Source organism: Gossypium arboreum, chromosome 12, assembly GCF_025698485.1.
Source record: "Gossypium arboreum isolate Shixiya-1 chromosome 12, ASM2569848v2, whole genome shotgun sequence".
NCBI lineage: Eukaryota > Viridiplantae > Streptophyta > Magnoliopsida > Malvales > Malvaceae > Gossypium > Gossypium arboreum.
Window position 1 is genome coordinate 96,468,325 of NC_069081.1, and position 72,089 is coordinate 96,540,413.

Sequence of the window (72,089 nt, forward strand, 5' to 3'; positions counted from 1 at the left end):
GATAAACGAAATAAGTATAAGTACATGAAATATAATTTATGTTAAGTTTGATATAAGCTATTACCTAATAAATATACATAAAATATATGGAAATGATGGAGCATGAAATATTGATATAATGAAATGAATGATATATGCTTATGAAGAAACGGTAAGAGCATGATATGTTTCATGACATGTACATATATGATTATCTTTGATATGTTGATACAAGGAAATTATGTAATTGAGACTATTATTAAACTCAAGTGCGATATGTCGAGAAAATAGATATATCGGTGTTGAATTTATATGAGATATGTGCAAGTATACTAACAATGTTGCTGTTTGATGCTTATACAACTGTCAAACTGTTGATTGAATGGTAATATATTTATTTATATGATGCATTGAATCGGTAAGTATTTAAATTTTTTTTTAGTGATCTGTAAATGGTAGTAATGCTTCGAAACCCTGTTCTGGCAGCGGATACGGGTTAGGGGTGTTACAAGTTTGTAGGAAGTGCCACAAAGGACTTTGCAGATATTGTGATATCCTGGGAACTTATTGAAAATGCCATAAAGAGTGGAAGGATGGAAGGTTCTGACAGTTCAAGAAGGGTAGCACCCGTAAAGAAAAGAGAGCCAGAAACACATATGGTGGGAGCTGGAAGCCATTACACTCTAAACCCATATCCAAATCAACCCCCACTTCGAAATTATCCACCTCCGAATTTCTATTATCCTCCCCAAACCCCTTACTACCAAGCACCACCTCCTTACCCTTCTTACCCCGTTTACGCCACAAGTAACCCAAGGCCGACCGCCACATTTCCACAAAATACTATACTCTCCCAGGGCCAGCCTAAAAATGAACAAAGGCCAGCAAGACCCAATCCTGAGAAACCGCAATTTACTCCTATTCCTGTGTCGTATGGAGAATTATACCCAAAACTTTTGGAGAAGCAATTGATATCTCCCCATTACATGGCCCCCTTTAAACCTCCATACCCGAAGTGGTATGATCCAAATGTTAGTTGTGCATACCATGCTGGGAACCGGGGGCATTCCACAGAGAATTGCCTAGCCTTTAAGAGGAGAGTTCAAGGACTCATTGATGCGGGCATCCTACGATTCGATAGTGCCAGTAATGCAACTGAGAACCCGTTCCCTAACCATACCGAAGGGAATGTGAGCGCAATGGGGAAAGAGGACGAATGGCAAGTCAGAAGATATGTTTCGGAAATAAGGACGCCTCTGTAGAAAATCTAGGAGGTTTTGATTAAGAAAGGATTGCTCTGTCACCCCGATAGAATTTTCAGAGAAAAAGGTCAAAATTTTTACGATTTCCATGGAATTGTAGGACACGACATTCAATCGTGTAAGGAATTTAAAAGGTTGCTTCAAGACCAGATAGATAATAAGGAGATTAAGGTCTTTAACAAAAGGGAAGAGGCCAACGAAAGAGAAGTATGCGCCTCTGACAGCCAATCATCAGGTCTCCCTTATAGTGCTGATCGGCCGTTAGTAATTTATTACGACGCGAAAAAAGGAGCCGGTGAAACCAAAAGTGATAATTGAAGTACCATCTCTTTTCCCTTACAAGGACGACAAGGCAGTACCGTGGAAATATAACGTCAACATCGTCACACCTGAAATTGAAAAGTCCATAACCACAACTAGAGAGGTTGGGGAGGTAAGCCATTTTACCCTCAGTAGGCGGTGCTATTCTAAAGAAGTCGAGCTGGCAAAGAAGAATAGTGACTTGAAACAGAAAGGAAAAGCACCAATGCATGTGACCGAAGATGAGCATGAAACCGTGCCTGAACAAGAAGCTAAAAAGCCTGTGGACGAGGAGGAAGCACAGGAATTCTTAAAATTTATCAACCATAGTGAGTATAATGTGGTGGAACAATTGAAAAAGCAACCAGCACGAATCTCGGTTTTATCTCTACTGTTAAACTCAGAGCCACACCGGAATGCTTTGCTGAAGGTGTTAAATCAAGCTTACATAGCGAACAACATATCTGTTGAAAAGCTTGATAGGTGGGTGAATAATCTAAACGTTGACAATTTCATCTCTTTTAGTGATGATGAGATACCGCCAAATGGTAGAGGCTCCGTGAAAGTATTGTATATCACAATTCGCTGCAAGGGTTATATAATACCGAACATGCTCATCAACAATAGATCGGCACTCAACGTCATGCCTTTGGCCACACTTTCTAGGATGCCGATGGATTTGTCCAATCTAAGGCCTTGTCATTCCACAGTAAGGGCTTTCGATGGAATAAGACAAGAAGTCATGGGAAAAATCGAGATCCCTCTAGAAGTGAGTCCCTACATATATGATGTCGAGTTTCAAGTCATGGACATTACACCCTCATATAACTGCCTTTTGGGAAGACCCTGGATCTATTCCGCCGGAGCGGTCCCATCATCCCTCCATCAAAAGGTGAAATTTATCATGGATGGCTGTTTGGTCACCGTCGAGGGAGAAGAAGACATTGTCGTATCTATCTCTGCTGATGTGCCATACCTTGAAGTAAGCAAAGACGCAGTGGAATGTTTCTTCCGATCCCTTGAATTTGTCAATGCCACATTCATCGCTGAGGGGAATAGAATTCTCGTGCCAAAACTGTCGAGAAATACCAGGATGGGTATCAAGCTGACTGTAGGGAGAGGAGCCCGAGCGAGGAAAGGTTTGGAAAAATTTCAGCAAGGAATAGTCAAGACTCTAAAGCCAGTGCACTACAAGGCCCGATACGGCTTAGGGCTCCAACCAAATGTGCGTCAAAGAAGAAAACACTGGAAGAAGGATCAGGGGAGAAGGATTACGAGAACTTTGGGCCGAGAATTAGAATGGGAGCCCATAACGTACCCTCCTTTGTCAAAAACATTTACATCTGCAGGAATGATATACCCCGGACAAGATAATCCACGAAGCATGATGATATTAATTGAAAGGGGTCTTCAGAATGTCAGTATAAATGTCATTGACAAAGGAAGCGATAGAATTAAAGATGTTTCGGCGATACGCCCTTGTCCTCCTAAATTTGTTTTGAACAATTGGACTGTTGTGGAGCTCCTTGTAGTTTCTAAATCTTTTCCAGAGTAATGCTCAATATTAACACTATTCTTTTTGTGTGTCCCTAAGTAAATAGAGAGGTTCTTTTGTAAGAGCTTATGAATCGCTCTTTATCATTAAAATGAACATTAATAAAGATGCATTTTGTCATAGTCTTTACATTCTCATTAACTTCATAATTTTTCCCTCTTTTCACAGCCTGTCATTGTATATATCCCACATCATGCCATTATGCTTGTTGGTCCTAATACTTTGATACTCCTCTTTAGTTTTCTTTTCCATTCAACTTTCAGGTGCTCAGATGTCAATGATATGAACAAACCCGTTATAAATCTTAAAATTGATTTTGAGAAGGCTGTTTGTTTAGGAGAATTAGAAGCCGAAGAAAATGCTGAAGACTATGCCTCGTCTCCTGACTTGCTAAGAATGGTGGAACAAGAGGATAAACAGATTTTGCCTCATCAAGAATCTGTTGAAACAATAAATTTAGGAACTGAAGAAAAGAAGCAAAAAGTGAAGATTGGGACCTCTATTTCAGAGAACACCAGGCATAATTTGATTGCTTTGCTCCACGAGTACAAAGATGTATTTGCATGGTCATATCAAGACATGCCAGGATTGGATGAAGATGTAGTAGTCCATAAACTCCCATTAAAGCCAGAATGCAAACCTATTCAACAAACGCTAAAACGGATGAGACTTGAGATGTTGCTGAAAATAAAAGAGGAAGTCAAGAAGCAATTTGATGCTGGCTTCCTACAAGCCTCCAAATATACAGAATGGGTGGCTAACATAGTCCCGGTGCCAAAGAAAGACGGCAAAGTACGAATGTGCGTGGATTATCATGACCTGAATCGAGCGAGTCCCAAAGATAATTTTCCCTTACCACACATTGACACGTTGGTGGATAACACAGCAAAGCATTCATTATTTTCATTCATGGATGGATTCTCGGGTTATAATCAGATCAAGATGGCCCCTGAGGATATGGAGAAAACTACTTTCATAACAATGTGAGGAACATTCTGCTACAAGGTAATGCCATTCGGATTAAAAAATGCTGGGGCAACATATCAGAGGGCTATGGTGACATTATTCCATGACATGATGCATAAAGAAATAGAGGTCTACGTCGACGATATGATTGCTAAATCCCGAGGGGAAGAAGAGCATGTAGTAAACCTGAAGAAGTTGTTCGACAGACTGAGAAAATTCCAGCTGAAATTCAATCCGGCCAAATGCACGTTTGGAGTTACCTCAGGAAAATTGTTAGGCTTCATCGTCAGTGAGAGAGGCATTGAAGTTGATCCAAATAAAATAAAAGCCATTCAAGAGTTACCACCTCCTCGCATGCAAAAGGAAGTCAGAGGATTTTTAGGGCGGTTAAACTACATCGCCCGATTCATCGCTCAACTTAACAACCAGTGTGACCCAATTTTTCGACTCCTTGGAAAACATAATCCCGAAAAATGGAATGAGGAATGCTAGATGACCTTTGATAAGATAAAACAATATTTGTCTAGTCCTACAATGCTAGATCGCCAATCCCGGGAAGACCATTGATATTGTATTTGACTGTGTTCGAAAATTCAATGGGTTGCATACTGGGGCAACATGATGAGTCAGGGAAAAAGGAAAAGGCGATTTACTATCTCAACAAAGAGTTTACAGAGTATGAGGTAAAGTATTCGTCAATTGAGAAATTCTATTGTGCATTGGTTTGGGTAGCTCGGAGACTCAGGCAATATATGTTGTATCATATGACATGGTTAATTTCAAAGCTGGATCCAATAAAGTACATGATAGAATCACCTGCACTCTCAGGAAGAATGGCACGATGGCAGATCTTACTATCAGAATACGACATTGTCTATATGAGCCAAAAGTCGATAAAAGGAAGTGCAATAGCTGATTTCTTAGCAACTCGAACAACGGAGGAATACGAGCCATTGAGATTTGATTTTCCAGATGAAGACTTGATGTGCATTACAGAAAAAGAGTGCGAGTCATCAAAAGAAAAGTCATGGAAAATGAGCTTTGATGGCGCATTGAATGCCTTGGGGCATGGGATTGGAGCAGTCTTGGTATCACCAGAAGGGAACCATTATCCGTTCACTGCCAGGCTGAATTTCTTCTATACTAACAACATAGCGGAATATGAGGCCTGTATCACGGGACTTCGTGCAGCTATTGAACGAAACATCAAAATCTTAGAGGTGTACGGGGACTCAGCATTGGTGATATACCAAATCCGTGGAGATTGGGAAGTGAGGGATTCAAAATTAGTCAAATACAGTGATCTCGTGGCAGGGTTGATTAAAGAATTCAAAGAAATAACTTTTAATTACTTCCCACGAAAAGAAAACCAACTGCCTGATGCCCTGGCCACTTTGGCTTCAATGTTCAAGGCAAACAGAGAAACAGAAATAATGCCTCTCCAAATGAGCATATATGAAGTCCCTACACATTGTTTTAGCATTGAGAAAGAGCCAGATAGGCAGCCATGGTTCCATGATATCTTAGAATACATCAAGAATCAAAGGTATCCCGAGCAAGCAAATGAGAACGACAAAAGAACAATCAGAAGAATGGCAACGGGATTTGTTCTTGATGGGGACATCCTGTATAAAAGAGGAAAAGATCGAGTGCTCTTGAGATGTGTGGATGCTGTTGAAGCTAGGAAAATACTTGAAGATGTCCATGAAGGAATTTGTAGGACACATGCCAATGGTTTCACTATGTCCAAGAAGATTATGAGACTCGGTTATTACAGGCTGACAATGGAAAGTGATTGCATTAGTTTTGCACGAAAGTTCCACAAATGTCAGATTTACGGTGATAAAATTCACGTAGCCCCTTCGCCCCTTCATGTCATGACTTATCCGTGGCCTTTTTCTATGTGGGGCATGAATGTTATAGGGAAAATCTCCACAAAAGCTTCTAATGGACACCGGTTCATTTTTGTGGTTATTGATTATTTCACAAAATGGATAGAAGCTGCTTCGTTTGCCAATGTGACAAAAACTGCAGTTTGCAGGTTTTTGAAAAAGGAAATCATTTGTCGATATAGTTTGCCTGAAAGGATCATTTCAGATAACGCCTTGAATTTGAACAACAAGATGATGAAAGAAGTGTGTGAGCAATTCCAAATAAAGCATCATAACTCCTCACCCTATCGCCCAAAGATGAACGGAGCTGTTGAAGCAGCGAACAAGAATATTAAGAAGATTATTGGGAAAATGACCGAGACCTATAAAGACTGGCACGAGAAGCTACCATTTGTTTTGTATGCATATCGCATATATGTACGGACATCTACGAGAGCAACTCCTTTCTCTTTGGTTTATGGAATAGAAGCTGTGCTACCTATCGAAGTTGAGATCCCTTCTCTACGAGTCTTAATAGAGTCGAAATTAGAAGAATTAGAATGGGTTCGAGCTCGATATGACTAGCTAAATCTTATCAAAGAAAAACGCTTAAAGGCAATCTGTCATGGGCAGATGTACCAAAAGAGAATGATTGCGGCTCATGATAAGAAAGTACGGCCAAGAGAATTCCATGAAGGTGAACTTGTGCTGAGAAAGATCCTCCCAATACAAAAAGACCTGCCAGGAAAATGGGCACCAAATTGGGAAGGACCATACGTCATAAAGAAGGCTTTCTCAGGCAGAGCTTTGATTCTCACCGAGATGGATGGGAAGGAGTTACCGAATCCAGTAAATTCAGATGCTGTGAAGAAATATTATGCTTGAAAAAAATCAAGATAAAAACCCGAAAAAGGGCATCATAAAATAAAAAAAAAGATCAAGGTGAAAACCCGAAAAGGGCATCTTGATTAACAAAAAAAGATCAAGGTGAAAACTGTAACACCCCACCCGCATCCGACGCCTGGACGGGGTTCGAGGTGCTACCTGACTTTTACTAACACTTCCATACTAAACAGGGCCATGAAATCTCAAATAATTAAAAACTTTTCTTTTCACATGCAATCTGTCCTTTATGCGAGCTTACGAGGCCCAATACATGCATTCGGGGTGGTTCGGGACCCAACCGAGAACTCATGAAAAACTTAGGAAATCTCTTGTATCAAGGCTCCACATGCCCGTGTAGGTATAGAACACACGCCCGGGTGCTAAGTACACGCCCATGTCCCGAACCCATGTCCAAAACCTGGACAAATACAAGGCTATTTTCCAAGCCATTTTGTCACACTCACAACACATGCACGCATACTTATACAATAGCATACAACATGGCAAAATTAGGCACTTAAACCTTCCTAACATGACATGACCATGGTAATTTCACATGCAACCATTACAATAAGTTTTTCTTTCATCTTTACCATATTAATGCCATAGCTATCAACATGTCATCAAACCTCATGTCCATCACAAAGCATGCATAATCATATCCACAAACCATTCATGAAGCATTATTAACTATTTACCAATCACTTAATCTTGCATTAGTTATTAGCTCATCAATGAATCTCAATTCAATCTCTAGGCATACATGTTGTAAGCCACATCACAAGAGATAATAACATACATGCATAAGAATAATCATATGGGCCCATAACGATATTAGCCGACATAGGCCAATTTACATGACTAATACTACCTTAATAACAAGCCAATGTCTTTGGCTAAATCATAATATTACATACTCACATTAAAACCCTATACATGCCATAGACTAGAATCACTTGAGTTTACTTACGCCGATAGCGTTAACTTGACAGTGTGATAATATCTCTGACGGCCTCCAACCCGAGCTAACCTGGAAACTCTAGAAAACATGGGAAAGAAGGGGGGTAAGCTTTCACTTAGTAAGTTCATATGAAAACAATAAGCAACTCATTAACTTGTTTTATAAATGTTTACAACATATTCTCAAGTTCACTGCAAGCTGTCTTCCTGAGCAATAGTCACTAAATTATTTATATCTAGAGCTACAAAACTCCAAATTAAGTTCCGTTAATTTTCCCTGAAACTATACTCATTTATCTTTCTTTCATAAAATTTCCAGAATTTTTTACTTAGCCAATTAGTACAGTTTATTCCTAAAGTTTGCTTCTGATTCACTGTCTAACAGTTTCAACCCTTCTGCACTAAAGTTCAATTATCTCATAGTACAGGATTCGAATAATGTTCTCGTCTATCTCTTTTGAAACTAGACTCATATGTATACTTACTAATTTTTTTCTAGAATTTTTGGTCAAGCCATTTGGTACAGTTTATTAGTTAAAATTTCCCCTATTTCAGGGTATGACTACTCTGAACCTTGTGCACTACAAACCGAATTTCTCCCTGTACAAATTTCCAATGACCATGAAATTTGTTTTCCTTAAAAATAGACTCAATAAGGAATCCATGCATGTAAGTTATGACTCATAATAATTTTTGTACAATTTATGGTGAATTTCTAAAGTCATAATAGGGGATCTCGAATTCATTCAGACCCTATTTTACAGGAATTCAAATATCACACAATATAGATTTCTTTTTCTTCTCCTGTTTCTTTCATGTGAAAATAGACTCATTAATATTTAATCCCATATTTTATTCTTCCTCTAACTCATTTTCTACTATTTGTAGTGTATTTTCAAAATTACACCATTGCAGTAACTCAAATCTGTCAAGGCTAAGTTACTCATTCATGATCATTGTTCACAAAATTAATACAACATCATTTCATCCATCATGGTAAGAACACATATTATGCATCATAGATCATCACATATCAAGGCATTCTCATAGGCTTAGTATACATACTTGAACAACTCGTAACATAACTCAAGTGCATACTCACCAATGACTTACCTCATTGGGACCATCATCAACTCTTTCCTCGGATTGCCCGTTGAACACTTGGAATTCTAATTGGATACTCGGAAAAGCCTTTGCACATAAGTCCCTCAATTGTAGCTAAAGCTACCTCATATCTCATGACATTTCAATGCTCACTCTCGAGCTAGTCATCTAGACTCATAATTCCTAGTGACATGTCACTCGTATCCTATTCTATTCCTAAGGTTCAAACGAGATTTTTCCTCGTCTATTAAGGCTTTGTCTTATCATATTTCTATTAATCACATACACTTAATATCTGTACAATTCATGTAATGATAACATTTAAATACATGTATAGCATGGTATTGTTTACATACTGAACTTACCTCGATACCACAAAGGTGAAAAGGACATAATCATCCCTTAATCAATTTACATCTGTTCTAGGTCCAAATCTCGATTTCCTTGATCTATAATATCACATTTAGCCTACCAATCAGTCACAATATTCATATGGGTCTAAAAATCATATTTTTACAAATTTTCATTTTGACCCCTAAACTTTTGTATATTTGCATTTTTGCCCCAATGCTCGTAACATAATTTTTATCACATTTCTTTAATCCTTGAGTCTAGATGAACCATTTTCATAACTATAGCAACTCATAATTTAAACTATTTTACACATTACAACTCATTTTACAACTTAGCAATCTAGCCCTTTTTTAAGGTGTTTTCATGCAATTTCTTTCACAAAAGTTGTTTATTAGACAACTAGGACTCATAATCTTCCATAAAAACACAGCAAACAACACATTTACTCTCATGGAAAAACCCTAGACTCTTCATCATTTTGCAAAATAGTCCCCTTTTATGAAAGCTCATGCTTTAGGGGTTCCAAAAATGTAAAAATCATCAAGCAAAGACATTAAAATCACTTACAAGCAAGGGAAATATGTTGCTGAAATTTTCCAGCTTCAAAGCCCTTTCTTTGCTGCATATTTCGGTGAAAGAGAAGAGAAAAATGATAGCTTTTTCTTTTTGATTTGTTAATAATAAAACTAGTCAAAATTGCTGACCAAATTTCACCTAATTTTGACTTTTTAACAATTTTGTCTCCCATGGCCGTCCATCACACTTTCAATGGCCTAATTTCACTTTAAATACCCCCAATTTAAGATACAAGGCAATTTAACACCTTTAGGTATTAAAACACAACTTTTACCTTTTACGCGATTTAGTCCTTTTTCGAAATTAGACTAGAAATTGCTAAAATTAACTTACCAAAATTTACATGCACTTATAAAATTATATTATAACACATAAAATAATACTAAAATAATTTTCTCTAGCCTCAAAATAGTAGTCCCGAAACCATTGTTTCGACTAGGCCCAAAATCGGGCTGTTATAAAAACCCAAAAAAGATGTCTTGATTAACACAAAAGATTAGGATAAAAACCTGAAAGGGCATTCTAATGAAGCAAACCCGGGTTTAAAGAACAAGACGTTTCGAACGGTGAGTTAAACAGCAAGACTACAGTATTTGAAGCATTTATGAAAGCTCGAAATCTTCTATGCAAGAAGCCATGCTCGAAAAGATTCTTGATGAAGGAACATGGAAGAGTTCATGCGTTGAATATCTGGAGCATTTGTATTTGTTGAAGGCGATAGCTTTTCTCTTTATGACACTTTTTTTTACTATCATTGATTAACCTTCTTTGTTTGCTACATTTGAAATAAATAAATATGAGGTATCCTTTTGGCCCTACTTGACCATTTTCATGCATCTCATTATATAGTTTATTTACATGATAAGTAGTGAAATGACATGCTCTAAACAAAAGAAATGTTAAGCATTACCCAGATAAGAATTTGATAAGTACAAGAGCTTCAACGCAAGGACAAAGTTCAACAGGGGCAAAAGAGCGATATCTGAGAAACACAGATTATTCGTGAAGCTTGAGGACAGGTACAGGGCCTGAAGAGAGAGTCAAGAGTCAAAGCAATGAACGCAGATCATCAAAAATCATGACGGAAAGGGACATATGACAAACAAAACCAAGGCGCATAGCATAATCATCTAGGCATAAAGGCATTTAAGACAAACATGTGCATATCATGATAACATCATGCATGACATATCTGTACTCCAAAGAGAGCAAGAAGATATGATGATAGCTGTACTGAATCAAAGAGACACCTGAGCTCCACCAGATGACAGGTTTTGGTATTTTGATGTTTTTATTTTTTAAAAATCAATTCATATTGCGAGAGGTGAGTTGAGCCTCGGGGCACGCTGAGGTATTTTCAAAATCTGTTTTTCAAATTCCTGTTTGTCAAAAATCAACTCATATTGCGAGAGGTGAGTTGAGCCTCAGGGCACGTTGAGGAATTTTCATTTTTGCTTTTCAATCTCTGTTTTGCAAAAAAATCAACTCATATTGCGAGAGGTGGGTTGTGCCTTGGCTCACATGCTGAGGTATTTTCAGTTTTTATACTTTTCAAAAAATCAACTCATATGGCGAGAGGTGAGTTGAGCCCCGGGTCACATGCCGAGATATTTTCAAATTCTGTTGTTCAAATTCTGTTTTTAATTTCTACTTTTCCAAAATCAACTCATATTGCGAGAGGTGAGTTGAGCCTTGGCTCACACGCTGAGGTATTTTCAATTTTTGTTTTTCAATTTCTGCTTTTCAAAAAAAGTCAACTCATATTGCGAGAGGTGAGTTGAGCCTCAGGGCACGCTGAGGTATTTTCAGTTCCTATTTTTCAATTTATATTTTTCAAAAAATAAAAAAATCAACTCATATTGCGAGAGGTGAGTTGAGCCTCGAGTCACATGTCGAGGTATTTTCAAAATCTGCTTTTAAATTTCAAAAAGACCAACTCATATGGCGAGAGGTGAGTTGAGCCTTGGCTCATGTACTGAGCTATTTTCAATTTATGTTTCAATGTCTATTTTTTTAAATCAACTCATATTGCGAGAGGTGAGTTTAGCCTCAGGACACGCTGAGGTATTTTAAATTTCTGTTTGTCAAAAATTAACTCATATTGCGAGGAGTGAGTTGAGCCTTGGCTCACTTGTTGAGCTATTTTCAATTTCTGTTTTTAATGTCTGTTTTAAAGAGTCAATTCATATTGCGAGAAATGAGTTGAGCTCAAGATCACATGCTGAATAAAGAATAAAGATTGGAGCTGATGAAAGACACTAGATTTGGCCTACCTGAAGTAACAGTGAAGCAGGTCAAAGTTGCAAGTCTTGTCTCTCTGGAGTTGCAGTAGAGCTGATCGAGGATGTCAGATCTTGCCTTTTTAGAGTTACAGAAGAGAAGATCACAAACCTCATGTCACTGAAGCGATAGAGAAGTAGATCGAAGTTGTAGACCTGATCTTTATTAAGCTGCATAGAAGCAGATCAAAGCCACAAATCTTATATCCTTGAAGTTACATCGGAGTAGATTGAAGCTACAAGGCATATGTCAGTAGATTGAACCAAAGCTACAAGATGCGGTGGACTAGAATGAGGTTACCTGAAGAAAAGAAGGGCACCAAAGAAGTCAAGACCCGGTAAAACCAGGCAAAATTGGCTTTTCTTTATGTCTTTGTTCTATTCCCGTTACACGACAATGAGCAAAGAGGGGCAGCTGTTACAAGTCAATTTTGACCCACTAAACCCATTACAATTAAACCTAACTACCCATTCAACCCAATATTTAAACCCATTCCCATACCCCAAAATTTAAAACCCATCAGACCCACAGCAACCCAATTACTAAACCCCAAATACCCATATAAACCGAGAGGCCCAATCATAAACCCAAATACATTACAACTAAACCCAACACCCATTAAAACCCAATTTCAAAACCCAAGCCCAAATAAGCCATTGGCCTAACTAGGGTTTCAGAAAAGCTGAAACCCTAGCCACTTGCTGAGCACCCCAGCGCCGCAATGTCCCATCGCCCATGCCTCTGCCATCACCTATTCCACCGTCGCCAGCAACCGCCTGCACATCAAGCACGCAACAGCAGCAAAAATAGGAAATACAGTGTAACAAAATCGGCTTTAAAAAGCCGAATGAAAACCAATGTAAGGGGGGATTTTTTTTTCGAATGAAAAGAGAGGAAAATATTCTTGAAAATACAAAAAATCAAAAAAGAAAAACAGGCCATTCTACATCTATACGAATAACAGATTGTAAAACAAAAGAAATCAGTCCAAATCGAAAGAAGAAAAGCAATAAGCAATAAGCAGTCTAAGGTAGCCGACACTTTCTTTTTCACACGCGCATCCGTACATTCATATACACAAAGATTTCATTTTTATACACATATATATATTAGATAAATACAAAAAAAAAGAAAAAAATAGAAATTTTTTACCTTTCCGGCCACCATGTACGGTGGCCGATGCCGGCACCGGCGAAGGACCAGTGACCCCTCCTTGGCCGGATTTCCTCTTCTCTCCCCCCTCTCTTTTTTTTTTCTTTCCCAACTCAAAATGATTTTTTTTCTGTTTTTTAGGCTATTTATAGCCTTTCAAAATGGTGTCGTTTTTGGCATTAAAACTCAGGGCTGAAACGGCGTCGTTTCGCCGTGGATTGGGTCGACCCGACCTTACCCACTAGGATCCACGTGTTTTTTCGTTGGAGGGGCAAATTGTGCTTTCAGCCCCTCCGCTTTCTTATGGTTTTACAATCAAATTTATTGTGTTTTTTAATTTAGCCCTTTTATTTGTTACGCTTTCTAATTTGGTCCCGTTCAATGCTGTGCGTTTTAGAATTCGGGGAAAATTGCCCATTTGACCCCCCATAGTTTCATGCGTGTTCTAATAAGTCCTCTCCTCCTTATTTTCTTTTAAATTAGCCCCAAAATTTAGTTTCCCAATTCAATTTAGTCCTTTTTTTACCTTTTGTTCGTTATTCTACTTTAATTTTATTATTATTACTATTATTATTATTATTATTATTATTATTATTATTATTATTATTATTATGTGTTTTCATATATATACCTTAAATACCTATATGAATATATTTAAGTAATATTATTAATAGTTATTATTATTTCAAATGTGTCTATATTATGTATTATTTTATGTATACATATTTTTATACGTTATATATACTTTTAATACTATATTTTATATATCATTATGTATATTTTTAGTATATATATATTTGTGAAGCATTATCAATAGTTTTATATATATATATATATATTTATTATTATATTAGATATGTATATATTGTATATATATTATATATTTTTATATACATTGTATGTATAGATGTTTAATGTTATTAGTTATATATTTCTTTACTATTCCATGTATATATTATGTTTATATCTTAATACTACGTTCTATATATTTTTATATTATGTATATATTTTAAATTATTATATATTAAGTATTTCTAATCTCCTTATTATTTATACCCATGTACATACATATCTATGTAGTGTATTAGCAAGTTCATTTTATATTGTTGTCATTTCTAGTATATGTATATATTATATGTATTTTATATATTATGTATATTATTATTTTATCATACATATTATGTATATATTTTTAAAATCATGTTATTTATATATTTTATTACACAAGTATGTATCTTTAATATATATATATATAGGTATATCTTTATGTAAAATTGGTATTTTTATGTTTTTTACGTTATTAGTACATTTATTTTATTCCTATTATATTTGTTATTAATTTTAGTACCTATATTTTATTAATACGTGCATATGTATTTTTATATAGTGTTATTTTCATATATTATTGTACTCATTAAAATACTTGTATCTCCCTTATTATCACTTATCATTTTATTTTAGTATTGTTTTGCGTTATTTGGTGTACATATATCTTTTCCTTCTTCTTATTATTATTATTACTATTATCATTAGTATATGTCATTATATATGTATATTGCATATGTCCATACGTAAATACATATATTATGTACCTATATTTAGTATTGTTATACAAACATCTTTCATTCCTATATTACGTACATACTCTTAATATCGTTATTACATATGTATATTCATTGTCTTTTTTTTTTCGGGTTTGATACTATTGTTACATTTAATATTACGTGCATTGTCATCGTCTTTAATATTATTGCCGTATGTATTATGTGCCTTGATGTATTTCCAACTATTATCTTTCGTTTCCCGCCCATTTTTATATATTACCTCGTTGTTCATTATTTTAAAATGTTTATTCGCGTTTTTATTTATTTCAATAATCGAGGCAACGTACCGATTTAATATTAAGTCATCGATTTCATCGCTATGTTGGGTGAACATCAATCGACTCGTGTTAAAACGGTAAGTCCTCCTTAAAAATCAAAAAAATTGAAAATTCTTGTGTTTCAATCGGATCACGATTAAATCTTACATTGAACTCGTATTTTTCAAAATCAAGACGACGCGTCTTTTACAAGATACCAATTTTGGGCGTTGCGAGGGTGCTAATACCTTCCTCGCGGGTAACCGACTCCCGAGCCCTATTTTTCTCTGGATTTTCGTGTAGACCCGAATTTGGCCTTCATTTTTGTTCAAGAATAAGTTTTCTTTTCTAAAAAGACGATTTATTAGGTATCCGATCACGCCTAGAAGAAAGATTGGTGACGACTCCCTCTTTATTTTAAAATCAAATTTCAGTGTGTCAAGTTTTCACTCAATCGCCACAATTACCGACCAAGCTAAAGTTTTCACGTCGCTACAGAATTGAAGAGAAATGAAGAGAAATCTAGATATTTCCTATTTAGTCCTAGTTTTATTTAGTTAATTTTGCAATATTCCAATTTTGCCCTTAATTTATCAATTGTCCTGCTGATTTCATGCCCTTGCCGTCCAGCCCAATTAAATTTTGGGTCTAATTGCCTTTTAAATCCTTTCTCATTAGACTCTTAAGCTATTTAATCATTCTAGCAACTTTTACACCTATTACAATTTAGTCCTTTTCATTTAATTGACTACCCAAACATTAAAATTTCTTAACGAAATTTTAATACCACATTACTAACATTTTATAAATATTTATAAAATTATTTTCGACTCGGTTTTATGAGATAGAGGTCCCGATACCTTGTTTTTACCTAATTTCTTCAATAATTTCTTTTTCTAACTAACCACTAAATCGGTAAAAAAAATTTCTATCAATATTTTTATACGATTTTCCTATCATATCAATTTTCATGCAAAACTATTGAAATAAATTTCTCTTTAAATTGGATTTGTGGTTACGAAACCATTATTCCGATAACCTTGAATTTAGGCCATTACAAGAACGCCCGTGAATTGATTAAAAATCCCCAAAATTGACCCTAAAACCCTAATTCTCAATTGCACACAGTCGTGTGAACCACCCATATGGGGCACGCGTCCGTGTTGCCACCCGTCTAGTCACGAAACCACACCAAAATATGGCTGAAACGTGAATTGTCTTGAACACTAACCCCAAACCTTTTAATGGTTCAGAAAACACACCATAATATACTGATTTTCATGCAATTTGTCAACCGAACAACACTTCAATTAACTAATTTCAGAAGCACAAATAAATCGACGAATTTCACAATAACAATCCAACAATTCGTTATTAAAATTACAAGATTCCCGAACATATACCTAATACGCGATTTAAGAGTGCCCAAAATGATCGACTCCTCAAATCCCAATTTTGAAAACTCAAAGACCGACACACTAAATTATAAGCAACATTAAAATTGACTAAAACCAAACCTAAAACTTAGAAGGAAGCAATTCCTCCATCAAAGTAAGAGACACTTTTTACCCAATTTCGAAACCCAATTGAATGGAACACAAGTTCTGTCGTTCCAGAAATCACCAAAACAAAAATGAGAAGAGGAAAGAATCAAAAGAAAAAGGGAAAACGTGGAGGGAGAGGAGCAAAAAGAATGTGCAGGGGAGATGGGGAAAGATCGTGAAACTGTTGAGTTTTCATTTGAGATAAAAGATAAAAAAAGATAAAAAGATATTTAAAAATAATCATTTTTAAAACTTAAAACATATTAAGACTAAAAAATAACTCCTTAAAACACACACATAAGGATTCAAACACACAACCCAAAGATAAACTAACATACAACCAACCACCAAGCCAACAAGCCCATTCTAACATTAAAACGCGAAAACAAATACAATTGCTCAACCTCCGCACTGACCCTAAACACATACCCCATAACTTTTAACCCTGAATTTTGGGGTGTTACATTAATGTTATACTTAGATTTGTTCACTCGACCACGGTTCGATTGCAAAAAGAAAATCAACGGCTCATTTTACAATTCACAAATTAATAAAAAAATCATATATTTTATATTAATATATATTTATAATTAAATATGAATATAAAATATTTTTATTATTTAAATTCAATCCATCCAAATCGACCTAATCTAAAAAACTCATGTCCAAACCCGAGCTGAGCTAGACTAATCACTTAGCCCATTAACAAGTTTTTTTTCCTTTTTTTTTTATTAGCACAATATTAAGGGTAAGAAATGGAGGATTACAAAATTGAACCTTAGCTGGTAGCCATGAAAAGCTTCAACCACTTACTCCAAAAAGTACTAGTGAGTGTAATTATATTTAAGGAGAATATTTAATGTACAATTAGTACATAAGTCTTATATATCATCGATGAATTATAACGTGACACCGCATTATTAAATAAAACAAAAAAAAGTGGAGGGTTTATAAAAAATACTAATAATAATCAGTTATAAATAAAATTAAAACCTTAAAACCTAAATATGAGACCCTAAACACTTAAATCCAAGATCATAAATCCAATAGTTATTAATATTTATTTATAATAGTTATGATTAATGTTTAAATAAAATCATTAGTATTTATTTACAAGTCCTCTATTTTAGTTTAATTTAATTCGATGATGTATCAAATTTTATTCTTTATATTTATAGTATTTCATTATATTACATTACTATAATGTTTAAATTAAAATTACTCTTATATTTTCTAAATTATTTCCTCATAATAATCGTATTCCGTCCAAAATTAACAAGATATCACGTATTTCATCACCTTCTCCCTTAAAAGGAAGCATCCATCGACGATGTGTGGGGGCTGGGCAACAGCTAGAATCCTTGTAATGAATAAATAAATAAAGCAAAATTTTGAAAACCAAAGCTTCTATTTTTCAGAGCAGTTCGTTTATCCATGTATTCCAAGCAGTGTCGAGTTGAGTTCTTGGGGATTCGGTCTACCTGCGCCTCCAAAGAAAAAAAATTCTATATAATATGATATTCTCCTTGTTCGTTTCACATGGAAGCCAGGAACCGTTTTCTCTAAGTCAGAATTCTGACTTTTCTGTGTCGGCCATTGATGAGAATTAGAATAAAAATTCAGTAACCAAGGAACCGGGGGGGGGGGTGTTGGAAGCTTATCTTTACATTATTTTTATTGTTCATGACAAGTTCTTATATGTCTGAGTCAAATGATCATGTGGGCAGCTCAGGCAATCATCAATTATTAGTTGCTGGTAGAATATCTTTTAATCCCGACAATAATCCACGCATAATCCGTAACAAAAATGGTTAAAGTTGTAAGAATGGACGAAAAATATTATTAATTTATTAACAAATGAAAGTTTTTTGGTATCCTGGAAAAATACAAGCTGGCATTTGCCAGTCGTCCTGTTAATTAAACCAACTCCAACAAGGAAATAATAATAAACAAAAGGCATCTTCCTTCTGAGAAAATGCATTTCGCGGTCTTCATTTTGCTGTATATAAACAATTGATCTTTCTTCCAACCCCACATATTGGATCTCAGTTTCATACTTTTTTACTCCAATCATAACCTTTCATAGCCAGGAAAATGGCAGTGCTCCGAACATTAGTTTGTTTGACAGCCATAGGCATGTTCATGGAACTCGCCATGGCAGCAAATCACACAGTTGGAGGTGCGAGTGGTGGCTGGGATACAAGCACTGACCTACAATCTTGGGTTGCATCTCAAACATTTGCAGTAGGCGATAATCTGAGTAAGTTATATATCATTACGTCAATACATACATACAATAATGTACTAGCTGCATGCATAATTGTGTAGAAACATATGGTGCATTCTTAATGAGTTTTACCGATTATCTGCAGTTTTTCAGTACACTCCGAACCATGATGTGCTTGAAGTTACGAAGGCAGACCATGACTCCTGCCAGACGAGTAGCCCTCTTCAGACATATACCGATGGCAACACAGTCATACCCCTTACTTCTCCAGGAAAGCGATACTTCATCTGTGGAACACTTGGACACTGTAGCCAAGGAATGCAGATTGAAATCGATACATTAGCCACGTCTACGCCACCATCGGCATCTCCTTCTCCTTCCTCTCCGCCATCGGCATCTCCTTCTCCTTCCTCTCCGCCATCTGCATCTCCGGCTCCGGAAACTTCTCCCTCACCTGCAAATACCCCAGAATCAGCTCCTGGCAGTCCCTTATCCCCTGATGCGCCTTCAGCTGAATCACCCACTCTTGCTTCTCCACCTGCATCATCAGCTAACAAGAGCAGTTTCCGAACATGTCTTACATTGGGGTTTGGCCTTGTGTTGATGGTGCTTTTGGCTCTCTAAGCCGATTCCTTTCTTTTCAAGGTTCTTCAAATAATTTTATTGTTGTGGAATGCTTTCGGTTATCTACTCAGTTGCCTTGCTTATTTGTGTAATGGATTCTTAACAATTTACTACATAATTTTGCAAAATAACGTTGTTAATGGGCAGGGTCAGTAGCAGTTAAACCCATTTTATGCTCCATATATGACGAGGAATAATGACAACATGCCATTTCTATATTCTTCTTCCTCCAAACTGCGATATCTGTGGGAACCATTCCCAAAACACACCAAACTCTTAACTCATGCGAAAATAATGAAGAAAATCAGGGGCGAAGTTAGGAAAAATTTTAAGGGGCAGATAAAATTTTAATTTTTTATAGTTTATATCTTTATAATTTATAAAAGATTAAATTAAATTTTTATAATTTTAAGGGGACTAAAATATAATTTTACTTTTATTAATTTAAAAATTTTTAAAATTTAAGAACCTAAAATAATATTTTACATTTTAAGAGGGACCAGGCCCAGCCAGCCCCTGACTTCCCCCTTGAATAAAATGTCACACCCTCCTTTACATGATAAATGTTGTATTTTGCCCTTTTTTTCTCTTTACAAGTTACTTAAATTTCATTATCTAAAAAAAGTAATAGTTGCTACAAAAGAATATATTTTATGTGCATACATAATATATATAATCCTATATATAAAGAAAATAAAATTATATATTACATAATTAAAAAACAAGTTAGAGTCGAGCTTAGTAATTGAATATTCAAGTTTAATATTTATTTTTCAAACTCTTTCAAGTTTAGTTATGTACTCAAACTCTAAACATATTCAATCAATCAAACAAAAAAATATTATATAATTTAACCAAATAAACTAAATTGAGTAATATAATATACAAAATAATCTTCCATTTCAATAAATCTATTATCTACATTAATCTTACAATATTCTATAAAATAAACATCCTCTTATAGTAATATAAAACTATGAAAATTGCTAATAAATTATCCGAGCTTCACATGCATTAACATTGTAAAAATAGAGCAAAGACCACAAGAATATTAAGCAAACAAGCAACCGTACGGAGATTAGAGTAGTTTGCATGTTGGTAATCAAGGAATATAAATGTAAGTTGAGAATTAAGCAAAGTGACAAGTCAATTGAAAAGTTGAGAAATTTATTATTATAATAATTATATCTTTTTAGTTTATATTTTAAAATAATTATAACAATGATTTTTGTTCAAGAGTTGAATAGTTTGCGTTGGAAGACAACAATTCATTGATTCTACACCTAACATTTTTTATATATTATACAAAATGGAAAAGCAGAGATGATTACCATAAAAGATTTATTGCTTATATCATTTGTTATAACCAAAAAACAAGCAAGGTCGAAAAAGAATGAGAAAAAATTCCACAAGGTTGGCTTGTATGTTGATTACACTGCCACTTGCAACAACGGAAGGAATAGGCAGTGGTGTTATTGAAGAAGCAACATTGCTCAATGCCCATAAGGACTTACTGTTAGAGGTGAGCGTTCGATCGAATCAAATCAAATTGTTTTAGAAAAAATTTCGAGTTAATCAAGTTGACGAATCATATTTTATCATCCTAACTCGATTTGAAATTTTCTCGAATCGAGTCGAATGAGATGGAATTCGAATTGAATATATTTGTTCAAGTTAAAAATTTAAAAATAATTTTGAGTCCTTGTAACCACTGTCACCCACCGTAATAAGATTTGTCCACCGTAATTAAATTTGTTATTAACTTTCATCACATCATAATTTATTTATTAATATTTTATATATGGGTTAGCTTCTTTGCTTGCTTAGTTGCTTCAATTATCTTGAGATCCTTATCACTATGTATTTTGAAATTAAAAATATATTAAATGTAAAAATGTGACTTTTTAATAAAAGTTATTTTAAAGATAAAATATGAAATTGATACCAACATAAAATTTTAACACAAATATTTTATGGCATCATTAATAATTCAATTTTAATATAAATATTCAATATGATTAAACAGTTCAATAATATAAATAATACAAAATGTGAAATTTAATTTAATAATATAAATAGTAGATATAAATAAAATTATTACTATTTAAGTTTAGAGATTTTTTGGATGATTTTGATTTTTATTTGGGAGTAAAGGGTGAGAAGTAAAAGTTTAGGGGGGGGAATAAAAAGTTTTGGGGAAGTAAAATTTTGAGGGAAAGTAAATAGGGGGAACAAAAATTTGGAGAGAAAATATTAAAAAAAAATGAGGTGAGGGGTGGGTTTAGGGTAGATTGGAGGTGGGATGGGATGGGAGTAAAAACTTTAGAGGGGAAGTGGATAGGAGTAATAATTTTAGGGGAAAATAAAAAGTGTGGAGGGTTTTGGGGAGTAAAATTTTGAGGGAAAGTAAATGGAAAAGTAAAATTTTGGAGGGAAAATATTAAAAAAAATGGTGAGAAATGGATTTTAGGTAGATAAGGAGGTTGAGATAGGAGGAGAGTAAAAGTTTGGGGGGAGAAGTGAAAATAAGTAAAAATTGAGGAAAAAGTAAAAAGGTTTGGGGGGTTCATGTTCCTCCTCGGGGATTAGCAGGTGGTCTTTGTTTGCTATGGAAGAAGAGCGTTGATTTTCGAGTTCGGACTGTTTACAGTTTCATTATGGAAGTTGAGGTCAAGGATGATGATAAAAACAAGCGTTGGATGCTTGACTGTATCCATGCAGATTTTGATGACCAATGACGTCGTGAGCGGTGGAGTCTCTCGCAATGAGTGGCGGTCGTCGGCGAGATGGGTGGGTAGTTCTTGGGGACTGAAGGATCTTCTTTTACCGATGATAAGGAGGGGGATGTCGTAAAAATGTAAAATATTATAGTTTGATATTCAGTTTATTCGAATTATTTGAGTTATTCGAATTCGAAAACTCAACTTGATTCAAACTCGAAATTTGAAAAAAAAACTTTGAGTTGACTTGAATAACTCAATTTGTTTAACTCAAAATTCGAATTTTTTTCAATTTTTTTTAGTCGGATCGAGTTTTGCTCATCACTACTTATAGTTACGTCTTTTAAATTTTGATAGAGATAAAGGATGTCAAATCATTGATGTCTTTTTAGAATCTTGAGTTGATAGGCTCAGGCCATGGAACAAACTCCGATCCACACATTAGTCATGTTTACTTCAAAGATAAGTACACATGCAAACCTTTGAGTCTTCACTATTGCTCTTCGTTGCTAGCTTTCTTTCCCCGGATCGAGACTTTTCCCTTCCTCTTTTAAAGCCCTTGACTCTCATTTCAGATTCTCTAATTTGTTTGTGTTTTTATATTTCCAAATACCATAATTTTCACCTCTCTTCTTTTGAGTTTTTTCCTTTGATCTAGATTTTTTACTATTGGATCGTGGCTTCATAGCCTCTTCTCACTATGTTCTCCATCCCATCGTTGGGATCTCAAAAACGTCCTCTCCAACCTCTCCAACTAGCCATTGTCGATCCTTTTAGCTAAGAGCCATTAGGTTTGAAAAGCTTACATGGCGGCTGATTCTTTGGCTATTAAGCAGTCAATCGTCACTTCTACTTGACAACTCTGTTGTCCTGTCCGTCAGTTATCGGCCATTTTTTTTATGTGGTGGGGGTTAAATTTGAAAAAAAAAATATTTGACCTTGGGTTAGGTCTTTGCCTTCCTCCTTAGAAGCTTTACTCAAGTGGTGTCGGCTAGCTTGCATGGCGACTTTTATGTTTTTTTTTTTTGGTGAAGATTGTGAAAAATCTATTATATTTAAAAAATTATGCAAATCAAATTCTTAAGATTGCATAAATAATTATTTTAGTATTTTTAAAATAATATGATTTTCATAAATTTAAGAAATATCTAAGATAGAAATTGAGTTGACTCTTAAGCTTGATGAAAAAGAACACTCAATAAATTGATTTCTCTATTTTTCCTTTTCCCTTAATCACACAAATCCTAAGTGATGGAGGCTGTAATTTTTAATGTGTAATTTTGTATGTGTAACCTTAATAAGTAGAGGAAGGATCAATTTATAATGATCAGCTTTTAATTCGGTACGACAACCAAATAACTGAATTAATGGATAGAATTTAATTTCTATTAAAAGTAAAAATCTTAATCCCTTTAAATTGGGCCACATGATTTTAAACTTACTTGGTCCATAAATTGAGTTAAAAAATCTTACAATCTCCTACTTGGCTTAATATGATAAACATAAACTTTAACAAAATAAATATTGAGCACACATAAAAAAAAAGCTCATCATCATTGTCATATTATAGTGAATCAAAAATATGAGTTATTAAGATTGTATATAGCTTAAGTTATATACTTCCTTCCATATACTACAACATTACAACTCAACATAATAGGTCCTTAAGTAACTATATGTTATATCTAATGCCCCAAGTGTAGTGTTTTTGTCTATATACACTTGTATTTTTTCAAACAACTTAGTTTAATAAAAATATTCATAAATACCCTTGTATACTGTCCTCAATGATTTTTACGTGCAAAGCAAAATGGAAGAAAATATTGGCTCACTGATTATCTAATGTTTAACTAATACTAAGCAGGATTACGTAGTTGGATCATAATACGGAAAGACAACTTATATTAGTAGATGAACCTAAAAAATGTCCTTAGTTTAATCGAAAATAAGCAAACCGATGACTAATATGATGTCTATCAAGTCCAGTTTGGGAGATGATTCGTCATGAGTATCGGAGTAGATGACTCCTAGAAAATAGAGACATAGATGTCGCTAACTAGACTGATAGTACATCGAACATGACCCAAGTAGAATAGATATTAAATCTGATTATGGATTTATTCACTTGTGGCATTCATTGTAACGCCCCCTTACCCGAGACCGTCGCCGGAGTCGAGCACGAGGCATTACTAAACTTATTTAAGCACTTAAACAAATTCGGACAAGCTGTCCAAGCTGCGTCACTGATTGCTTAAAATTCATATCTCGAGTTCAAACTCAAATCCAATTCGTAAATTTTTCCTTAAACTAGACTCATATATCTATTTACTAATTTTTTCTAGAATTTTTTCGGCCAATTAGTACAGTTTATTAGTTAAAGTATCCCTGTTTCAGGGTTTGACCGCTCGACCTCATGTATTATGAATCGATATCTCCTGCATGAGTTTCAATGACTATGCCGTTTGTTTCTAATAAAACTAGACTCAAATATAAAGCATGACTTCTAATTATCTTTGTACAATTTATGGTGAATTTCCAAAGTCGAACAGGGATCTAGAAATCGCTCTGGCCCTGTTTCACAAAAATTTAAACATCTCATAAAATATAATCATATACTGTTTTGTTCCATTCATATGAAAATAGACTCATAATTCTTTAATTCCATATTTTATTCATCATCTAATTATATCTCTACTATTTTTAATGATTTTTCAAACTCATGTCACTGCTGCTTTCTTAATCTATTTTATGGTAAATTTTACCTATTTCATGATTTCCATGGAATAACTAGCATTTAGGCATACATAACACCAAATATGTCTTTGATTAGCCATTCCAACAGCTAATCATTATCAAGCATTTCCATACCACTCAATAACCATATCATAAGACTATATACACAAAATGATTATAATGCTATACATGCCATGCTCAAAATATACAAACCGTTATACCAAGATGATACACGGATAGTGTGAGCGAGCCTCTGACCGTTCCTGATTTCCGAGCTGGCTTGTCAAAACTACAAGGAATGAAAAGGAGGGAGTAAGCATAAATGCTTAGTAAGTTCACATGCAAATAGCAAGTAACACAACTATATAAGCAAACATAAAACATCATTCTCATAATCATCACCGAGACATTCATATAACATTTTCATTTACAATCTTACCATATTGTTGTTATGTCGAGTTTTCAACCCGAGGGTTAAGTACAAACTTGTTCAAAGTATTCATTTCACGACACTTACCAATACGTCCCTTTCATCTCTAGTATTCCTCCATTTGAGTAGAATTTTACCCGTTGAACACATCGGAATATAATTCGGATACATGGAAAGTTTGCACATAAGTGCCACATATGTAGCCAAGCTACCATGTAACCCGCCCATAAGCGAACTCGGACTCAACTCAACGAGCTCGGGCGTTCGCATCTATAAGTGAACTCGGACTCAACTCAACGAGCTCGGATGCCTAGTTACATCTCTCGAACTCCGACTCAACTCAACGAGTTCCGACATTCGCATCCATAAGTGAACTCGGACTCAACTCAACAAGTTCGGATGCCCAAATATCCTAGTGACATGTCACTTGTATCCTAATCCATTCCTAAGGTTCAACGGGACCTTTTTCCCAATCATGTGTCTCAACCATCTCCTACGGAATGCTGATACCGATACTCGGTAGTATTTCACATTTTCCAAGTATATCACATAATTTGACATATTATCAAATAATTATCACGAGTATAATATTTCATAATAATTATCATATCATTTAAATAACATAAAAATATTTAAAATAATAACTATGTTACCAACATTTACATATGAACTTACCTGGCTGATTTGTAGAAGATATTGAAATTTAGGGACTATTCCGCAACTTTTTCTTTTTCTCGTTCTTCTTTGGATTCTTGATCTATAATATAAAGTATTTCTACTCATTAGCATTTATTTGACTTCTATTTCACTTCACAATTTATGCTGTTCAAATTTCAAAATTGCACTTTTACCCCAAAATTTATAGTTTTTACAATTTAGTCCCTGCTCATTTCACCCATCAATTGAACTAATTTTTTTCTCAATTAACATTTTATTTTATCATTATAAATTATTTCACAACCTTTGATATTCTGAATTTCAACACTAAGATTTAATTCACAACTTTTTCACAATTAGGTCCTAAATCAAAATGACTTAATAAAACAACCTTAATATGAAATTAGAACTTCAATTTCATAATAATTCATCATATACTGCCCTTACTCAGCCAGGGTAACTTCCAATTTCACCCACCAAATCAAAAACTAATGAATTAGATGATTGGACCTAATTGCAAAAGTCTTAAAAATACAAAAAATATAAGAAAAGGACAAGAAATAAACTCACATGCAGTGAAATTGTGCAAAACCAGCTTAAAAGCTCTCTCCCATGGTTGTCTGGCCGAAATTATGAGAAGAATGGCCTAGAAATCTCTTTCAATTTCAATTTATTTATTTAATTTTATGAAATTTACCATTTTACCCTTAGTTCACCTGATTCCAGATTTTTTTCTTGCTTATGCCGCCTCATCCATTCCCTTTAGGCTAATTTGCCTTTTAAGTCCTCCCTCATTTAACATTTGATCCATTTAATCATTTTATCAAGTTTTGTACCTTTTTCAATTTAGTCATTTTTAATTAATTGACTATCCAAACTTTAAAATTTTCTAACGAAAACTTAATGCTAACTTATTTACACTCCATAAATATTTTTAAAAATATTTATGGCTCGATTTATGAATTCGAGGTCTCGATACCTCGTTTTTATTCTGTTTTATCTACAACTTCCTATACTACATAATTTCATTTAATTCAAAATTATTTCTAAAACCACACTTAACATTTACTTACTAATATCTAAACTCACATGTCAGATTTAGTGATTTCAAATCACTATTCCGATATCACTGAAATTTGGGTCGTTACATTCATAGTATGCGTGACTCGTATTCTTTGATGTAAGTAAAAACCTGAGTTCAAATAGATAAGAAACTGAAAGTTGGTGCGTTGGGTATATTACTTTTGCAGTATGTAGCATCATTCACAATTGTAGAATTCATAGACCAAGAAATGGATAAATGATATCCTCTCATTAGCATTACATAATAGATGAAAAGTAAACGTGGCGACTGGTAGTTTGTCTTTGTGATAAATGACTTAGTTACTATTTGATAGTAATTGACTTTTCATGAAGGAATATATAATGATTACCATGAGATAAAATGGGATCATATTGGGAGAATAAATTTATCCTAAAACAATTAAGGATATCTTATGAGAGTAATACACTTATGACAAAGTCATAAGACGAACACTGGTTAGTAGCTTCCGTAATGATATGTAATCAGGGAGAGTTCAGTTATGATACTATAGTGGAATGACTTCATGACTAAATGAGTTTATAATTAATAGGAGAAATTTTGAAACTTAATTATAAATCGCTTAAGCCCTAATTATATATGTTTAATTGGTCCTTCTGCTAGCTCGTTGAAACTAGAAATGAATTGCATAAAAAATAAAATGAATATAAATAGATAGAAATAATAAAGTTAAAGAAATATGTTACATTCAGAAACGAATATGTTTTCATCATTCAAAGTAGCAATAATCGCATTGTGTTTTCGTTTACTTGACCATTTTTTCTTCCATTGGGGACGATCAAATTTGATATTTCTCGGCTTTTTGCACTCATAGCAAATTATGGGATCTTTATCTTTGGTGGATTCAAGTTTTAATCCTTCCTTTCTTTGAAACCTTCTTCCCTTATTTGATTTCATGAATCTTTTGAATCTTTTAGCAAACATGGCCATTTCTTTATCCTCATCCACTTCATTGTTCGATTCGCTTTCTTCGTTTGTAGTGGATTTGAGGACAATATTGATCTTTTTCCTTTCAACCTTCTCCTCTTCTCCCCTTTCTTTGAGTTTCATCTCATGAGTAAGCAAAGAACTAATAAGCTCATCTAGCGAAAGTGTTTCCAAATTCTTTGCTTCTTCTATGGCGATCACCTTAACTTCCCAATACTTTGGTAAGTTTCTTAGCATTTTTCTCACAAATTTTTCATTATTGTGAGCCCATTTATGATTATTGTAAAGCTATCAAACATTATTAATATTCTCATCGGGCTTCATTTTGAAGGTTTCATAATTGAGAGTGAGAATTCCAACTTTAGACTTCTTACTTGGCTTGTACTCTCATAAGTGACTCTAGCTTGTCCCATATCTCCTTGTTATTGGAACAATATGACTCCCTATTGTATTCATCGAGACCAAGTGTACAAAATAATGTATGCATGGCCTTGACATTTAGTTGAGTACTCCTATCTTTCTCATTCCACTCTTTCTTGCTTTTTGGCACCAAAAATTCTCATTGTTGTTTTTGAGGGATAGAAAGACCATCCATAATGATATTCCAAGCCGCAAGATCATTGGCTTGAATGAAGAACCTTATAAACACCTTCTAATAAGAGTAGTTGGCTCAATTGAAGTATGGATGCTTTGACATAGATTGAGATTTTTCAATCAAAAATTGACTTGGAAGTGACGTAATTCTTTATAGAGTGTGTTGATGATTGTTTAATCTTCTTCAAGGATCTTCTCTTGATTGTTAAACCTTTTTTAAAAATTAGCTCTGATACTAATTGTTGCTCGATCAATCAATGTAAATAGCTAAGAGAGGGCGAGTCCTTTTAAAAAATTATGGAAGCAAGACAAGAAAATCTGAAACAATGAATACAAGAATTTAAAGTGGCTCAGCCTCAATTACCTATTCCATTACCTTAGCTTTCCATCACAAAGGATTTTCTCAAATTCACTAATTTGATTCAACCTTTGAAGACAAGGTTTAACGTTACAACTCCCTTAAAATTTCTACCTAAATCTTAATACTTAAACCCTTTCGAAAGAGTAAACAAATGAGCAAACAAAGAAACAATCATTCAAAATTAAGATGTTTGCCAATTAAACACTCATACAATAAAAACGCTTGAGCTGGTAAAACACAAAGAATTGCTTACAAGTGCTTGTAGGAAAAAAATGAAGAAAAGCACAAAAGGTTGATATTGAATTTTTTATGTATCTTGAAGCTATTGATCTTTTTTAATCTTTGTTATTGTTGTAGAGGCTTTGGAAGTTGGTATTTATACCTCCTAATTGATTTTCAACCGTTAGGGTAAGTGGGAAATTGAATAGAGCGATTGGATATGTAAGAACTAGTGCATTAATGTCTCTTGCAGCAACATGTATCGTTACCTTTGAAGGGGTATCGATACTTTGGGCACTTAATGCCTAAATTTAATGACTGTTAAAGCCTATAGTATTGTACAATAGACGAAATATTGATACTTGCAATGAGGTATCGATACCTTGGTGAGAGTATCGATACTCGGGCAATTTCTTGTTTAATTTTCAAAATATCGAACCTTAAAATGGTATTGATACCAGGGGAGGGTATCAATAAATTTTGCAAGGTATTGATACTTTTATGAAGGTATCGATACTTTGTATTTGTGCTCAATCTTTTTTGTAAAACAAAAGCTCAAATTGGCATCAATATCATACGTGGGTATCGATAACTTTTGCAAGGTATCGATACTTGGTTAGAGGTATCGACACTTTGGATTTTTGCTCAGTTTCTCTAAACTTCGAAGCTCAAATCGTTATCGATACCTTATAGAGGGCATCAATACTTTGACCCCTGAGAGCATTTTAACTTGTTCAAAAATGTTTGCAAATTGTTTATTGTTTTGAAGAACTTCCAAAATATTTTCTAAGTGTCTCGAAAGATTATATTTAAAATTTTATCTCTTAGAAATATTTTGAAACAAATTTTACTTTGAAATCAAGTTTAATTTCAAAAACAAGTTTTATTCAAAAATGTTATATTTGTTATATCAAAACATTTACCATTTAAAGTTTAGTTTAACAATAAATATTGTCTTTATCTTTTATTTTTAAACTTTTAGCATTTAAAATTATTTTTGAAAACCTCTAAAGTTGAACCACATGTTAGAAGTCTTTTAAGGAGCTGTATAAATTGTAGCAATCCTTATACGATCCGATAACAGATCCAAATAAAAAATGACACATTAAAAATTTCAAAACTTTTCATAACATTCAGACACTTAATTTACTACTTATTGGACTCAATTTTAACTTTTGAAACTCAATTTTGTATTTTGTATTAAAATTTATACATATATCCATCATCCAAACTTTTAATAGTCTTAAGATTTAATTTTAATTATTCTCACTAATTCATCTTAAATTTGTATACACAACTTAAACAAATATTTCAAATTATAACCAATCTAACTTACTAATTTCAAATTTCTATTATTTAATTTTATACATAACTATTTATCAAATATTTCATGGAATCAAGTATATAATTATTATGCCCAAATTTAAAACTAAATGTTTTCAGGATTGATAAGGCAAGTCCTATTCCTCAAAATTTATAGTTTTTACAAAATTATCCCTAAAATTCGAGTTTTATAGTTTTTTTATTTAGTCCTTGAAATCCAAATTTTCATTGTTCTACAATTTAATCCTTAAAAGCATATTTTCTTATTTTGTACAGTTTTGCAAAACAATCCATTTTCTAAAATTTCCAAATTTTATAATTTAGTTCGTACAACTAAAATTGTCAAATTTTCCACAAATTAGTCCCTGATTTTCGAACCATTAAACTTTCATATTCTATTTGCAGAATTGTAAATTCTCAAATCATATAAATTAGTCTTAACACTCATGTTTTGAAATCTTTACAATTTAGCCTCTATAGTTTCAACTTTACTATTTTATGCTCAACTTTCTAAATTTTCATATATTATAATCATATAATTTAGTTACTACATAAACTTTCCAAATTTTATAATTTGGTCCTTTAATTTTATCAAATTAATCACTTAATAAATTATTTTTAACTTACTCATCCAAATAATATTCAAAATAAATATTTACCACTTTCAACATAATAAACGCACAATTCCATCATTCATAATAATTAATTCTAATTTAAAATATTCTTAGCAAAAACACCCACACTTTCTTACTTCCAATTATCCATTTAAATTCATTCACCATTCACTTGATAGACATAATATTTCCATCACTTTAAAGATAAAAAATAGTTATGCACACTTAATTCTTGCAATTTCACAATAAATTATACAATTAAATAAATATATCATAATAATTTAAATAATTTACCCATGTTTTCTCTCACTTCCATCTTCCTTTTCAAGCCTCTATAGTTGGTTTGATATGAAAAAACACTCTTGAATTAGACTTTGGTGTGAAATCTCACTTTAATTTTATGAAAATTTCAAAAATTTTATATTAAAAATGAGAAAATTACCAAATTGAATCAAATGAATTTTTTATTTTCTAAAGATGATTTTGAAAAAAAAAACATGACAAAACCTCTCCCAAAATTCTACCGGTGGACCTATTTATAATGATGGAGAATTGTATTCTTTTTTCTAGACTTTTTCTTATTTTTCTTTCCTTCTTTTATTGTTATTTTTTTATTTTTTTTTGCTGCTTGCTTTTTTTCCATTTGCCCCATGTTTTATGTAGAAAATTCTACATATTTTCTTTTTCTTTCAATTTAATCCTTTAATTACCAACCAATCAAACTTCAACTGATTTCTTCCTTAACTTCCATAGATTTTCTCTCCTTTACAGCTCAACATTTAAATATTCTAATATCATTCTTATGTCTCCAAATATCTACTAAAATTTAGAAAATTGCATTTAAGTCCTTCATCTATAAAATGAGATAAATGCATTTTAATCCCTATACTTTTCACCACTTTTCAATCTAGCCCATATCTCAATGTTCCAACTCTACTTATCAATTCATATCCATGTCACATTCATAAAATAAATATTTCTTAAATTTTCTCCTTTTTTAAAATGGTAAATTTACACTTTTAGTTCATCTTTCACAAATTTTCATTTTAACCCTTGCTAAAATTTCATTATTCATACTTTCTTTTACAATGTCAAATTTGATTTTTATTATCATTATTTAATTAATAAATTCTTATTTTTTTATTTTAAAAATTTACTATTTATCTTTCGAAATACTATTATTAATGAAAGTTAGAGATTTTGTGGTGTCACAACTAATGTTGTTATTAATGCTATTATTATTTTATTTTTAAACTTTTTAACATTTAAATTTATTTTTTAAAACCTTTAAGGCTCCGCCACATGTTAGTGGTCTTTTAAGCAGCTGAATCCTTTGGAATCCAACAAAGTTAGCTTTTTAAGGTTGTATTTTTATTATAGGTTTAAACCATAAATTTGTACTTAAATTATATCATTTTTGTATTTAAATTTGTTTTAGTCACAAGTCGTTTGTAAATTACATATTTCCCAAATTTGTATCCTGGTTAGCTAAACCGTTAAGTATATTTTAAAAGAAAATTAACTTACAAATTGATATCTAAACTATGTATTTTTTCTATTTCGTACTTAAATTTTTTTTTTCAAATTGGTACCTTTACTCTTTTAATTGATCATTAGTTGAATCATTAAGTCTTAAAAAAAACCTATTAAAAATTGACATGTGGCAAGAAAAGACAAAAAAAGTATTTTTCGTTTATGTATTTTCTTTTTGTTTATTTCATTCTTTTGAACTAGATCGGTGGTCGAGCCACCAGTTCATGATTTGATTAGTTCATTCGGTCCAATCAAATAAATTAATAAAAATTAATAAAAAAATTTCAAATAAGAGAAAAATATGTTCAATTGGTTTTTTTTTAGCTTTGCTCAATCTATCTATATCAGTTTATGGGCTAAACAATTCAACTCTTATTTTCGAATCAATACCCCTAACCAATTCCAAGTTTAGTTTTGAAAACACTGATTTTGATTGATGAAATAACTTTTTCGATCCCATCAAGTAGCGCAAGAAAATGGTGATTGCAAGCGTCTTCACCTTTAGAGGAAAATTTCAAGCATTGCTAGTATTGTCAGTTAGAACAATGGTTCAATTCCAAAAACATTGATCTCAATATAAATTATTAGTTTATTATATATATTAAGTAAATTTTATTATAATGAAATATTTTCATTATATTTTCATTAAAATTAAAATTTGTTATTGTTACTTGTTAGTATAAAAATTATAAAAATTTATTATATAAAATCAAGTATGTTAAATAATTTTATTATAAAAATATAACATATTACAAGTTAATTATGTTTATTTTAAAATAATTAAATAGATGAACTTGATTTTTAAAAGTTTAAAAAAATAAAATAACTAACAATTGAGCTAAAAAAGAAAAAGAAAAAGAAAAGGAGGCCACTAAATGAAACAAAAACAAAAAGAGATAAATCATTTGATAATTTAGGTCCCCACTTGGTTCAGGTTCCTGTTATAATTGCACTTAATATATATATTTAATGATTTAGGTCAAAATTCATTTTTTTAATGTAAAAGATGAGTCACTAAATATGGAGAAAAGTTTGAAAATGAGAAAAAAATCTAACTTATTATTTTCTTATTAAAAATATATAAATGAAATAGAATTACAGTTTTATACAATTTTAATCATAAAGAAGTAATAGGTAAATACTGAATTACATATTTATATAAAAGAAAAACAACTTTTGAGTTAACATTTGGTGATGTAGACAAGAAAGAGGTCCATTCCATTACCCTTCCCAGGAAAAACAGGGGTGGGAAGGTAACTTCTGTACCTTGGGCTTTGGCCCCAATACGAGTCGATTTTCTTTGACAATGCATTGTGTTACAAAGTCTCATTGGATTATTGATCTCCACTCATGTGATGAAACTGCAAGCAATTGCTTGTATGAATCAAAAGATTAGTCTTAGATTCTTTTTATCTTATAATTTTTACTGATTCGAGACCGATGTGGTGGTTTAGACTCTAGAGTACCTTAAGCGCTGTGATTGTCGATTGTGCTCGTACATGGTAGAGATTCCATTTGCGGGAAAGGGACAGTCTAACCCTTAATTTCTAAAATTCTCTGTTGCACTTCAGTCAATAATGTTTGGACGCTCTTCATTATTGTCTCAGCTTTTCCTCATTTTGGTTACTTAAGTTGGAACATTTAGAGATCAATAAATCTCTCTTTCTTATTACCACTTTCTTACATGGTGATGGGGACCAATTCCACCAACATTAAATTTTCAGCTTCTTTTAACTATCACTCACAATGTTGTTATACTACATGCTGTTGTTTTGTTAATTCCTCATTATTTTTATTTTGATTGTTATCTATTAAATAGTTAACGAAATTGATAATATAGTCATTTTCTAATTGATATGATAAAATATTTAGTCTTTAATATTTACACATTCTATCAATTTAATTCTCGACACATATAATTAAATATAAATTATATATTATGAAAAGTAAAATATATAATATTATTTTTATATATTTATATAAATAACATTATATGTGTTTATATTTAATTATAATTATGAGGCTCAAATATGCATTTAGTCCTCGAACTTGACACATTTTTCCAAGTTGGTACTTAAGAGTTTTTCTATTCCAAGTTGGTACTCAAATTTTTATTTCGTCAAGAGTTTTGGTATTTTTTTGTAATGATGTTAAATATAAGACACATGGCACTTTTAGGTCGTGACATGAGACATTGATGATGCCACAATCTTTTTTAAAGCATTTAAAATTTTAAAGAAAATATATAAAAATTATATAATTTATTAAATATAAAATAAATTATAAATTATAAAAATATATGTATTTAAAAATTAAAATTAAAAATTCAAGTTAAAAATCGAAAATCCAAAAAATTACACTTTTTTTAAAAATAAATTGCAAACAAAATAGACTATTCTTAAATTTGATTAGGATGCAAAAGATGATGATTTGAAAATTGTTTTTTTTATTTGTTAGTTTTCATAGAAAATTTGGGCTATTCTATTGAGAATGTTATTAGCAAGATCATGAATAATGTTTATAAAATTACAAATTTACTGAGTTTGAGAGGTTCGAGTTTTGGGTTTATCACATATAAGTTTAGCAAGATTTAAGTATATGAGTTTAAATGTAATTATACTTATATTTAATTATGTGTTTGAGAATTAAATTGATAATGTATAATTATTGATGACTAAATGTGTTATTATATCAATTACAAAAGATCACATCATCACCATCGTTAACCATTTAATGAAAAACGACCAAAATAGAAATGATCCAAAACATTAGTAACTAAATTGAAAATTTTCATAATTAGGTGACCAAAACAAAAAACATGCTAATTGTTGGATGACTAATTCTATAGTTTACTTAAAATTTGAACATAAGATTTCTTTATAAGAATGTAACTTATTTAAAAATATATTGATTAAATTTTAATTGATTGATGCTATCGTAACAAAACACTAAAATATATTTATCTTTTTATCTAATGATTGGAGAAAAATTGTTCATAAATGAATACAAATTTCAAAAGCTAAACGTAACTATCCACCAAAATCACGTTCAGGCTTTTTGTTCTTTGTAAAATAAAATCAAAACAAAAGTTAACTAATTTTTAAAAATATTAGTTATTATGGAACAGTATTTTAATGGTGACTTTCAAGTTACATTTTAAAATCGTGATGAAACCATAAATTCTATCAACCAACAAGACATGATTGCAACATTGACAATTAGCACCCCCCACTCAAACATAACTAAGGGCATGTTTGGATGGCCAACTTAATCTACAACAATGGCTCGTTTGGCTATTGTTACCTAAAATTGCTCCAATTAACGTTAGAAATGCCTAATTACTTTAGATTAGGATTAGACATTGGAGTCAAACCAGTCGACACCGTTTCTTCTTTTGGACCATTTTAGCAGACGCAATGCAGAATTTGACAGACAGTTGCATAAGTAAATTCACAAAAATTACAAATGTCGGTAACAAACCCAAAAAATCCACAATTACAGATCATAGATGAAAAATATTTTTCTTTTTTGTATTGTACACACACACAAAAAAAAAATGAACATCCATCAAAATCTAAATTCAAATCTGATCATCTCACCACTATTTAATTCAACAAAATGGGAAGTATAAACAAAGAAAACGCCATGCGATTTAAAAAAAAAATCGAAACTAACCACCTAATCTAAGCATGCACAGGACCTGGAGCCACCAGTACCGGAGTGGGTTGATTGTAGGGTGGAGCAGCCAAGACTGCAGTTGACGCAGGCGGTGGTGGAGGAAATTGTGGTGGGGTATTTGGGTTCGTGTTAGGAGGCTGTGGTGGAGGAGTAAGGTCGCCAGTTGGTGGGTTATTGGACGCAGGCGGGGGAGGCTGGTTAGAAGACCAAATGAAGGGAGGGGGAGGGGGAGGAGGGTTGGAAGAGGAAGAGGAAGGTGGTGTATTAGGAGTGGGGAAGACAATGGAAGAAGGGCAAGAGTCGCCGGAACAATTGTGAGACTTTTGGAGGGCGTGACGAAACAGGCCGAGTCCCAAGACGAGTCCCAAAACCACCAACACTGTCACTATGAAAATGAAGATCTTTGTTGCTTTCCCCACATAACATATCTTCATTTTTGGTACTAGAAGAAAAACAAACGGGACTGACTTTAAAAACCTGCAAATCTGAGATGGTGTCTGTGTCTGTCTTTGGTTTGGTTTTTGTTTGGTCTTTTCACCATGGTAAATGTCAAAGGACTATTTATTGACCTCTTGTGTCAGTGTGTGTGACTTTTGACATTTCATTAAACTATTGAGTTACTTCCTGATGTTATCGGATTTCGATGGTCCAAGGACTTTTTGGGTTTTCCGGAATTGCTTGAATTGTTGTTTTAGGTTAGTAAAAGTGAGTCCATTGCAAGTGAATTAAAAGGTTGGTGACTTTTCCGGTGAAAACGAGGGTTTCAACTCTTTCACTTGAGATTAAGTTTTCAATTTATTGGATTTCGTCTGACCCTTTATCTTGTACTTGTAATTTTCTTTCTATTCAGTTTTTAATGGCACGTGAGGGCCATTTAAAGAGAGGTTGTAATGCCTTCAAAATGCTGCTCATTAGCTTTCTACCTGTCTATTTTCTTCTATTATCGATTATGGAGCTGATTTGGGATTATATTTTTATGACTGATTTGATGACGAATTAAGTGTTAGAAAAAAAATATATTGAGTGAAAAACACAGATCGAGAATCGAGCTCGAGCCAGACAAGGATGTCTGCCATCACCATGTCTACAGGATACAGGTGGTGGCCATTTTAGGCAAATTTATATAAAAAGGTTGAGGAAAATGTATTTAAAATTTTAGGTTAATTTTCTTAAACTTTGTCTATTTATGTTGATTTTGGGAGGCGCATTTTAACTATCACATTAGTGAAAATATTTTACATAAGACACGTGTTAGGAGAGATAATAAAAACGTGTCATACATAGCGCGTTTTTTTTTAGTGGTATTATTTTAATAATAACTTTTTCAATAATTAGTAGAGGTTCAATAGTAATAAAAATTCCTATATGAACAATTAAGTTGTAAGTTTAAATTTTACAATTCAAGTTAAATTTTACAGTTTGAATAACTCAGAAAATTTTGAATAGAAAATTTTATATGTAAAATTATAAAAATTTCAAAAAATTCTAAAAATGTATAAAGAAAGTTAAAAAATTAAAAACTTTCTAGAACAATAATTTTGGGGACCTAACCAAGTTAATTAACGATTAAAGTTTATCATACTAAAGCATTTATGTGCTCTAATATGGAACTAGTTATACTGGCACAAGATTTTAACTTGACGTGTTTAATTTTTAATTTAACTCGAATACTTTCACTCGAATCAATTCAACTCAACCCGACTCGGATTTCATATCACTTGACTTGATTCAAAAAAACTTCAAGTCGAGTTAGGATGATAAAATAAGACTTGTCAACTCGATTAACTAAAAAAAAAATTCATTCGATTTGTTCGAGTTAGGATGATAAAATAGGACATATGTGATTTCTACATTTTCCTCGATCATTTTTATCTCGAGAATCTCGGGTTAAAGGGGCTTAGAAGCAATCAAGTTTTGTGTTTGAAATGGCCAAAGAGAAAATGCTTCTTGCATGGGGCGTTTTCATCTGACATGACAGTGAAAATGCTTCTTACAGGATGTATTTTCAAGGCTCATGTTTGACATGTCAAAGGAAAACACTCATTGCATAGGGCATTTTCATTTGACATGGCAGTGAAAACACTTCCTACAGGATGCGTTTTCAAGCCATATGTTTGACATGTCAGAGGAAAATGCCCCCTGTAGGAAGCGTTTTCACTGCTATGCAGATGAAAACGCCCCCTACAAGGAGTGATTTCTCTTTGGCCATTTCAAACAACCCAAATTGATTGCTTTTGAACCCTACAACTTGAGATTCCTGGCATAATTTTTTTCCCTCTATACCCACCTCATCCCCTATATAAACGCCCTTTCTTCATCCCCCTACTCACCATATCTCAATCTCCTCTAAATTATTTTTCTTTTTTTTTTCCTTGCGTGTTGAAATTTTTAGGTTTAAAGATTTATTTCCCTCTCGCTTTGAGAGAGACGTAGATATAGTTTTAAGTTGTGTTTGGGTTCACGATGATGTCATGGAGCTCAATAACCTACAAATTTCACCTACCGTGTGAGTATGGCGCCATCACCTGAGAAGCCGGGATCGCTTTGCAACTTGAGGTCCAAGTTGACGGTGATTATATTGTCTTGGGTTGAAGTGCAACTAATACTTCAAGTTTACAAAGGTTATTATGTCAAAGGATTACACATAAATAGGGTCATAGTTGAAGATGCTAAAGCAGGCACAGCAACAAGTCTTCTCATCAGAATAGCATGTTTCATAAAACTCAAACATAGGTGTGAGGAAGAAAAACACGAGGGGCCTCATGTCGTCCATCTTCATCGAAGACGGTGACCTTGTTAGTATAAAATGTTACACCCCAATGTTGTCATAGGTTATAATAATGGGGTCACCGCTTTCAGTGGTGGTGGATAAGACGCATTACTTAATTGTACTGAAACACCACTGCGTTTTTCTTTCTCGTATTTATGTTTGAGTTTTATAAAGCATCCTCTTCTGATGAGAAACTCGTTGTCGTGTTTGCATAACCACCGCCAACTACGACCCCATTTATGCGTAATCTTTTAACAACATAACCTTTGTAAACTTGAAATTTCAAAAATAATATCATTATGAAATTAAAACACAAGAATTAATATTGATTGTTATTTAACATATTTCAATGCTACTTTTTCGGTTTATTATTGGATTTTATTCGAAATTGACCCAAAATAATTGATTAATTATGAAAATAGCTTAGGTGTAAAATATTGTACGAAAATTACCCATTTTCTACAATGACTCTCGTTGCCACCATTCTCATTGGCGGCACCAGCCCTCATCATTACCCAATGATGGCTAGTTTTAAAAAAATAATAATTTTTTTGGTGTCGTCGTTCTCTTTGGCTGCATCAAATAAACTTTTTTTTTAAATGGTGTTAGATAAAAAAAACGTGTTAGAAAAAGAAAAAAAATCAGTATATTTTTTGGTGTTGCCGTTCTCCTTGGTGGCTCCTGTGGTAGATTTTTTTTTTGTGTCACCAAGCTATGTGGCAACACCTGTGTCTTTTTAAAAAAAAAATGATTTTTTTGTGTCGTCGATATGTTAGGCGACATTCGTTAAGTTCTTTTACAAATTCAGGCAAATTGGGTAAAATTCATTGGAAAAATCATTCTAACACTAAAAAAATAAATTGTGAAATAAGGCAAAACCTACAAAAATAAACATAGAAAAGAAATATGTACCGAATTATATTAAGAAAGAAAATTTAAGAAAAATTGAAAGTTTATTTCAAAAGAAAACTTCTTTTAAATATTTTGGCAACACATAAAATTTTCAAAGCTTAAATTTAAAAAAAAATAGTTTTTCGACATTAGTTAACAAGAAGAAAGTAAAATGACCCAAAAAACTTTTTCAACTTTTTACATTTATATATATAGACTTTTTACCTGTCTAATAAAAATTAAAAAATTAAATACTGAAATAGTATGTTAATACTATTATTAACCAATATTGGGTGTTTGAAACAATTTCAACAGATGGAGGAGAGAGATGGACAGCACTTATATTTTTTTGACATAATAATTAAAACATCATTACAAAATAATGTTTTTTTTAAAAAATAATTTTCTAAGGGTGGAGGAGAGAGATGGAGTGGCACTAGTATAAAAAAATATTTTTTTAGGTGGAAGGAGAGAGATGGGTGACACTAATATTTTATGACGCAAAAATATAGTCTAAATAGTGGAGGATGACATTTATACCAATTTATTATTTTTGAAGAATTATTAATATTTTTACACATATAAACAAACCAATAACAACGTAATTTGAAGAATTACCAATATTTTTACACATTTTTAAAAACAATCTTGTTTATTTAGTTTTTCGTTTTTATCCCAATAACAATTTTTTATTACATAACATATCTTCAACATTTATAAAATGTAATTCTTTTATCACAATAATCTGGAAAAAATTAAATACCAAAATAGATCACAGTAAAAATATATGAAAATTGAAATACTTTTTTAATAGTAATGATATTATTTAAAAGTTGCACTTATATTGGTACATTAAAAAATAATAATAATCTTTCAGCCTTATGCCCATGTCTTATAAGTTAAATCATTTAAAAAATATATGTCGATTTTTTTAATTGGCTAAATAGATTTTTGTTTTCAAAATTTAGGGAAATAGGCTAATTTTGGAGAGTGTGTGAATATGTGTCTAACTGGACGAGCTTTCCTGCCAATTATGCAGAAAGTTCGCCCAGTTCATTGACATGTCAGTAGAAAGCGCGCCCAGTTGGATGCACTTTCATACTCCTTTTTTAAAATTGGCTTGTTTTCGTAAATCTTAAAAAAAAACCTATTTGACCAATTAAAAAAATCGACTTATCTTTTTTAAATAGTTTAACTTACAAGACATGGGTACAAGGTTGAAAGAGTATTAGTTTTTTTTTTTTAAATATACTGATACAAGTGCAGCTTTTTTAAAAAAGGTCGAGTGTTACAACTTTTTTCTAAAGTTGGTAGTATCTTAATTACAACTAACAAAAATTTAATTTTTTTTCTAGAGCTCTATACATCAATCAATTCAACTGGCATTTTTATTTATCAGTTTTTTTAATAATCACATTATTTCTTATGACATTAAATTGATCATTTATCGACTTTATTATAGAGGAAGTGATGTTAGAGAAGATAATGAAGAAAAATGGAGGAACTTTATTATGGATTTTTAGTAATGGTGATGACTTTTTTTTTTTGTTCTCATGTTTCTTCACTCGATGACGAAGGTACCAGTTCTTTTTGTTGCACTTGATCCAGGTATTCGCTTTCGAGAATGGATGACAATTTTTTTTTTTGAAAAATTTTTTAGGTGTTGCCTAATAGATCGGCGACACTCTTTTTTTTTAGACTTGTTCCTGTGCCACTATAGTGGCCGACAACACCTATTAAAAAATTAATTTTTTTAAAAACACTGGTGTCACCAGATAGCCTAGCAGCACAAAAAAATCAATTTTAAAAAAAAATATCGGTGTCGCCAAAGAGAATAGCGACACCCATTAAAATATTTTTATTTTTTTCTCTCAAAATACTCGTATTTTTAACGAGTATGTAGAAAAATATGATGGCGACACTAAAAATATATATTTTTTAAAACCAACAATAATTGAGTAATGATGAGGGGTGGTGCCGCCAATGAAAATAGTAGGGGTTATTATGGAAAATGATTTATTTTCTTACAAGATTTTGCACTTGAATTATTTTTATAATTAATCAATTTGTTGGATCAGTTTTAAAAAGAAACTCATCTTTTTTAAAATTGCATGGATTTCGTTATGGAAATACAATGCAGAGCATGTCAATCTATTGGTTGTGGCTAGACGATGCACTAGCTGCCTCCTTATTGGAAAACTCCAATGAAAGCATTAAATCATTCTAATGAGTTATTTTACCCAAATAACAAAAAAAAAATTATATAAATTATCCTAATTAAAAAACAATCACTCAAAAGATCTGAAATGAATAGTAAAATTGGGTAAGTGGGACTAAATAGTTGGCACCAGTGTTTTTTTTGACACGATCATTATTTTGTTTGATGATTGTGTCAGTGGTTAAAAAATATATATTTTGGGGTGTCAGGGACTAGATGGTCAGCATTATTGTATTTCTTTTCACCTCATATCATACTTGTATACGTTTATACTAGTATTTGAAAATAAATTGAGTATTGGCACATTGATGGCCGGCACTCCCTTTATCTAATTAAATAAAATTGGGGTGTCGACACACCAATGATCAGCACCCATTTTAAATTAAAAAAAATTAAGTGCTAGGACACTGATTTAAATTTTAAAACACATTTCTTTAAATATGAAAATTTACCAACATGTTCTTACCATGATTTTATTCATATTGAAAATAGAAAATATTACTTCATAAGTTTTATTCCCTATTTTTACCAAATGAAAATAATAAAAAAATCTCATCAATAAAAATTATCAATATTTATTAACCTTTTAATTTTAATAAAAACCATTAACTAAATAAACTAATAAATTAATTTTAAAAACTGATAGAAAAGATGATGGATCAAATCAATGTCAGTGGGCCTTGACGATTTAATAGCCGACATTGTCATGTCTCATTTGTCATAGTTGGGGGTTTGAGGGGTTTGAGATTTTAGGTGGTTTGAACTTGTAGTGTGTTAGTGTGTAGACGACCTCCTAATGGCTGGTGTCAGCCTACATCGACGTGACCCAACGGGCATGGGTCATGGTGCAAACGTCTAACTTTTGTTTTTTATTTTTTTTCCTAACACCCAAAAGAAACTTCTTTTTTATAATTTTAAAAGGGCTGTCGGCCATTGGTGTGCCAACACCCAATTTTTTTTTTAAATACGAGTACGAAGGTGAAAAAAAATACCAAAGTGCTGGCTACCTAGTCCCCAACACCCAAAAAAATATTTTTTTAACCCGAAAAAATACTAGTGTCGGCTATTTATCTCCCTTCCCCAATTTTACTGTTATTATTTTTGAACCAAAATCATTTATGTAAATAATTAATTTTTTAGATCATTTAGGTAAAATAGCCATTCGAATGATATTATTTTACATTTTCTTTTATTAGTTTCAAATTGTAAGTTTGCAGGGATTACTTCTAATTTTTTTCATAATCAACTTAAGGATATCTACAATTTCCATGGAACCTTAATCGGGCTAGATAAAATCCCTTAGCGGGTTTGACAATTGCCATTTAACATAACTATTCTACCTTCTTGCATGGCCTGAAAATTGACTGCATATTCTTCCTTCTTTTTTTATAAACTCACACCATTTCTCTTAGTAGCCTACACCAAGTCTTTTTCTTTGTTTCTTTCTTTCTTCTTCTTCATTTTCTTACCCAATTTCTGTTGATCATGAGTTGCAGACGCACTAGGCCCGTGATGAAGAGAATTGAAGATCTTTGCTTTCGTCAGATAGCTTATTCAAAATGTAGGGAAGGCATTTTCAAGAAAGCCGCTGAATTGTCTGTGTTCTCTGATACAGATATTGGCCTTCTATTGTTTTCTCCTACAGGTTGGTTGACCAGCTTTGCTAACTGGTGTGTCGTTGAAAACACTAAAAATAACCTATCTTTATGAAATAACAAAAAGAATAGTATAAGGGAAGTAAGGTCAAATCCTTAGGGACTGGATTGCTACAACTTCTTATTTCTCGAAATCTTGGGCACAGTCGTGCCCAAGAAAAAAGGCGTATCTAAGAAAAAAAACAGAATTAAAAATATGGACGAGTTGAAATTGTACAAATTGAAATTGAAATTGTAAAAAGAAACAGAATTGAGGAAAGGGATTCTTCGATTTGAGGGATTCCAGCATCTAGTTATCTCAATCCTTCTTGGGTTCAATCCTAGGCTTTTAGGTGATCCTTGTCATAAGGAATAAGCCAATTATAGAGGAAGAGGACGCCTACAACTACCAGCTTTACTTAAATTTTAGACTTACAATTTAGAGGAACCTGACTCTAGCCAACCATCACTTTTGTGGGACCGTCTTACACTAGATCATCATTTCTCAATGGCGAATGCCACATCATTTCGTCCCTTGAGCTCAACAACCTCTGACGCAGTAAGTTAACGAACCGACTATGCAACCTTCCTAAAACATAAAAAGCGGTCGTTCCTTGCACAAGATGAAAAGATTACTTTTGAAAGGAAATGGACGGAAACGTCAGTCCCGTAATGCCAAGGCATGATGAATACTTGTTGAGAAGGCTAAGTACAGATTCTAAGCCTCATGAACCTTTTTTGTGAGGAATCTCGACAACTTTTAGCTAGATGAGTTTAGTGGCTCATACTTTTTTGGAAAAAGAACACAAGTTTGAGGGGATGAAATTTTATTGAAAAATAAAATAAAAGGAACAAAGCTAAGAGCTTTATCAGGAATGAGTTTTTTACATAAATTATAGTGAATATTCATGTCACCCAACCCCTTATTTATAGTACATATAAAACTTAGTTGTTATAATCCTAAAAATAAAATCCGAATTTAAAGAAAGTCTTATGTTCATAAATCTCTTCTTTGACTTTTTGCCCCAACTCTTTCACACTTTGCATTTTCGGCACCAATTTTTCTCTATTTCACATGCTAACCTGTTTCGTCTTTAAATTCACACTTTTGCCCCTAAATTTCCTTTTGCTTTCAATTTAGTCCTTACAAAACAAAGGATCATACTAATGTTATTTATGTTCTCTTTTCCATGATATTGTGTTTTTAAGTTTTGAATGAATCTTTTGATAAATTTTTGTTATGCATTTCCCAAGATTGAGGATATGTTTCTCTGTTTTATTGAAGAGCCCGGTGATGATAAAAAAGCGTCTGTTTTGGCCATTTTGCTATCCTTGTTTCATAAAAGAATTCACAAATTGACAAGCTGAGGCTTTACTAATATGTTTTGCACCATTCCTATTTGTTCTTCTTCCCCTGCTTATCCCTTTCTCTCCATATATCAGACCTAATGCAAATGAAGAGGTATTCTATCAGTCTATCTTCTTTCCTGTACCCCATTTTCTAAGTTTTTCTCTTACTTGCTGTCAATTGCACGTGCTTATAGTTCTTGTGCCAAAGCCTGAAGCATTTGAAGAATGATTTGAAGAATGAGGCAGAAATTTTGGATAAAATAGGAAGGTTATATGTCCTCTCTCTTCCAAACATGCACTTTCATGTGCTTACACACACAGGCACAAGAATTTTTGCTTTGGTTTAATTTATTTTTTATTCACAAGCAATTCTTTTATCATGTAATGATTTATTGGCCATTAATGCGATGCAAAGTTCAGCTTGGAGGTAAACAAGCTCTGAATAACTTGCTGTTCTTTGCTTCCTAAAGATGATAGGTCCCGTAACTTTGTTGTTTTCTCCCTTTCGACTTCCTAGGCTCTTGAGATGAAACCGCTTGATCTCAGTCGGCAAAAATATGGAGCTCAGGACAAGATGAGGTCATTCCGTTTATTTTCCAATATCTATTTTCTGCATAATTAATCACCAATTCCTTATGAGTTGTGGTAGGTGATTTCAGCTATTGTTTGGGACAATTTGGGATTGATCAATGACATTTTTTTATTAGAAAGGTCTTATAAACCAGATACGACAAAGATCCTCACCGTTCAAGAAGCTCAGTACCACCAGCAAGTTGTTATCAACGCAATTTGACAAATCGAAAAGTTGAATTGAGTTTGTTTTTTCACTAACCGCTAGTGATTTTTTCCCCTAATCTAGTGAAGCCTAACATAAGCTATCTTTCTTCTCTTCAGAACGCAAAGCTGCTTGAGAACGAGGCTTCAACTTCAAAGCTAAAGGATGCTGAGGTAAGAAAATAGGGGAAGAAACAGGAAGGCGTATGTAGCTAATCAATTAAAGCATTCCCATTTATGATAAAACAGTCAATTATTGTTGCATGCAATAACTCCTTCCATGTAAAATTCATAGGTGTCTGCTGTTGAGGTGAAGGACTCCGATTTCACAACTGAAGAATCTGTAAACTCTAAAAGAAAGCGGTATACTTGTGGTGTAGCTGAAAATCATCTCTTGATTTTTCTTTTTTGAATTTTGCTAACAAGTGCTCTAAGGTTATTCTTTAAGGTTAACTTCTAAGAGCACTCGATAGCAAAACCCTTTTTCTTTTTTTAAAAATTTCTGCCCAACCTCTTTCAAAGCTGTATGAGAATAGATCAATGGTGACTTTTGTTGTTGAATTCATACAGGAATAAGTCAGAGGATGATGAGAAAGAGGAAGCAGGGTCATCAGCTGTTGAGGTCCCCTGCCCAACACCCCATCTAAACATTAGCTTCCTCAAAACCCAAACCAATTGGAACCTTCAAAAGGCTTAGGACTTTACATCAATCAAATCTCCCATGCCTTAGAGCTATCTTCTATGTTTCAGTTTATTTTACATATATGTATTGCCCATTAATATACTTTTTTTACTTTTCTATGTATGCATGTATGCATACATGTATGTGTTGTGTATGAAGTCAGGTTTGTGTGAGATACAAAACAGAGAAATAGATTTGTGTAATATTATGCATCTAGTTTCAATGTTGTGGAATTTTTTATTTTACATACTAAATTTTAGGCTTAAATTATTTTAGAAGTTATTATCTAATTTGACAGCATGACCAAATGCAAGTAGAATTGGCACTCATAATGGAGTTTATTTGCAAATTTGTTTAACAAAAGATATTATCCATATTATTAAATATTTAATTGATAAATAAACAATTATATCTTTTCGTATTTCGTATTTAAACATGAAAAATATTAAAACACTACAATTGGTAAGTTTTCGATTTAGTCACTTAATTTAAAAAAGTTACAATTTAATTATTGAACCAATCAAAAGTTTTCATTTAAATTATTGAATTATTTAGAAAAAATTATTTAAGTTTGGGTTGGTAAAAGTTTTGCCAACGAGTTCCAAATTACGATTTGACAATCGGTGTAGTAAATCAATACCCATTAAGGACTAGAAGAACATATCTTAGATTCAAGTCGATTTGAAGGTTTGAATTTTGTTTTATAAATTCGTGACATCAAATCTGTTTCATAGAAAAAAATTGAACTGTAGAAGAGAAAGAGAAATGCAACTTTCAATTGGTGCAGGCAGAACGAACATAGAAAGCCATATAGCATCGATTTTAATAGCTCAGCAACTTAAATAAAAACTTTTGAATAATTCAATGACTAAATTGTAATTTTTTTTCAGTTAAATGATCAAAACAAAAATTTACATGGTTAATAATATAATTTACCCTTAATAATATAAGAAACTAACGAATAAATTTTTTTATTTAAATTTTGATACTTTTCATATCTATTTTATTATTTATATTTAAAATTTACGGTTACTCTTCATAATAACATCGCTTGCAATTTACTTTCACATTACATCTTCTTTATTGATACCTTAATAATCATTTATCATTTAAGTAAACTAAAATCTAGTTCTCAATATGAATAATTGGAACACACCAACCAACCCAAACTTATTGTTAAGTCTACTAAGATTATGAATACTTTTTAAAAGTGTTGATTTGAAAGTACGGTTTCTACATTAAATGTGATTGGACAAAAAAATCTTATTCTTTATTTTTTCAAATATTGTTTTTATAGTACACCCGCATATTTATCTGTTGGTACTGTTTTAAACCATTAGTAAATAAAAGCTAAAAAAAAAAAAGAAAAGTCTGTTGAGTTTTTTATATTTACTGCATAGATTTTTATTTTTATTTATTAACTTTTATCTATTTTCTCCACTAAAATTTCAGTTGAAAATTAGCATCAAATCCCATTAATCACTCATCAAAATAAGGCGAAAAAAAAAGATAAGATACAAATTACTTTCTCTTAAGAAAAAAAAAAGGAGCGCATTTACACATTTTCTATTCAAAATTATAAGAAAAAGGTTATTAAAATTAAAATAATTATTAAATTGAAAACTTCACTTCTAACAATTTTATTCTGCATTATTTTGTGGCTTTCAATTTCCTCTGCTTCTCATTTCTCACCAAAATTAGCATTAATCTAATATAAGACTACTAATTAATAGAAGAAAAATCTGAATTTTTAGTGAGGGAGTGCATAAAATAAGATGAAGAACAACTATAGTATTAATTAAAATAAATAATAAATTAATTTAAGCGTTAATAGGTGGCAAAGGAATTAATGGGGTTCCATTGAGGAGGAAAAAAATTGTTTTTAAAAAAGGAGAAATAACAAACAAAAGAAAAAGAGTGGGGGGTTCTCTTACATCGTCCTCCTCACGTCTTTCCTCACCCGACAAAACGAGAAACATTCGGATGAACAAATATCCCCACAAGGATAATTACTTTTACGAACCCAGACCTGGATATTGTCCCTTTTTATTACATTCTTGGCTTTTTTGTCTTTTGCTTCTGCCAAGTTGCAGACATCAGACACGTAAAGCCTTGTTTTTATAATATATATTTTTTATGTTTCAGTTTCTGGGTTATTAAGATTCACAGACATTGTGTCATTGCAATGGTTCGATGAATGAAGTTGTATAATTAGAAGATAAGAAAAGGGTATTCGTTTTGTTTGGCATTTTCCTTGAAGGCTAACTCCAAAAGGGAAAATAATTAAGGAAAGTAGGGAAACAAAAAAGTTTTGGCGTCTCCTTTTGGTTCCTTTTTTTTTTTTTTTTGTTCTTGAAAGATTTTTAGTCTATTCGATGAAATGAGAAGAAAAATAAGCGAATGGGGTAATGTTTGGAGGAGCAACGAAAATGAGAAGGGCTGTTTATGCCATTTGTTTTGTGATATTGGTTTGCAATTTGGCAATGGGGAGCTCAGAAGGTAAAAGGAACACACCTGACAATGAAAGCAGCAGAACAACATCTCCCAAGATAAATGAAAAAATGGTATGCTGATTTTCCTTTTTTGCTCTTGAATTCTTAGAATGGTTTAAATTACATTTGAAGATTCTTGTTAGCATTGTGGAGGTAGAAAGAATTATGTTTAATCCTAGGCATTTCTGTTGAATTGGACGAATATTAGACTTCGTAGGTAACTTATTCAGCTATTGAAATGGTTATGAAGGCTTCTAAGCTGTGTTAGAAAGTGTCTTCGATATATGATAAGATGAGTTGTTTCGATTTCTAGGGGTTTAGTGGCAGATGATAGCAAAGATTCATGTATGACGTAGGTTTTGTGTTATTGTCAAAAAGCTCATCTATAAATGACTACAATCAAGGATCAAGCGTTGTTACTGTTTTCGGTCTTACATTGTTATGTCAAGTTGCTTATATTGTTCAGTGTTATTCCATTATTATAGCTGGCCTTCAAGTAGGTGAAGAATGGTACCTAAACATTTCCATCTTGCATGTGGCCCTCCCCCTTTTCTCCAAACCTGTTAAGAGCTTGACAAAGATTTTTTTTAATTACAGGCAGAGGAGGCATGGAATCATTGCACAAAGGAGATGGAAGAAAAAAGGGATGCCATTAAAGATTTTGACATGTATATACCGCAAGCAAGCGATGACTTGACTTCGGCATTATTTGCAAAACAAAGCATGCACAAAGCTATTGATATTTTGCCTCCTCAAGTGAGAGACGGGGTTCTTGATTGCTTAAGAAAGAGTGGACTTATCTTTTATTCTTCTGACCCAGAGGTTAGCTCAAGCTATCTAAGGTCGCATCCAACTGAAGGCGCATTACATTATTCACTTCATGTATCGAAAAAGGTTTCTGGTTCACATTCACCGGGTAAAAAGGGTAAAAAGGGTAAAAAGAAGAGTCTCATGACAGCTATTATTGCTATTGTTGCAACTGCAGTTGCAACGTTTGTTCTTGTTGCAGTGATCTTCTTTTGTTGTCTGAGGAAAAATAACGAACCAAAGGAAGAAAAACCTCTTCTGCACTTGAATGATTACTTGAGTGAAAGTATGTGCATGTTGTGTTTGTTTGTAATTGAGTCGTTATCATCTTTGTTTTCTTGTTCATGTTTCCACAAGCATTTTAACTTTACTGTCTTTCAGATTCTTCACAAAAGTCTATTAAGTTAGTAAGTTCGGATAACAAAGAACTTAGTACTAGCAGCAGCTGCAAGAACCCTGCTTCTGCTTCTGCTTCTGATACTAATTTGACCACAAAGCAAGATGACGGCGCACTTCCAAAACCACCAGCATCAGATGGAACTGTTGGAGCAGGCCTAAAACCTCCTCCTGGAAGACCAGCTCCTCCTCCTCCAGCACCACCTCCTGCTGCACCTCCTCCCAAAGCAGCAGCAGCACCACCTCCTCCTCGTGCTGCTGCCCCCCCACCTCCACCAGGTGCCCGTCCTCCACCTATGCCGCCAAAATCAAAAGCTGCTGCACCCCTTGGAGGACGTAAGCAACGTAGTGCTTCTGGTGATGATGCCGACTCTGCACAAAAAGCCAAGTTAAAACCATTTTTCTGGGACAAGGTTAAGGCTGATTCAGGTCAATCGATGGTTTGGCATGAGATCCGTGGTGGATCATTCCAGTAAGGAAACAATTCTAGCTTGTATTAGTTGTGGACTTTCTATCTAACAATGCTTCATCAAAATTTTCTTTGTCTCATAATTGCCTCAAAAACCTTTGTAGGTTCAATGAGGAGATGATAGAGACATTATTTGGTTATCAAGCAGCTAATAACAAGAATAACGAGAAGAAAGAAAAAGCAGCAGAACCTGCTGTCCAATACATTCAAATTATTGATGCTAGGAAAGCACAAAATTTGTCTATTCTTCTGCGTGCACTAAATGTCACAACACAGGAAGTTGTTGATGCTCTCCAAGAAGGTCGCTCTCTCTCTCTCTTAAAGGAAGACTGAGGGAATTGCTCTATCATAATGATACTAACCATAACCTACTTTTCTAGTTTTAACTGACAATTACAGTGCATAATATTTGATAGAAAGAAAAAAGATTTTATTGCTTAAAATGATATATCTATCTTCAGTTTAGATACAAATATTCTTCATTGTTTGACCTTGCCTGTAAAAGCAGAAAGTTTAAAGTTCCTAGTCATCTACTAGAATATGCTTTGTTTCAGATCCACCTTCTTCAGTCTTAAATGCATGTGATAGCTTACGCTTCTAAATTAAATTGAACCAGGTTATAGGCTTCCTGGAGAGCTCCTTCAAACGTTGAAAAAGATGACGCCAACACAAGATGAGGAACTGAAGCTTAGATTATTCGCAGGAGATATTAATCAACTTGGCCCTGCCGAGAAGTTCCTTAAAACCGTGGTTGAAATACCTTTTGCCTTCAAACGAATTGATGCCTTGATGTTCATGAGTACTTTCCCAGAGGAAGTCGCTAGCCTTAAAGAATCCTTTGCAACTCTTGAGGTGAGATAAATAGATTTAAGAACAGAATACCTCAGAGTCCTCCAGGTTACCCTAGAAGGAAAAAAAAATCACAACAATTGATTCTCACATATATTTTGGTTAATGGAATCTCCTGCTTCTCAATAATGAGGAGACTGCAAAATTTGAACATAAAACATATTATTTTCTAAGAATTTATATTCACGGATATAGTTCCTGCGGAAAAATCTTTATTACATCAAAGATGAATAACCAGATAATTGTGATTATTTTCCTGATGGTAGGTAGCTTGCACCAAGCTCAAAAATAGTAGATTATTCCTAAAACTACTGGAAGCAGTGCTTAAAACCGGTAATCGCATGAATGATGGTACCTACCGTGGTGGTGCACATGCATTCAAGCTTGACACACTCTTGAAACTATCTGATGTAAAGGGAACAGATGGTAAGACCACGCTTCTCCACTTTGTAGTTCAGGAGATCATGCGTTACGAGGGCGTAAAATGTGTTCGCCAACAAAATTCAAGCCAGAGCCAGAGCCTTGGCAGTTTCAAGGGGGTGGACTTTGTTGAAGATAATGACCAAGACAATGAGGACTATTATCGCAGTCTTGGTCTTGAAGTGGTTTCAGGTGTAACCACTGAACTTGAAGATGTTAGGAAGGCTTCTGCAATTGATGCTGATGCCCTGACATCTACAGTGGCTAAACTCGAGGGTGGTTTGAGAAGAACTAAGGAGTTTCTGGATTCAGATATGAAGGAAACCGAATCGGAGACTCAATTTTATCTTTCAATGACTTGTTTTGTTGACGCTGCAGAATCTGATATTAAATTGCTATCAGAGGAAGAGAAAAGGATAATGGAGCAGATCAAGAGTGCAGCAGACTATTTTCATGGCCAGGCAGGAACGAAGGAAGGCTTGCGTTTGTTTGCAATTGTGCGGGATTTCTTGACAATGTTAGATAAGGTTTGTAAAGAAATTAGAGACACCAGAGCTAAGCAGAAAGCCCAGCAAGCCAAGGAAGCCAAAAAAGAGGGTGCGACGGCAACAGAGAACCGACCATCATCTGCTTCGGAGCCTCCTCCACCATCCCCAGATATACATAAACGACTATTTCCGGCAATGGCCGGTCAGCGGGTGAAAGATTCCAGTTCAGATGAAGAAAGCTTCTCTCCTTAGCTGTAAATTTAGAAAGGTAAATGAAAATTTTCAATTGGGAACATGTTATCCTTTTCCTTTTTCTTATGGTTATATAGTTTGCCTTGCGGTAACTGGTGTACAAGATCAATGATTATAGATTGAAGCAAATTTGATTGCCATAGACATCCAACTTTTGTTAGTTTGTTTTCAAACTAGTGAAACATCCAAAGCAATTATTTTCTTCACCTTGCTTCTTTGTATTTCTGGATTTCATCCTCTATTATAATCTATAGAACAACACAAAGTCTATATAGGAATGAGCAGGTAGAAATGGTAGAATCAGGGTTCTTCTCTGTTGCAGCATTTACTGTGTACCAAAACAATATACTCTATTAGCAATCAAGGTTTTCCTTTTCCCGCTAAACAATGTCAAAACAGCAGCATCTATGTTTAATCATATTGAAAATTATAATATTTTATTAAATTTAAATAGTTTTAAAATTAAAAAATTGTTATTAATATAATAATATTAAGTTTAACTATAAAAATTAAATTACTGTAAAGGTGCTTTTTTTTTTTTTTGGAAAATACAGAAAATAAATATACTTAGTCTTATTATTAACCAGGGAATACTCAAGGAGAAGCAAATGTTAATAATTAATTAATTTATTGCTGTAGTCAATTGTGAAAACCCTACTACTAATCAGACTGTATAAAATGCTCATAAATCCTCCCCTCTTTTCTCCATTCAAAACTTCACTCAATGGCTCGAAAGCGACCTATCGAAGATCCTCCTTCCGCCTCTTCCTATGAAAAAGAAGAAGAGTCTTCTGAAGGAAACAACTCCACTGTCGATGGAGAAGAAGAAGAAGAGGTGAAGACCCCTTTGAAAAAGGAAAAGGCTGATTCCGACATGTCCCTCCCCTCCCCTAACATCTCTGATTTCACCATTAAGCCTATTGTCCCCAAGCCGAAGCATAGCGCTAACGATTCAATCTGAAAGCGAAACAAGTCACCGTCAACTGCATCCTCCGGCGTAAAAGAAGAGGATTTTGTCGAGAGGAATGTTGAGGTGATTGGGAGAGAGAAGATGAAAGAAAGGGATAGGGGAGTGGCAGCAGCTAAAGATTAAGCAGTATGAGGAATATTTGAAGAGCTATCACTAAAGCAGTTTTGAATATCATGAAGGGGGAGTGAAATTTAGGTGGAAGAAAAATATTTGTGTTGTTTTGGCCTCAACCTTGACCTTATGTTTCTTGATATGAAATTTAATACAACAATGCTATATTTTGATCCTTTTCGGCTTGATGTAAATGCTGGTGCTATTAATGGTGGTAATTCAATGTTCTCAACGCTGAGATCTTGAGCTGGAAATAAATCCAACTTGAATGAATAACTTTTGTTAATGTTAATTTATTTATTTTTAAATTTATTCGTGTTCGGTTTATGTTCGTTAAAAATTTAAAATTTTGTTTATTTAAAATTATATGTGTTTATATTTGATTGTTTAATATTCACGAACAATGTTAATAAATAAATAAACACACATATATTATTTAGATATAAAATAGTCAAATATAAATATAAATAATTATATTATAAATTAAATAAATACAAACCAAGATAATTTTATTAATATATATTAATAAAAATAAATGAGTTTTAAGATAATTTTATTAATATATAATAATAGAATTTTTACAAAGAAAATATCATTAATAAATAAATAAGTCATAAACAAGTCAATAAATGAATTTTTAAATGGGCTTGTTCGTGAACATAGACGAACCGAACACACATCTGTTCATGTTCGTTCGCTTATTAAACGAGCATAAAAATTTTATTTATACTGCTTATTTAGCTTAATAACCAAATATAAATGAACGTTATACTAACACTTCACTAACATTTCATCGAATGTTTTGTTCATTTACACCCCTACTTATATTCAATACACTATTAAATTACTTTTAATATTTTAGATTAATCTCATTTAACTAGTGTTACAATTATATATCAATTAAAATTAATGTTTAACACTATAAATGTTAACAAAACATTTTCATTCAAAATAAACTAAAAAAATCATATTTTTGTTATGAAATATTTATGTGGATGTCATTATCAACCCCATAAGTTATAAAACTCTTCCTATACCCCATAAGTTATGAGACTTTTCCTATACCCCATTAATATGGGAGATAAAAGGTCATGACCCTTTACATGCCCTATAATAATTAGAGAGTTACTTTTAACCCCTATATATATGGGGCTCATGTACTCATGAAAAATATATATAAAAAAAAGATACACTCTCTCTTCTATATTCTTTCTACACTCCTTCTTCTATCACATTTTAGTTTATTCTTTCTTTATTATTTCACAACACGTTATCGGCACGAGTCTCTAATACAAGAAATCAAGGCCAACAAATTTTTCCTTAAAGATTGCCGAAGGACGCTTAGGTGAAGTAAGGGTAACAAGTTGATCTATTTTATTTGCATATGTGTTATTTCATTTGCATATTAACATGTTTTATTTTACATTATTGACTTGTATATTTTATCTTATAGTTTTATAATGTCAAATCTTACAAAACTCGAATTTTGTGGCTCTGGACATCACTGGAAATAACTATTTATCATGGGTACTAGATGCTGAAATTCACTTAAATGCAAAGGGTCTTGGTGAGACTATTAAGGAGGGAAATGAAGAAAGTACACAAGATAAGGCCAAGGCCATGATTTTCCTTCGCCATCACCTCCATGAAGGTCTAAAGACTGAATATTTGACTGTTAAGGACCCTCAAATTCTTTGGGCCAATCTAAAGGAAAGATATGACCACCAGAAAACTGTGATTTTGCCTAAAGCTCGTTATGAGTGGCTGAATTTAAGATTGCAAGACTTTAAGTCTGTTAGTGATTATAACTCGACCATGTTCAGAATCACTTCACAATTGAATTTATGTGGAGAAAAGATTACTGATGCAGAAATGTTAGACAAAACATACTCAACTTTCCATGCAAATAATGTTGTCCTGCAGACACAATATCGTGAAAAAAGCTTCCAGAAATATTCTGAATTAATTTCTTGTCTCCTAGTGGTGGAGCAAAACAACGAGCTGCTAATGAAAAACCATAAATTACGCCCAACTGGCTCTGCTCCATTCCCTGAAGCGAATGTGAGTTTACACAATGGGCAAGAATTAAAAGAAACACACCATGTAAATAGTAGTGTGCGTGGCCATGGTCATGGCCGAGGGCGTGGCTGCGAACATAGATATGGATATGGTCGAGGTGGTCATTTTAAAAATTCATATTCCTACCAGAAGTGGGATCAGAAAAATGGTAACAGGGAAGAGAAAGAAAAAGGTGAAAATGTGACTAATGTATGCTATCGTTGTGGAGGAAAAGGACATTGCTCTTGTGTGGTGTCACACACAAAATCATCTAGTTGATCTTTATCAGCAGTCCATAAAACAGAAGGGAAATAAAGTAGAAACCAATCTTGTGTATAAAGATGGCGAAGGTGATTTTGATGATGGCAATGCAACCTACTTAGAAGTGGCTGATTATCTTTCTACCCCTGAAGGAAATTATTAAGGCCACAAATTTGGATAAATAATAAAATAAACCTCTACTACTCTATGATTCATTTAGCAACTTTAATAATGATGTTATGATCTTTACTAGTGCTATGTTTTATGTGATAATTTTGTTTTATAGACCTTTTCGTAATTTGAACTTTGAATACCTGTTTTCATCATTATGTGTGACATTTTGTGGTTATTTTGTTTCTTTGAAGAACATTATCTCGCAAAGGTAATCAGCTATGAACGGTGAAAATATATGTCTAGCAGACAGTGCAACTACTCACACTATATTGAAAGACAAGAGATATTTTTCTCATTTAATAATGAAAGAAGAAAGTGTGAGCACTATATCCGTAGTACAACTATTATAGAAGGCTCCTAAGAGCAATTATTTTATTACCAAGGGGAACAAAAATTGAAATTATTAATGCATTATACTCCCCTAAGTCTCAAAGAAATTTATTGAGTTTTAAAGATATTCTCCAAAATGAATATCATATTGAGACTTTAAACGAAGGAAAATTGTGAATTCCTTCAAATTACGAGTATTGCGCAAGGCAATAAATAAATTGTTGAGAAATTGCATGCATTCTTTACTAGTTTGTACTATACAAAGATCAGTTCTATAGAAACACATGCTATAGTAAACCAGAAGTTTACTAATAACTTTGTTCTTTGGCATGACCGGTTAAGCCATCCCGGTTCAATAATGATGCAAAAAATAATTGAAAATTCATGTGGACATTCATTGAAGAGCCAGCAGATTCTTCACAACATTACATGTGCTACATGTTCACTGGGGAAATTAATAATCTGACCATCACCAGCTAAGATAAATAACGAACCACTTACTTTTCTTGAGTGAATTCAAGGGGATATATGTGGGCCTATACATCCTTCATGTGGACCATTTAGGTGCTTTATGGTTTTAATCGATGCATCGAGTAGATGGTCTTATGTATCTTTGTTATCAACTTGCAACCTGGCGTTTGCGAGATTGCTTGCTCAATTGATTCGATTACGAGCCCATTTCTCAGATTTTCCTATTAAGACCATCCGTCTTGATAATACTGGTGAATTTACTTCTCAGTCTTTTAATAACTATTGCATGTCTATTGGAATAAGTGTTGAACATCCTGCAGCTCATGTTCACACAAAAAATGGTCTAGCAGAATCTTTAATAAAACGAATTCAATTGATAGCAAGGCCATTACTTATGAAGTTAAAACTCCCAATCACTGCTTGGGGGTATGCAATTTTACATGCAGCTGCATTAATTCGCATTAGGCCAACAAGTTATCATAAAGTCTCCCCCTTACAAATAGTTCATGGTCAGGAACCAAATATTTCCCATCTAAGAACATTTGAATGTGCCGTATATGTTCCAATTGCTCCACCACATAAAACTAAGATGGGACCTCAAAGAAGGTTGGATATATATGTTGGATTTGAATCCCTATCCATAATTAAATATCGAGAACCATCTACAAGGAATCTATTTACGGCTCGTTTTGCAGATTGTCATTTTGACGAGTCAATTTTTCCAACATTAGGGGGAGAAATCAAACAGCCGGATAAGAAAATTAGTTGGAAAGAGTTGTCATTAGCTCATCTTGATCCTCGAACTAAGCAATGTGATTTAGAAGTTTAAAAGATTCTTCATTTACAAAGTTTAGCTAATGAATTGCCAGACGCATTTTCTAACCCAAAGAAAGTGACTAAGTCACATATACCAGCTGTGAAAGCTCCAATAAAACTTGATGTCCCAGAAGGACAAAATCGAGTTGCTACTGAGTCTAATACATGCCTGAAGCGTGGTAGACCAATTGGTTCCAAATATAAGAATCCTCGTGTAACGCCCCAATTTTTGGGAATTCTGTGAATGTTGGCATAGGTTTAATTATGTTTGTGGGCCTCTAGAAGGCCCAAGCTTAAGATAGAACCCGGTAATTTTAGTTAATTTTTGTTCCATAAGAAAAAGGGAGTGAAATTATGAAATAGGACTTATGTGAAAATGTTTGAAAATGCTATAGGCTAAATTGAGGTGGCCAAATAAATAGGAGTGCAAAATAGGAGGATTTGCATGACAAACCTCCCATTTTACATGAAGTGGCTAGCCATCATGTTGTTGTAGACAATATGAGTACTTGATATCCATAATTTATGGTACAAACTGATACAAATTGATAATGGGTTAGGTAAATGTTCCATGATAATGGATTAGGTAAATATTCCATGATAATGGGTTAGGTAAATGTTTCATGATAATGGTTTAGGTAAATGTTTCATGATAAGAAATTCATGTCTTTTGTATTAAAGAATTAAATGGATGAAATATGAAGTTTTATTAAAAGAAAAAGGGGTGAAAAGAACAAAGTTTTGTCCATCTTTGTTCATCATAGCTGAAAGTTAGAGAAGAGAAAGGAGAGGAGAAAGCTCTTGAGTATTCGGTCACTTGGGGAAGAAAATTGAAGGTAAGTTCATGGTAGTTTGCTTCTATCTTGATGTTCATGAGTTCTTCTTGATTCTATCTTAACTCTTGAAGCATATTTTGATTTTTAGTTGTGTTGTGAGCATTTAGTCATGAATTAAAATGAAGGAAATGGTTGTTGTTTCATGTTCTTTTGATGAAAAATGGAAGATAGGTGAAGTTGAGCCAAACAAATGAGCATGCATGTGCCTTAGATGCTAAAGGGAAAAATCGGCTAACATGTTGTGCTTTAAAATGATGAAATGGAGATTATGCTTAAGTAAAAATCATAGATATGTGATGATTGATTGGTGATATACATGTTTAAATAACATGCATGCAAGATAGGTGTATGAAAGAGTGATTTGGTAATAAATCTGCTTGGGACAGCAGCAGTAACGTGAATTTGGAAAATCACCATAAATTGTGGGAGATGAATTAGAAGCTTAATAAATTATGTAATTAAAGCTTAATGAGTCTAGTTTCAAATGGAATAAACGAGAACATATTTTGAATTCTGTACAATGAGAAATTTGATTCGTAATGAAGTGTGGTCAGATTAGTCAAACAGTGAAACATGGGAAACTTTGAGAAAAATCTGGTATTGATTGACTAAACCAAAAATTCTGAAAATTTTATGGATAGAAGATATATGAGTCTATTTTCAAGGAAAATTAACGGAACTTGATTTGGAGTTTTGTAGCTCCAGTTATAAATAATTTAGTGACTGTTGCTCAGGAAGACAGCTTGCAGTGAAATTATGATTATGTGGTAAACATTGACAAAAATTTGTTAATGAGTTGCTTATTAATTTCTTATAAGCTTACTATGATCTGTAGGTGTGGTTGGCCGAATATTGTAAGGGGTTAATACGTAGTTTGTATTTGAATAGTTAGATTAACGTGTTAGTAATCCAATTGTAGGCGGTTCGTGTGTGGATCTCAAAGATATCGTCGCAAATGTGTGTAACTAACACCCTCTTTCTTAGTCTAGATCGGCAAAAGTCGAAAAGTCGAAATGCTTAAAACCGGTATTTTGTAGATTTACGAGTGTGCAAATGCTCGTGAGGTAAATCGATTAATGTTTTTGGTAAGTGCAATGTTTGACCGCAAAGTGCATGATTTCTATGCCCTCAATATTTTTGGGCTTAATGGGCCAAAATTGGAATGATGGGCCAATCTGCCCAATTCGGTAAGAACCCTCGATGCGTGATTACGTTAGTACGTGAAAAGTAGGAATATGCATGAAAAACCCTAAAATAGATAAATTACTGAAATACCTTTAAAAGTGGAAAATTTACAATTTTACCCCTAGTAGATAAATTACCAAATACCCCTAGGGTTAAATTGACCTAAATGCATGTTTGATCGTTGTTATTTATCGCATGCCATGTTGTTATTATCGATGCATGGACTGGGATATTGACGGAGAAGTATCGAAAGTGGCTTGTCCACGATCTTGGAGGCTTTGCCTCAATTTATCGTTAATCGAGCATCAAGGTCGCAATCGTGGAGTGTTGAAATGGGTGGGTTGAGCTATTCCCACATGGAGTGTATGGCTGGTAGGGTGGAGTGTAGTGGTTGGTGGGTTGAGTAGTCTCCCAAATGGGCTTGCATATGTTATTGATGTTGCATGTATTTTGAAATGGGCCTATGGGCCATACCGTTATCTGAATAAGGGCTAAGGCCCGCTTTATTGTAATCTGAAAGGGCTCGCCCAAGATCACTTATTACCCAAATGGGCTTGCATATGTTATTGATGTTGCATGTATTTTGAAATGGGCCTATGGACCATACTCGTTATCTGAATAAGAGGCTAAGGCCCGCTTTATTGTAATCGAAAGGGCTCGCCCAAGATACCATCACTGAATGGGCTTAGGCCCAATGGGCTTGAGTGACTTGGACTTTGAATGGGTTTTCCTTACACACGAGTTTCCCAAACTCACCCCTTTATTTTCATCCACGCAGAAATCCCCAACCATAGTGGGCTTGGAGTCGTGAGGGAATTTGAGTGGCCACCCGCTCAAAGTTTGATTTTCTTCCGTGAACTGGACATCCTTTTAATTACGTTTGAGGTTTTGGGCTTTTAAATGTAATAAGGCCGCCTATTTATTTTTGATGGTTTTAATATGTATTACTAAGATAGGTATTACTTATTTTAACTGTTGAAACTGGATAGCTTTAGGCGCTTTTCAAAAACAACAGTTGATTTCAAAATAACACGACAACAAGCAAAGCTTCCGAATGAAAGTATTTTCCAAAATTAATCACTTTTCCTAAAATGACTTAATCAAATCGGTTTCCTAGAAATATCCATGACGTTAAGGTGTGGCAATGGCGATGCATGTCTCAGGATTGGATCCGAAGGAGCTTGGTACTTAGCAATCAGATGGTCTCACCACCTCTTTTCCTGGTTTCCTACCGGTGCATGCTTCCATTCACTTTAACCCTTAATGAATTAATCTTTTGAACATCAAGTACGATTTTCTAGACTTAGAATGAAAATTTTTTTTTTACGTTTTTGATGTGGCATGCCTGATCCGGCCATAACTTCTGGGCCGGGTTTGGGGTGCTACATTTAGTGGTATCAGAGCCTAGTTACAACAACTCGGCTGTGGAATGGGTTTACAAAATTTAGATCTTGAAAAAAATTTATAAAGATTGTGAAAAATGCGATTTTCAAAATTTAGATCTTTAGAAGGTGGCATTCAATCTCCTACTCAATCTCGTAAGTATTACTCGAACTCTTCCGAATATTTTTCTAAATTATCTGTTCATCATCAAACCCTACTAGGACACTCTAGATAGGATGATACTGAAACCATAGGAAAATCGATAAGAGATTGAAGCGTAGCTAGACTTGATTCTGCGAAAACAAACTCTCAACTACTTATGCGATTCATAAAACATTTGTAATAAACATTGGAATATTAATTGATGCATAAAAATTTGTAATCAAGATAATACGATATGAGTACAAGAGGCCGTGGACGTGGCGAGTAAGTGCTCGAGCGAGATCTTCGTCTTGAGACATATGCCTACGGTGGATGCACCGTACCACCGATAATAGAGGTAGAGTCTCATGATCGCGGTGTGGGGATGATGCTCTATCGTAGGCAATGCTTCGAGTTCGGAAAGGGTTACGGACAAGTTTGGGCAACGAAATTCGAGGATCGATTTAAATGACTCGCTAACGGAGCGGAGATCGTTAGGGCGTGTCGGTATAGCCCGAATGTGGCGGAATATTGGTTGGAGGCCACGAACGGATTATGGACAACTTGGACCGCTCGAGGAGATTGTGAGTGGGGTATCTCGTACTAAGTCCTTTAGGTCACTCGGTTAGGGTAGACAAAGCGTATAGGATATACCCTTAGAAACTCAAGGTAAGATTTTCCTGGAGATCGATGGAGTTACTGTTCGGAGAGTTTGATCTTATTTTGGGAATGGACTGCTTGTTAAGCATAAAGCGACTCGGATTGTACTTGCTAAACGAATGGTGTTAAGGACCACAAAGGATGAGGAGGTTATGGTGATAGGTGAGCGAAGGGATTATTTGTCCAATATGGTGTCGACATTAAGAGTCGAAAAGTAGATTCGGAAGGTTGTGAGGTCTATTTGGCATTTGTAAGTCGGTTAGAAGAGGAGGGCCGATAAAGGGATAAGGTTAGGACCGTAAAGGAGTTCCAAGATGTTTTTCCGGAGGAGCTTCTGTGATTACCTCCGAACCGAAGTTGAGTTTGGAATAGATTTGTTGCCTGGAACGGCGTCTGTATCCATCGCACCGTATAGAATGGCACCGAAGGAGTTAGTGGAGTTAAAGGCTCAAATTCAAGAGTTATTGGATAGGGGCTTCATTAGGCCAAGCATATCTCCATGGGGAGCACCAGTGCTATTTGTGAAGAAAAAGGACGGGACAATGCGCATGTGCATCGATTACCGCCAGTTGAACAAATTGACGATAAAGAACAAATACCCTCTGCCAAGGATTGATGATTTATTTGACCAACTTAGAGGAGCTTCGTATTTTCCAAGATTGACCTTCGATCCGGATACCATCGCTTAAGGGTAAAGGAAGTGGATATTCATAAGACAAAGATTCGTGACTCGATATGGCCATTACGAGTTTACGGTTATGCCGCTTGGGTTGACGAACGCACCGCCGCTTTCATGGATCTAATGAATCGAGTGTTCCAACCTTACTTGGACCTATTCGTGGTAGTTTTCATCGATGATATTCGGTATACTCGAAAATCGAGGAGAAACATGAGGAGCATCTACGATTGTCTTTGCGCAAGTCTTTGAGAGAGAAGGAACCGTATGCAAAGTTTAGTAAGTGTGAATTTTGGTTGCGAAGTGGCTTTTCTAGGTCATGTGGTTTCATTGAAGGAATTAGAGTGGATCCTCGAAAAATTGAGGCGCTTCGGGATGGAAGCCACCAAAATCGATGATCGAAATTCGGAGTTTTCGGGTTTGGCGGGCTATTACCGAAGGTTTGTAGAAGGATTTTCTCGATTGCTTTTCACCATTGACGAAATATTAAGAAAGGGTAGCATTTATCTGGACCGAGTCAAAAAAGCTTTTGACCATTTGAAAAAGGTATTGATGAAGCACCGTGTTGATTCAACCGAGTCTGGAAGGACTTCACCGTGTACAGCCGATGCGTCACATGTGGGGTTAGGATGTGTCTTGATGCAAGAGGGTAAGGTGGTCGCTTATGCTTCCCGACGCCTTAAGTCTCATGAAGCGAACTACCCTACGCACGACTTAGAGCTAGCGGGGTGATCTTTGCGTTGAAAATCTGGAGATATTACTTATATGGAGAAAAGTGTATCATATACACGCACCATAAGAGCCTAAAGTATCTGTTAACTCGAAGGAGTTAAACCTTAGCAACGAAGATGGGTAGAGTTGCTTAAGGATTACGATCGTTCGATTGAGTACCACTGTAAGGCTAACGTGGTGGTGATGCGTTGAGTCGAAGGGTTGTTTCTGATTTGAGATCCTTGTTTGCACGTTTGAATCTGTTTGATGATGGAAGTCTGTTAGCAGAATTGCAAGTGAGGCCTATTTGGACTAAACAAATTAAAGAAAAAGCAGTTGAAGGATAACTCGTTGATTCTTCTGTTTGACAAGTTGAGAAGGGTGAGAATGAGGATTTTGGACCTGAATCTTTGAGGAGTTTTATGCTTACGAGGAAGAATTTATGTTCAAGGACTCGACTTGAGAAAGTCAATATTGAAGGAAGCTCATGGAGGACTTTGTGCCATGCATCCCGGAGGGAATAAGTTGTATCACGACTTGTGAGAACTGTATGGTGGCACAGGCTTAAACGAAAGTAACGAGTTTGTGGAGAAATGTCGACATGCCGCAAGTGAAAGTGAACATCAATTTCCTTTTGGATTACTGCAATCGGTGAAAATTCCATTGTGGAAATGGGAGAGAGTCACTATGGACTTTGTGAGTGGGCTACCTTTGACACCCACCAAGAAAGATTCGTGTGGGTAGTGGTGGATAGGTTAACAAAATCGCCCATTTCATACCGATTCGACTTGATTACTCCACGCAAAAGTTGGCTAGGTTGTATGTGGCGAGATAGTACGACTACATGGAGTGCCGGTGTCGATTATTTCCAATCGAGACCCTAGGTTTACATCTCGGTTACGGAAGAAGTTGCGGAGGCATTGGGTACACGTTTGGATTTCAAGATCGCCTTTCACCCACAAATGATGGACAGTCGGAGAGGGTTATTCAGATTTTGGAGGATATGTTAAGGGGTTGTATCATCAATTTTCGTGGAAGTTGGGAGGACTACTTGCCATTGGCGGAGTTTACATACAATAACAGCTACCAAGCAAGTATTCAGATGGCTCCATATGAGGCACTTTATGGGCGGAGATGTCGTACGCCTACGTGTTGGACAGAGTTGGGTGAACGACAAGTGCTTGGACCAGAGTTGGTGGTAGATACTGAAAGTAAGGTTAAGTTGATAAGAGATCGATTAAAAGAGGCATCTGATAGACAGAAGTCGTATGCGGACCTAAAGCGCAAAGAGATAGAGTTCGCGGTTGGGGATATGGTTTTTTTAAAGGTTTCACCTTGGAAGAAGATCTTGAGATTCGGCAAGAAAGGCAAATTGAGTCCGCGGTTTATAGGGCCTTATCGAGTTCTTAAGCGAGTAGGGCCGATGGCGTATCGCTTAGAGTTACCACGAGTTAGATGTAATCCATGACGTTTTTCATGTGTCTATGTTAAGACGATATCGATCGGATCCCTCACATGTTGTGCCAAAGGAGGAGATTGAAGTAAGGACTGATTTGACCTTTGAGGAAGAACCCATACAAATTTTAGATCGAGAGGTTAAAGTTCTAAGAAGGAAGTCGGTTCCGTTGGTAAAAGTACTGTGTGGCGTAATCATGGGAGGAAGAAGCTACTTGGGAATTAGAAGAGACTATCGTCAACAATACCCTCAACTATTTGGATCGGGTAAATTTCGAGGTCGAAATTTCTTTAAGGGGTAGAGTTGTAACGCCCAATTTTGGGAATTCGTGAATGTTGGCATAGGTTTAATTATGTTTGTGGGCCTCTAGAAGGCCCAAGCTTAAGATAGAACCCGGTAATTTTAGTTAATTTTTGTTCCATAAGAAAAAGGGAGTGAAATTATGAAATAGGACTTATGTGAAAATGTTTGAAAATGCTATAGGCTAAATTGAGGTGGCCAAATAAATAGGAGTGCAAAATAGGAGGATTTGCATGACAAACCTCCCATTTTACATGAAGTGGCTAGCCATCATGTTGTTATAGACAATATGAGTACTTGATATCCATAATTTATGGTACAAACTGATACAAATTGATAATGGGTTAGGTAAATGTTCCATGATAATGGATTAGGTAAATATTCCATGATAATGGGTTAGGTAAATGTTTCATGATAATGGTTTAGGTAAATGTTTCATGATAAGAAATTCATGTCTTTTGTATTAAAGAATTAAATGGATGAAATATGAAGTTTTATTAAAAGAAAAGGGTGAAAAGAACAAAGTTTTGTCCATCTTTGTTCATCATAGCTGAAAGTTAGAGAAGAGAAAGGAGAGGAGAAAGCTCTTGAGTATTCGGTCACTTGGGGAAGAAAATTGAAGGTAAGTTCATGGTAGTTTGCTTCTATCTTGATGTTCATGAGTTCTTCTTGATTCTATCTTAACTCTTGAAGCATATTTTGATTTTAGTTGTGTTGTGAGCATTTAGTCATGAATTAAAATGAAGGAAATGGTTGTTGTTTCATGTTCTTTTGATGAAAAATGGAAGATAGGTGAAGTTGAGCCAAACAAATGAGCATGCATGTGCCTTAGATGCTAAAGGGAAAAATCGGCTAACATGTTGTGCTTTAAAATGATGAAATAGAGATTATGCTTAAGTAAAAATCATAGATATGTGATGATTGATTGGTGATATACATGTTTAAATAACATGCATGCAAGATAGGTGTATGAAAGAGTGATTTGGTAATAAATCTGCTTGGGACAGCAGCAGTAACGTGAATTTGGAAAATCACCATAAATTGTGGGAGATGAATTAGAAGCTTAATAAATTATGTAATTAAAGCTTAATGAGTCTAGTTTCAAATGGAATAAACGAGAACATATTTTGAATTCTGTACAATGAGAAATTTGATTCGTAATGAAGTGTGGTCAGATTAGTCAAATAGTGAAACATGGGAAACTTTGAGAAAAATCTGGTATTGATTGACTAAACCAAAAATTCTGAAAATTTTATGGATAGAAGATATATGAGTCTATTTTCAAGGAAAATTAACGGAACTTGATTTGGAGTTTTGTAGCTCCAGTTATAAATAATTTAGTGACTGTTACTCAGGAAGACAGCTTGCAGTGAAATTATGATTATGTGGTAAACATTGACAAAAATTTGTTAATGAGTTGCTTATTAATTTCTTATAAGCTTACTATGATCTGTAGGTGTGGTTGGCCGAATATTGTAAGGGGTTAATACGTAGTTTGTATTTGAATAGTTAGATTAACGTGTTAGTAATCCAATTGTAGGCGGTTCGTGTGTGGATCTCAAAGATATCGTCGCAAAATGTGTGTGTAACTAACACCCTCTTTCTTAGTCTAGATCGGCAAAAGCCGAAAAGCCGAAATGCCGAAAACCGGTATTTTGTAGATTTACGAGTGTGCAAATGCTCGTGAGGTAAATCGATTAATGTTTTTGGTAAGCTGCAATGTTTGGACTGCAAAGTGCATGATTTCTATGCCCTCGATATTTTTGGGCTTAATGGGCCAAAATTGGAATGATGGGCCAATCTGCCCAATTCGTAAGAACCCTCGACGTGATTCTGTTAGTACGTGAAAAGTAGGAATATGCATGAAAACCCTAAAATAGATAAATTATGAAATACCTTTAAAAGTGGAAAATTTACAATTTTACCCCTAGTAGATAAATTACCAAATACCCCTAGGGTTAAATTGACCTAAATGCATGTTTGATTGTTGTTATTTATCGCATGCCATGTTGTTATTATCTGATGCATGGACCGGGATATTGACGGAGGAAGTATGAAAGTGGCTTGTCCACGATCGGAGGCTTTGCCTCAATTCTATCGTTAATCGAGCATCAAGGCACAAAATCGTGGAGTGTTGGGTGGGTGGGTTGAGCTATTCCCACATGGAGTGTATGGCTGGTAGGGTGGAGTGTAGTGGTTGGTGGGTTGAGTAGTCTCCCAAATGGGCTTGCATATGTTATTGATGTTGCATGTATTTTGAAATGGGCCTATGGGCCATCTTCGTTATCTGAATAAGGGCTAAGGCCCGGTTTATTGTAATCTGAAAAGGGCTCGCCCAAGATCACTTTATTACCCAAATGGGCTTGCATATGTTATTGATGTTGCATGTATTTTGAAATGGGCCTATGGACCATCTTGTTATCTGAATAAGAGGCTAAGGCCCGTTTATTGTAATCTGAAAAGGGCTCGCCCAGACCACTGATACTGAATGGGCTTAGGCCCAATGGGCTTGAGTGACTTGGACTTTGAATGGGTTTTCCTTACACACCGAGTTTCCCCAAACTCACCCCTTTTATTTTCATCCACGCAGAAATCCCCAACCATAGTGGGCTTGGAGTCGTGAGGGAATTCGGAGTGGCCACCCGTTCTGAAAGTTTGATTTTCTTCTGGTGAACTGGACATCCTTTTAATTACGTTTGAGGTTTTGGGCTTTTAAATGTAATAAGGCCGCCTATTTATTTTTGATGGTTTTAATATGTATTACTAAGATAGGTATTACTTATTTTAACTGTTGAAACTGGATAGCTTTAGGGCGCGTTTTCAAAAACAACAGTTGATTTCAAAATAACACGACAACAAGCAAAGCTTCCGCAATGAAAGTATTTTCCAAAATTAATCACTTTTCCTAAAATGACTTAATCAAATCGGTTTCCTAGAAATATCCATGACGTTAAGGTGTGGCAATGGCGATGCATGTCAGGATTGGATCCGAAGGGAGCTTGGTACTTAGCAATCCGATGGTCTCACCACCTCTTTTCCGGTTTCCTACCTGGTGCACAGCTTCCATTCACTTTAACCCTTAATGAATTAATCTTTTGAACATCAAGTACGATTTTCTAGACTTAGAATGAAAATTTTTTTTTTACGTTTTTGATGTGGCATGCCTGATCCGGCCATAACTTCTGGGCCGGGTTTGGGTGCTACACCTCGAAAAAAGAAAGGAGCAAAGATTAATGATAATGAAATCAAAGAAAAATGATTATACCGGGATCTCCTGAAGAGACTATAGATATGACTGGAAGAATAGCTTCAGAAGAAAATCAGGTACCTGACAATGAAGAGATCTTTATTAATTATGTCATGTCTGGTATAAAATGGAACCGAAATCAAATCGACGTCGATGATATTTTTGCATGCAATGTAGCACTAGATGTTATAAATAATAAAGAGGATTATGAACCAAAATCGATTGAGGAATGTAAACAAAGAGATGATTGGCCAAAATGGAAAGAAGCAATTGAAAATGAATTGAAATCGCTAGCGAAAAGAGAAGTGTTTGGACCTGTAGTCCGTATACCTACAAGTGTGAAACTAGTGGGATATAAATGGGTTTTTGTGCGTAAAAGAAATGAAAAGAGTGAAATTGTAAGGTATAAAGCACGTTTAGTTGCACAAGGATTCTCACAAAGACCTGGAATTAATTATGAGGAGACATATTCTCCTGTGGTGGATGCAACTACATTTAGATTTTTGATAAGTCTGGCTATAAGAGAAGGGCTTGATTTATGCCTAATGGATGTAGTAACAACTTATTTGTATGGCCCACTGGATACTAACATTTATATGAAACTCCCTGAAGGATTTAAACTGCCTGAAGCAGTGAGTTCAGGTTCTAGAGAACATTATTCAATCAAATTGCACAAATCCATTTATGGATTGAAACAATCCGGACGCATGTGGTATAATCGCCTAAGCGAGTATTTGTTGAAAGAAGGATACAAGAATGATCCAATTTGCCCATGCATTTTCATTAAGAAGTTTGGATCTGGATATATAATTATTGCAGTATATGTTGATGATTTGAATATCATTGGAACTCCTGAAGAGATCCAAAAGACTGTTGAGTGCTTAAAGAAAGAATTTGAAATGAAAGACCTTGGAAGAACGAAATTTTGTTTGGGGTTACAAATTGAACACCTAAAATAAAGAATCCTTGTGCATCAATCAACATATATTGAAAAGGTGATAAAGAGATTTTATATGGATAAGGCACATCTAATAACTACCCCGATGGTTGTAAGATCACTTGATCCAAGTAAAGACCCTTTCCGTTCTCACTTGATCCAAGTAAAGACCCTTTCCGTCCTCGGGAAGATTGTGAAGATTTTCTTGGTCCTGAAGTGTCATACCTCAGTGCAATTGGGGCATTAATGTATCTTGCTAGCCATACCGGACCTGATATATCTTTTTCTGTAAATTTGCTAGCAAGATTTAGCTCATGCCCAACACGGAGACATTGGACTGGAGTAAAACAGATATTTCGTTATCTCCAAGGCACAAAGAATATGGGTCTATTTTTCGCTAATAAATCAAAGATAGAGTTGATTGGTTTTGCAGATGTAGGATTTATGTCAGATCCTCATAATGGAAAATCACAAACTGGATATGTTTTTACATATGGAGGTACTGCAATCTCTTGGTGCTCAATGAAGCAAACATTGCAGCAACCTCGTCTAATCATGCAGAAATCATAGCAATCCATGAAGCAAGTCGTGAATGTGTATGGCTAAGATCTATGATCCAGCATATAAGGAATAATTGTGGTTTATCATCTGGAAGGGAAGCTACAACTGTCTTGTTTGAAGACAACACAGCATGCATTGATCAGCTCGATAGTGGATACATCAAAGGTGACAGAACAAAACACGTTGCACCAAAATTCTTCTTCACTCATGACCTTCAGAAGATTAAGGAGATAAAAGTTAAGCAGATCAGTTCAAGTGAGAATTTAGCAGATTTATTCACTAAGGCGCTTCCTACATCAGTGTTTCAGAAGCTTGTTTACTACATTGAAATGCGTCACCTTCGAGATCTCAAGTGATGTAGCCATTAGAGGGAGTTAATACGCGCTGTACTCTTTTTCCCTTAACCTTGGTTTTATCCCACTGGGTTTTCTAGGTAAGGTTTTTAATGAGGCAGCATATCAAGTGTATAATTATGTACTCTTTTTCCTTCACTAAGTTTTTGTCCTACTGGGTTTTTCTTAGTAAGGTTTTAACGAGGCATAATTAGATAATGAACATCCAAGGGGGAGTGTTATGAAGTATTTATGTGGATGTCATTATCAACCCCATAAGTTATAAAACTCTTCCTATACCCCATAAGTTATGAGACTTTTCCTATACCCTATTAATATGGGAGATAAAAGGTCATGACCCTTTACATGCCCTATAATAATTAGAGAGTTACTTTTAATCCCTATATATACGGGGCTCATGTACTCATGAAAAATATATATAAAAAAAAGATACACACTCTCTTCTATATTCTCTCTACACTCTTTCTTCTATCACATTTTAGTTTATTCTTTCTTTATTATTTCACAACAATTTTAACCTCATTTAATAAATTTTATTTTCATCACTAAAAATTTATGATTTTATTATTATTTAAAATGTTTAGATATTATTATCTAATACTCTTATTTTGATTTTAACATTATTTACATAATTGTGATTGTTTTTTATCATTGTGTTATGAAATATTATGTAAAAGACAATAAAGTATTAAAAAATGGTTCTATATAGGTGAGACTTTCACTCATATTCTAATAATAAAATTATTAATTAATATGATAATCTATTAGTATGAAATTAATTAATTTTGTCATACCTTTTAAAAGTTTTTTTAGAAAATATTGAATGTAATTGGATAAATTAAAAGGTTTAATTCACAAATTAATACTTAAACTATATCATTTTCCCCATCTTGGTACATAATTTATTTTTATCACAAGTAGTACTTAAATTACTTTTTTCTCCAAGTTGATACCTCTATTAGTCTAACTATTCGCAAACCGTTAAATCTATTTTAAAATGGCTTAACCTACATATTTATACCTAAACTATACTCTTTTCCCCAAGTTGGTATTTAAATTTATTCCTAAACTATTTTTTTCTTACTGCTTTTACACTAAAATGTTATATCCATAAAAATTTTCAATCAATAATAAACTTCCACATCATATAAACTTAAAAAAAAAACTTTTAGTTCATTTATTTCCTTTTTTCTTTTATATTATAGTACCCCACACCCACCGAATAATATATCTAAAGCGATATGTCACATTTATTATTGAAATAACTCAAACTGCTATCATTCATTGCATTATGCTAAGTAATTGAGTTTAAAACAATTTTATAAAAAATAGAAAATAATTAAATTCAATTTTGGGATTTTAAAATCATGTTGAAATCATTTAACTTGTTTTTTAAATATTCAGAGGTATTTGGGACCATTATTAAGCCTCGAAAGGTCAAAATGTTTCATGAAGAAGCCCAAATTAGCCCGGGCCTTTTACAAATTAAACCCAAAATAGACCCACAAAGCCCCAAACCATGTAGCCCAAACCATAACAAAAAAACAACAAAAATTTTGTGCACCTAGG

The 72,089-nt window shown here is 33.8% G+C and overlaps 4 protein-coding genes and 3 long non-coding RNA genes across 7 annotated transcripts in view; 4 read left to right on the forward strand and 3 right to left on the reverse strand.

Annotated features, from left to right (window-relative positions):
- Window positions 1–7,501: 7,501 nt before the first annotated feature.
- Window positions 7,502–9,323, reverse strand: LOC128285170 (uncharacterized). Its single transcript, XR_008275600.1, has 2 exons — window positions 9,248–9,323; window positions 7,502–7,857 (listed from the first exon to the last, which is right to left on the reverse strand). It is a non-coding gene; the product is annotated as an uncharacterized LOC128285170 (long non-coding RNA).
- A 9,289-nt stretch (window positions 9,324–18,612) lies between these two features.
- LOC108478863 (uclacyanin 1) lies at window positions 18,613–19,714 on the forward strand. The gene is made up of 2 exons (XM_017781320.2): window positions 18,613–18,909; window positions 19,022–19,714. Exons 1-2 carry the CDS (start codon window positions 18,744–18,746, stop codon window positions 19,498–19,500), a joined length of 645 nt encoding a protein of 214 aa, XP_017636809.1. The 5' UTR covers window positions 18,613–18,743; the 3' UTR covers window positions 19,501–19,714.
- Window positions 19,715–36,396: 16,682 nt separating this feature from the next.
- Window positions 36,397–36,825, reverse strand: LOC108478071 (uncharacterized). Its single transcript, XM_017780503.1, has one exon. It carries the CDS (start codon window positions 36,823–36,825, stop codon window positions 36,397–36,399), a length of 429 nt encoding a protein of 142 aa, XP_017635992.1.
- An 8,291-nt stretch (window positions 36,826–45,116) lies between these two features.
- LOC108478710 (uncharacterized) lies at window positions 45,117–46,913 on the forward strand. Its single transcript, XR_008276186.1, has 6 exons — window positions 45,117–45,366; window positions 45,449–45,681; window positions 45,772–45,833; window positions 45,962–46,202; window positions 46,324–46,391; window positions 46,599–46,913. It is a non-coding gene; the product is annotated as an uncharacterized LOC108478710 (long non-coding RNA).
- Window positions 46,914–48,473: 1,560 nt separating this feature from the next.
- Window positions 48,474–53,263, forward strand: LOC108478070 (formin-like protein 3). Its single transcript, XM_053023302.1, has 6 exons — window positions 48,474–49,274; window positions 49,800–50,295; window positions 50,391–50,877; window positions 50,979–51,175; window positions 51,491–51,726; window positions 51,990–53,263. The coding sequence occupies exons 1-6, from the start codon at window positions 49,119–49,121 to the stop codon at window positions 52,881–52,883; spliced, it is 2,466 nt and encodes an 821-aa protein (XP_052879262.1). The 5' UTR covers window positions 48,474–49,118; the 3' UTR covers window positions 52,884–53,263.
- An 860-nt stretch (window positions 53,264–54,123) lies between these two features.
- Window positions 54,124–56,446, forward strand: LOC108478069 (uncharacterized). Its single transcript, XM_017780501.1, has 3 exons — window positions 54,124–54,178; window positions 55,499–56,232; window positions 56,327–56,446. Exons 1-3 carry the CDS (start codon window positions 54,124–54,126, stop codon window positions 56,444–56,446), a joined length of 909 nt encoding a protein of 302 aa, XP_017635990.1.
- A 15,439-nt stretch (window positions 56,447–71,885) lies between these two features.
- The window catches only part of LOC108479008 (uncharacterized), a 778-nt gene continuing 574 nt past the window's right edge, over window positions 71,886–72,089 (reverse strand). The window contains exon 2 of the long non-coding RNA XR_001870382.2: window positions 71,886–72,089. This exon is cut by the window's right edge and continues 75 nt beyond it. This is a non-coding gene — a long non-coding RNA (uncharacterized LOC108479008).

Bases quoted from the DNA above. Each gene is read 5' to 3' on its own strand.
- LOC108478863 (XM_017781320.2), top strand. From the start codon at position 18,744: ATGGCAGTGCTCCGAACATTAGTTTGTTTGACAGCCATAGGCATGTTC. The intron at 18,910-19,021 runs GTAAGTTATATA...GATTATCTGCAG, and splicing joins TGCAGTAGGCGATAATCTGA to TTTTTCAGTACACTCCGAAC.
- LOC108478071 (XM_017780503.1), bottom strand. From the start codon at position 36,825: ATGAAGATATGTTATGTGGGGAAAGCAACAAAGATCTTCATTTTCATA.
- LOC108478070 (XM_053023302.1), top strand. From the start codon at position 49,119: ATGTTTGGAGGAGCAACGAAAATGAGAAGGGCTGTTTATGCCATTTGT. The intron at 51,176-51,490 runs GTCGCTCTCTCT...AAATTGAACCAG, and splicing joins TGTTGATGCTCTCCAAGAAG to GTTATAGGCTTCCTGGAGAG. The intron at 51,727-51,989 runs GTGAGATAAATA...TCCTGATGGTAG, and splicing joins AATCCTTTGCAACTCTTGAG to GTAGCTTGCACCAAGCTCAA.
- LOC108478069 (XM_017780501.1), top strand. From the start codon at position 54,124: ATGCTATATTTTGATCCTTTTCGGCTTGATGTAAATGCTGGTGCTATT. The intron at 54,179-55,498 runs GTAATTCAATGT...CATGGGTACTAG, and splicing joins TGCTGGTGCTATTAATGGTG to ATGCTGAAATTCACTTAAAT. The intron at 56,233-56,326 runs GTATGCTATCGT...TCCATAAAACAG, and splicing joins AAGGTGAAAATGTGACTAAT to AAGGGAAATAAAGTAGAAAC.